This window comes from Ascaphus truei, chromosome 9 (assembly GCF_040206685.1).
Source record: "Ascaphus truei isolate aAscTru1 chromosome 9, aAscTru1.hap1, whole genome shotgun sequence".
NCBI lineage: Eukaryota > Metazoa > Chordata > Amphibia > Anura > Ascaphidae > Ascaphus > Ascaphus truei.
In genome coordinates this window covers 33,491,977-33,564,065 of record NC_134491.1, presented here as the reverse complement: position 1 = coordinate 33,564,065, position 72,089 = coordinate 33,491,977, and the positions used below count along the sequence as shown (strand labels likewise).

The window sequence follows — 72,089 nt, the reverse complement described above, 5'->3', positions numbered from 1 at the left end:
CCTTTTAGCAATTCGCTTGGGTAACACCGATCAACTGACGCCATGGGGGACATGGAGGTGTGTCTGCGTGTGATTAATCACTCAGACTCACTGCAGCAGGAGGAGAAAGATGGTGCTTCCTAGAGAGTAACGTTACTCCACATTGTACTCATTGGAGACACAGGGTGAGGATCAGGAACACTCACAGAGGTACATGATACAGTGGGGCACCTCTCACTTCATGTGAGTACACTCTCAGTGCTCATTTACTCCAACATATATACCCCCCACAGCGTCTCCTCATATCTCCCATTTCCTGCTTCTATATCTCCTTACCGTCGGAAGCTCCGCTACTCATACAGCAAATATACACCTTATTTGTTCCTACTGCCTTCCTTCAGCTGATATTCGTTTTTTTCTTTCCTTATTAAGCACACTGCAAGATGAACAGTCATATTTGACCCTATTTTTAGCATCAGGTATGGAGGGAAGGTGTATAAGGATAAGTATGGTTTTATAAATGTTAGATATGTTTTATTATATAAATACTAGCTGAGAGACCCGGCGTTGCCCGGGATGTAAATGCGTAATAGGTAGTATTATTTATAAATCGTGGAACAATAGGTGACTGTTTGTTGTAAAGGTTGGATAATAATATTGAAAAGAAAGATGGAAGAAAATGTAATACGATGTTGTATAAAAATGGTTTATTCTAACGACACCACAGTACAATGTATATTTTGGTGGCATAAGTGATGTAAAAATCTGAGTCGTGTGTCCTGCTAGGGTGTGAGGCGGCGGGTGGCGCGTGGGTTGTGAGTGCTGTGTGCGAGTGGGGGTCCTGCTAGGGTGTGAGGTGGCGGGTGGTGCGTGGGTTGTGAGTGCTGTCTGTGAGTGGGGGTCCTGCAAGGGTGTGAGGCGGCGGCTGGCGCGTGGGTTGTGAGTGCTGTCTGTGAGTGGGGGTCCTGCTAGGGTGTGAGGCGGTGGGTCAGTGATGTCGGTGCGTAGGGGCGGGAGGCAGCAGGTGTGTGTGGCGGCAGGTATGTGTCGAGTGTGGCGGGTGTCTGTTCAGTGCGTGCAGCGGCTGTGAGGCGGTGGGTGAAAGGCAGAGGCGGCCGGAGTAAGGGCGGGTGAAAGGCAGAGGCGGGGGTGGGGAGGCGGTAAGGCGGGCATGAAGGCGAAGGGCGGCGGGAAGGGGAGGAGGGGGTGGAGGAGGGGGGCAAGGGGTGGAGGAGGGGGGCAAGGGGTGGAGGAGGGGGGCAAGGGGTGGAGGAGGGGGGCAAGGGGTGGAGGAGGGGGGAAGGGTTAGAGGAGGGGGGGGAAGGGTTAGAGGAGGGGGGGGAAGGGTTAGAGGAGGGGGGGGAAGGGTTAGAGGAGGGGGGGGAAGGGTTAGAGGAGGGGGGGAAGGGTTAGAGGAGGGGGGAAGGGTTAGAGGAGGGGGGGAAGGGTTAGAGGAGGGGGGGGAAGGGTTAGAGGAGGGGGTGGAAGTGTGGGAGGGGGTGGGAGGGGAAAGGGGAAAAAGAGGTGGAGGGGGGGGGAAGAGGAGCGGAGGGGGGGGGGAAGAGGAGCGGAGGGGGGGGGTGGAAAGGGGAGCGGAGGGGGATTGAAGGGGAGCGGAGGGGGGGGAAGGGGAGCAGAGGGGGGGAAGGGGAGCGGGGGGGGGAAGGGGAGCGGGGGGGGGGAAGGGGAGCGGGGGGGGGAAGGGGAGCGGGGGGGGGAAGGGGAGAAGTGGTGGGAAGGGGGAGGAGGGGAGAAGTGGTGGGAAGGGGGAGGAGGGGAGAAGTGGTGGGAAGGGGGAGGAGGGGGGAGGTGGTGGGAAGGGGGAGGAGGGGGGAGGTGGTGGAAAGGGGGAGAAGGGGGAGGTGGTGGCAAGGGGGAGAAGGGGGGAGGTGGTGGGAAGGGGGAGAAGGGGAGGTGGTGGGAAGGGGGGAGGTGGTGGGAAGGAGGAGGAAGGTGGGGGGGAGGCAGTGGGAAGGGGGGGGGGAGGTGGTGGGAAGGAGGAGGAAGGTGGGGGGGAGGGGGGGTGGAGGGGAGGTGAAGGGGGGGGTGGAGGGGAGGTGAAGGTGGGGGGGTGGAGGGGAGGTGAAGTGGAGGGGAGGTGAAGGGGGGGAGTGGAAGGGAGGTGAAGGGGGGGGTGGAAGGGAGGTGAAGGGGGGGGGTGGAAGGGAGGTGAAGGGGGGGGTGGAAGGGAGGTGAAGGGGGGGGTGGAAGGGAGGTGAAGGGGGGGGTGGAAGGGGGGGGTGGAGGGGAGGTGAAGGGGGGTGGAAGGGAGAAGTGGAGTGAGGGGAGGTGAAAGGGGGTGAGGGGAGGTGATGGGTGGGTGAGGGGAGGTGATGGGTGGGTGAGGGGAGGTGAAGGCCGCTCACTCACCCGTCCGGCAGGTCCCACGTGGATCTGAGGCGGGAGGCAGCGTGTTGTGGCCGCTCTCCCGCTGTGTCCCGGGCGCTCGCTCCCCCGCTGACTGTAGCGGCGCCGGGGGGGGGGGGTATCGGGGAGACACTGACACTGGAGGGGAGGGGGTGGAGGGGAGGTGAAGGGGGGGGTGGAGGGGAGGGGAAGGCCGCTCACTCACCCATCCGACAGGTCCCACGTGGATCTGAGGCGGGAGGCAGCGTGTTGTGGCCGCTCCCCCGCTGTGTCCCGGGCGCCGCCATCTTGGGCACTCGGCGCCGCGAGGCAGCCTGCCTGGCCATTGGCTGTTCCCCCGCCGGGGAGGGGTGAGTTGTAGCGCCGGGGAGGGGGGGCATGTATATGTGTGGGGGGGGAGAGGTGGGAGATATAGAGGGGGGGTCTCGCACGGCCGCTGACACTGGGTGGGGAGGGGGGCGCTGAAGGGGTAATAATAGCCTGTGTGTCCCGCTGACTGTAGCGGCGCCGGGGGAGGGGGGGGTCGGGGTGAAAGCGCGGGAGACACGGGGAGAGGAGGAGGTGCGCGCGGGTGCTGCTAACACTGTGAGCCCCGCTAATGTATGTAACAGTGTGTGTGTGTGTGTCACTGTGTGTGTGTCTGTCACTGTGTGTGTGTGTCCCTGTGTCCCTGTGTGTGTGTGTGTGTGTGTGTGTGTGTGTGTGTGTGTGTGTGTGTGTGTGTGTGTGTGTGTGTGTGTGTGTGTGTGTGTGTGTGTGTGTGTGTGTGTGTGTGTGTGTGTGTCTGTGTGTGTGTGTGTCTGTCACTGTGTGTGTGTGTGTCCCTGTGTGTGTGTGTGTGTGTGTGTCCCTGTGTGTGTGTGTGTGTGTGTGTGTGTCCCCGTGTGTGTGTGTGTGTCCCTGTGTGTGTGTGTCCCTGTGTTCCCTGTGTGTGTGTGTCCCTGTTTTCCCTGTGTGTGTGTGTCCCTGTGTTCCCTGTGTGTGTGTGTGTGTGTCCCTGTGTGTCCTTTGGCCCGTCACTCCGCCTCAGGCCAATGAGAGGTGTGCGGGGGCGGGCGGGCCAAGGGACCAATGAGATTTCCCCTAGGGACACCGGACATCCAGGCAGGCAGGCAAACATACAGTGCTTTCACTAATATAGTATAAGATGGCAATGTGAATAAACATTATATATACAATTCACATCTATAACATTACTGCTTAAGCTATACAGTATAGTATGTGTGTGTGTGTGTGTGTGTGTGTCTGTGTCTGTGTCTGTGTGTGTGTGTCTGTGTACAGTATGTCTATATATATATATATCTGCCTGGTAAGGAGCCTTTGATTATATTCATTCATATGGGACTAAGCACCTGTCTTCATCTGTATTTGTGTGCCATCTGCTCTGTTACATATATTTATATATATATATATATATATATATATATATATATATATATATATATATATATATATATATCTTGTGACATAGTCCAAAGATGTTATGCAGCTTTCTGCCCCGTTTTAGGTCAGAAAGTGCAGGAATTGTGCAAAATTATCCATTCCACAGCTTCACATTAACTCAGGCTGGTGGATGGAAAATCCAGACCACAGATTACAATGTGTCTAGTTCTCCCTCACCTGCTCTCCTAATCACAAGCACAGGTATTTAGAGCAGAGATGTTTGCATTTCAGTCTCTCTTCTTGGAGCCTGGAGACTGGGGCTTTTGCTGCTCCCCTGCATCCAGTTCGGGGTGGATGGCCCCTTCAAGTAACACAGTACCAGAGGATTTGCCTGGACACTTGGGACCGAGTTCCCACCACCAACAGATAAGACAAACAAATCTTTATTGCTGTATCTAAAAGACTATGCTTTATCTAGTGACCCTAAAGGAGAGGGTATTCTTTTAAACTGGGGAACCAGGTTAGTTGGCCCAGCAGCAGTTACAGAGGCTGATTCTGCGGTGTAGTTAGATCCCTGAATGGGATAGGAGTTTGTTTATTTGATTTGGTTTGGTTCTGAAAAGTGACACTGTGTGAAATGCTATAACACTGATATGAGTAAACCGCTGAAGGTTAATGTCTAAGTGCCTCCTGCCTACACATGTTAAAGCTGCAGTCCCTTATTTGGATGAAAATAAAGCAGGCAGAAGCCTGATTTAAGCAACGTTATACTTTGCATGATCCTGTTTTGTTTTGTAATTAACCCTAGAAGACTGTGTCGGGAAGAACCCAGACAGACGTCAGCGCTACAAAAGAGGGGCGTTTGTCACCATATGGTGGAGAATGCGGGTCGACACTAAAAGGTCTGTGGGTGTGCAAATAAATGCGGGGGATTAAAATGGCCGCCCAGCCGAAGTAAAAGTACAGATGCTATGAGTGAAGTCTGTCCTACTGTGTATAACCAGTTGTGCTTCCAGCATACACAGAGAATATGCGAAGTGTGGATGCAATAGCACCCTGAACCCAAACAGAAAACCAAAATGTTTTGCTGAAGAAAGTGAAAATTGTGCTGCAGACCGGAGTACCCGGCAGAATTGTCACTGGAACAGTAGCAAAGGAAAAGGAGGAGCAAAGGGAAGCTGTATCCTTGATCCAGGGTAAAGAGGCTTGGGTTTCTGCACTCCAAGCTGCCCACCATGATTATGAAGTCCTGTGGCAGGGATTCATGAAGGAGCGAGAATCTAACAAGAAGGAGCGAGAAGCGAACGCAGAGTTACAGAGGTGTATACTCTCAGCTTTACAAGAGCACAAGGCTTTGAAAAAAACAGAGTCTCTCTTACGGAGTGAGCTGGAAGAGGTGACGACTAGTCTGGAAAAGGCCAACACCATAATTGCCACCATGGATGAAAAACAGATTAAGTCTGACAAGTTGATTGCTATCCTAAAACAGAAATACGGGAAGGCTCTGCAAGAGGTTCACGCGCTCAGCACAGAGGTGCAACACTTACGCCTGGAGGGCCACGGGCTGTACACAGAGCTGGGAATATTGAAAGAAACCTATGAGAATGCCCTGAGTAATTAGGAGACTGTAAAGAGAGAGAATGTAATTCTGACACAGAAAAATTCAGAATTGACTGACCAGATCAGTGAAGGTGATAAGAAGCTTCACCAAGCAGGAAAAGTGGAGAAGCAATTGATCCAGGAAAAATTAGAAATGCAGGAAGAGCTGCAGAAGCAGATGGCTGAGCGCGAGATACAGTGCACCGAAAGGGAGGAGGTGTCCGTCCGTCAGGTGGTCTGCCTGACATTGTGCTATGAAAGCGAGATGGCCGATATCCACAAGCAGCTGGACCACACGGCAAATGAGGGGGCACGGCTGCTGCTGGAGCTGGACAAGACCGGGGAGGAGCACCTGCAGCTGTAGGTCAAGAATAGAGAAAATGAAACAGAGTTAAACCTTGCGCTGAAACAGATGACAGACATGGAATCGCGACTCAACTCCAAAGAAGTTGAATTAGAAGCCGCTAGAGTGGTTCAGTAGGGATAACAATCCTACCTCCTAACCAAGCAAGCTGTACGTTCCTGTACATGTACTGCACCGACACACTTTATTCGAGCAAATACCCAGTATGTACCTGGCAGATACCTGGAATGCGCCGCTCCTCACCTCTGACAAGCCCCGTTGCGTTTGCCTTCCCAGCCTGGGTTCATGCCTGGCTGACGGGCGGCTGATCTGTTAAATGATAATGATTAGGATTTAATAGGCTGCAATGCTTCGCGTGTCTACCAGATGGCATAAATTCATGAATTGTAATGCAGTATATATATATATACTGTGCAGTATTGCAGCCAGGGGGAATAAAATGCTTCAATCCCTGCTTGGAAAATACCTCAATGCACTCGGGCAGAAAACAGTCACAAACCTCAATACACCCGGGTATACCCGAATTCGTGGGACTAGCCGAGCTCGAATAAAGTGTGTCGCCAGTGTATCTTCAATGCTGTTGCAATATTACGATTTGCTATAAAGATGAATTTGGAGAAAGAGATTCCAAAGCTAAAAGAGACACGGTCATAAAAGGAGACCAGGGAAAGTAAACTCAATGCCCCCACTGATGACAAAGAGGAAGGAGAAAGAATTGACTTTGATTGTGCTGCTGTTATTCCAGAAACAGATAGGCACCCTCTTGAGAATACTGAGAATATACTCCCTGATCTGGGATTCAAAAATCCAGATCCTCAATTTCATTTACATTGTCCAGATGGTTATCAAACTAGTGAACACACTCAGGCCACCACAGAAGATGTTTTAGCCAAGTGGGTGGCAGTTCCTGAAAACACAAACTTGATGAAAAATCCTGATGACATTGTTAATATGGACTACGTTTATACAGAGGCAATTAGGTCTCCAAAACCCAAAGGCCTGGTAATGGCCCCAAAAGGGAAATCAAAGATTTCTGATGAGAGGAGACATCTCAGTAAGAAGAGCCTAGAAGGTTCAAAGGTTGAAAAGAAAAAGCGACTAAGGTCAACGCTGCGCCTGAATAGTTCCAGATCTCGCCACTCTGGACCACAGTGTGGAGCCAAGGAGAATCCAGTCCGAGTGTCTCATCAGTGGCTGAAGAAACAGTCCAGTCATTTGCAGGTTGTAGCGGGTGTTGAAATAAAGTTAGAGGATGTAATGGACTGGAAGTCAAAAAAAAAAAAAAACAATGTTTGGGGAACTGACCGATTATTTTTATGTTACACGTGTGGACTATGTCACGACACTTAACTTTGCAAATAAGCTAGTGTAGTTATGCTACTGTATATTAGGCCTCTAGAATAAGCATTTTGTAAATATTGCAATGTTATATTGGTTCTCTGTGTTGAAAATTTAGCTAAACTACAAATTACTATATAGGGTTGATGGCCCTTTTGGTTGGTAAATATATAATGAGGTTCATATTCTAGAGTAGAAAAGAAAAACCCAGGGAGGTAATAGAAACTGTCTGGTTGTGTGAGTATATTTATCATATCCTGGGTTATAAGAATTCGTGCTAGACATTTAATTTTCAAAATAGTTCCCTAATAGAGAGCAATAAAATAGGTTTGCCAAGTATAGCCTCTTATGACGAAACCTATTGTCCATAATTGCCGTGGAAAAAAGTTCATATTCATGTCATGTGAATGCTTAATATTGTATTGGGGAGTTAGCTCAAGTATTTCAGGTAGGACGCTCACCCCAGTGAAGTCCATGGCCGCTCACCCCAGTAGGTGTGAGCTGGGGAGGGGGATATGTATTAAAACCAGAGACATAACATAAAACACAGACAAAGCTCAGTTTTTAGCACATCTAGTGAGACTCATACACGGTACAGTGCCTAAATATATATGGATAAATATCTAATAAGTAAATGGTCTTTTAGTTTGACATTTTTGGCCAAAATTGTTGTAAGCCCCTGAGCCAACGCCAAGGCAGACCACATATCAGGGGTCCCTAACGCTAATATAAATTCTTAATAACCTGTTTAATAACAGGAAGAATGATTAATAGTAAATCTGTCAATATTAGCTGCAAAGTTCTGTCTGACTGAAGCTTTTATTAACCTGTACATTACCAGGAAAAGCACTCTGTATTAGAGATGTCACAGCCAAACTGCAAGCAGGCAAGTTCCCCTGAGTGGAAAATGCTATGGAGTGAGCCCATAACCATTTAAATGTGGGAGGGGGTGAGCTTAAATTAAGTAGGAGGTTGCCAACCTCCAATCAGCCATGACTAGCTGGACAAGAATTGTAAACCATACTGGACACCTAACAAGCTCCTATTAAACCCCCAAAATACCCACAACATATATATAAGCATATGAGTGTCAGAGGAGTGCTACTGAGCATGGCAATATGCATTAAAACCAGAGACATAACATAAAACACAGACAAAGCTCAGTTTTTAGCACATCTAGTGAGACTCATACACGGTACAGTGCCTAAATATATATGGATAAATATCTAATAAGTAAATGGTCTTTTAGTTTTAGGGGGATATGTGACATAGTCCAAAGATGTTATGCAGCTTTCTGCCCCATTTTAGGTCAGAAAGTGCAGGAATTGTGCAAAATGATCCATTCCACAGCTTCACATTAACTCAGGCTGGTGGATGGAAAATCCAGACCACAGATTACAATGTGTCTAGTTCTCCCTCACCTGATCTCCTAATCACTAGCACAGGTATTTAGAGCAGAGAGGTTTGCATTTCAGTCTCTCTTCTTGGAGCCTGGAGACTGGGGCTTTCGCTGATCCCCTGCATCCAGTTCGGGGTGGATGGCCCCTTCAAGTAACACAGTACCAGAGGATTTGCCTGGACACTTGGGACCGAGTTCCCACCACAAACAGATAAGACAAACACATATTTATTGCTGTATCTAAAAGACTATGCTTTATCTAGTGACCCTAAAGGAGAGGGCATTCTTTTAAACTGGGGAACCAGGTTAGTTGGCCCAGCAGCAGTTACAGAGGCTGATTCTGCGGTGTAGTTAGATCCCTGAATGGGATAGGAGTTTGTTTATTTGATTTGGTTTGGTTCTGAAAAGTGACACTGTGTGAAATGCTATAACACTGATATGAGTAAACCGCTGAAGGTTAATGTCTAGGTGCCTCCTGCCTACACATGTTAAAGCTGCAGTCCCTTATTTGGATGAAAATAAAGCAGGCAGAAGCCTGAGTTAAGCAACGTAATACTTTGCATGATCCTGTTTTGTTGTGTAATTAACCCTAGAAGACTGTGTCGGGAAGAACCCAGACAGACGTCAGCGCTACAAAAGAGGGGCTTTTGTCACAATATATATATTTATACACACACATATACTGTACAGTACATATGTATACTTATCAGCATCAGCCCTTGTTGATCCACTGCAGGATGAAGACCTCCCCAAGGATCTTCCAAGTACTGCGGTTGTAAGCCTACTATGAGGTTGAATTCTATGGGATCCATGGGATTTAGTCAATTTGTGCATGGCAGAACACATGAGCATGGTCATACACTCGACCTGATTATCGTGCAGGGGGTATCAGTTGGGGAGGTGAAGTTTTCCTTCTCCCTATGAAAAGATTATAGGGTGATCCAGGCTCAGATTGGAGGCATGGCACCACTTCTAAAATGGAGTGGTGTGCCCAAAGCTGCTTGTGTATGTCCTAGGGGGCTGCTTGGGCCCATTACGTTTAGGGCTGACCCTGGGGCCCATCTGTCCTCATTTGCACCGGACAACATCTCTATTTTGATTGAGAAGTTCAACTTGGCTCTCTGTGCAGTCACAGATGAAGGGGCCCTCTTCGGAAAATGCCTGTTCACAGATCCAGAAGTGCACCATGGTATTCTCGTGACCTCTGGGACCTGTGGCAGGCTCTCAAAAGGAAAGAGAGCTGGTGGTTGAGAACCCATTAGGATGCTGACCAGACAGCATTGAAGGTATTTCAATGGGGGTATAAGCGTATGGTGTTAGGGCTGAAGAAAATCTACGTCCCCCAGAGGATCGACTCCGCGAGGAATCATCCAGTGGAACTCTTAGAATGGTTTATCTAGACTGCTCCTCCATCGTGGTTTGTCCAACTGAGGAGCGATGTGGAAAATGTCATTGATTTTTTGATGATAAGATCACACGTATCCATGCTGCTATTCATACGCCGATGGACCACTTATGACCTAGATCCCTCTCTATCATGACTCCTGAAAAAGACCATTGATGCAATGGCTCTGTGGTTGGTGGAGATCATCAATAGATCCCTCACTGTGGGGGAGATGCTGGTAGCCTCGAAAAAGGCACTGGTCCTTACCCTGTTGAAGAAAGTGGGTCTAGATATTGATGTTTGAAAACTATCGGCCAATCTCCAACCATCCCATGGTAGGGATGGTGTTGGAAAGGGTAGTATTCTTCCAGATGGAAGATTGTCTGGAAAGTGCTGGCTTCTTGGAACCAACAGCTTCATTGTCGGTCATGGAACTGAGTCGGCCCTGGTCTGTGTGGTGGATGACATATTGATGGCCATTGACAAGGGCTGTATTTCTAGCCTTGTCATGTTGAACTTCTCAGCGGCCTTTGACACAATTGATCATGGGGTGCTGCTGCACCGCCTGAAGGACCTAGCTGGTGCCAGTGGGGCTACAATACACTGGTTGCCTCGTTCCTGCAAGGCCAGATGCAGCAGGTTGCTTTGGAGTCCCATGTGTCCCAGGTAGTACCTGTCCCCATTGGTGTCCCTCAAAGATTGGTGCTGTCACCGCTTAAGTTCAACGTGTATGTAAGACCGCAGGGTAATATCATGCGGAAGCATGGTCTTTAGTGCCACCAATATGCTCATGACACCCAGATCTATGTTTCTTTCCAGGGCTTCCCAGTGATGGCTGTTGGCCCAATGACAGCATGTCTAGACGAGGTGGCAGCATGGATGGAGATGCCTGCACTGGCTTCCAGTGATCTTCAGTGTTCTATTCAAGTTGGCTGTAATGGCCTTTAAACCCTTGCAAGGTCAAGGGTGCCTATCTGCAGTCTCATTTGGAGTCACAGAGACATACTGGCTATGATCTCAGGTCCTCAGGCGGGGTCCGCCTCTCCATGCCAAAGATTGTACTGCATCCTACCCTGGGTGGGGGTGGGGGGCCTGCTCATGTTCAGCTTTAGAGGTCTGGAACTCGCTACCACAAGAGCTCAGGTGTATATCTACTTTACCAGTGTTTCAGGCTCAGTGTTACACTTACCTCTTCGTTCTAGCTTTTCATGTCTAATTAAACAATTGCTTATCATTTAAATTTGTTTAACTGTAAAGTATTGCGATTCCCCCTTATATGGAGGTGTGCGATGATGTATAACTCATAAAATACATACATAAACTTTAATACATGCATAAACTATCATATTCCTCCTAATAAAATTATAAGACATTTATCTGCGTTACTGAGCTGTGGATCTGATTACTTTGGTAATAATTATAGATTCTATGCAAGTATGTCATTAATTCCCTGGTTTACCTAATTAGCTAGAGGTTCCAAACTTCAAACAATAAGAATGTTAGAAGGATAATGGGACTCTAAGCTTAGACAATGCTGCTTTCTGTGAAAACTCACTGAATCAAAGAAAAGTAATGCGGTGTAAATGGAATATACAATTATCATTGTATGAACAATTTATCTTCAGTCATCCTTACTGACCTATGGTAAACCACTCCTGACTCTGCTATTCTCCACCAGCCTTGCATTCTAGAAGGTCATCTGGAACTCATGAAGAAAAATTGTTTATCCAAAGGCTCACCAGCCTATATCCAATATACAGTACATATAATATTCAGAAGAACTATGAAGTGGCATGAAATCTTACACTTCTGGGCACTATTTATATACTGCAACAAATCAACAAGCAATATTCTGGTGATAAAAGAAAATGCTAGTAAAATAGAAAATAATACAAATTATTAATTAACATAACACGGTCATAAAAAAAGAATAATTTGGGGACCAAAAGGAAGACACAATTTGTATATATGCATGTAATTTGTTATGCATATTGTGCCAACAAATGATGCAGTGCTTACAAAAGAGACAATACAGTACATGGAATTACAACACAATAAATGCAGCAAACATAAAATTAGACCATAGGAAAGAAAATCCCTGCCCCGGAGACCTTATAATCGAAATGGTAGGTTAGGAGATTTACAGAGACTTATCACAATGGTTGGTAAATGTGACTGTGGGTGTAGAGCAGTCACGAGTCAAAATGGGGCCTCTATCTCAGAAAGCAAGGGGTCCCCGGACCTCAAATCAATGTGCTTCAGCTCCGGAGACCCCCTGCTACAATACACGTAATAAAAACCTAATTAAAAATGTAACACATTTGTTACCATAGTGGCTATCTGCTATGGTAATGAAGCACCTTTAATTATTTTTTTATTAATAGTGTGCAGGAGCAGGGGTTCTCCTGAGCTGAAGCGCTTTGATTTCAGCCTCAGCAATCCCCTGCTTCCCGGGTTACATGCCCCGGTATGGGGGTATGGGGCATCAGGTGCGTGACCGGGAGAATTAAATAATGAAGGAGATACCGGTAGCCCAGATCTGGGCCTGTAATGCAGGAAGCAGGGAGTCCCAAAGGCTGAAATCAAGGCGGTTCAGCTCAGGAGACCCTCTGCTCTTGCACACCAATAATACAAATTACATTAAACAGCTTCATTACCTTACCGGATAGTCGCTAAGGCAATGAAAGAGTTAAGGCACAATTGCAGCTTTATTGAGGGCAGAAGGGGTGAGTGAAGCAGGTACTTGGCCCTTCACTCACCCCCTCTGCCCCCAATAAACATTACAATATGTATTAAACACCAATCCACAGCCCACCCACTCCCTGTGCGCCTACATAAAACCAAATTTTATATTTGTATACACAGGATTGATACCAGAGGCCGGCAGGGGTCCCCGTGGGTTTCTGTGGACCTCCAGGTGGTCCCGCTGGTGTCCGGGGGCCCAATGGAGTCCCTGGGTAGTCCCTGTGACTGTCTGGGGGTCCTTGGGTGGTTCCCACGGGTATCTGGGGGCCCTCCGGTGATTCCCAGAAGTGTCGGGGGGTCCTCGGGTCCCCGCTGTCCTGCGGTACCAATCCTGTATCCAAAAATAAAAATTGGCATACATTACAATAAATACACCTCCCCCAAACACATACAGTACAGTAATGTGTAAAATAACTATTATCCAGATATGGATAATAGCTTGTTTGCCCATTATTAAATCAAACATTAGCCAGGCCGCAGAAATAAATTAAATAAACCTTTCTACTTACCCCTGCCATCATGAAGGGCGTCCTCGTCAGCATACTGCAGGGCCATGTTCTCTGATGCAAGCAAGAATACATACAACAATTCAATCTAATGGCCCCTAAGCCCTTAATCACCTTAGCGGTTATTAACCGCTTTAGTAATTAAGGGGTTAACCCACCCTCCCCCACTACCAACCCAGGAGGCCTAACCACCCACCCCGGACCCACTGTACCCAACATGTACCCATTGATTGGCATAGTAGTACATGATACCCATATAATATGGGCATGATAAGCCACTCCAGCAGTCAATGGTCACCCTAATAAAAATACATGAAGTCCCAAAATACACAATAATAAAGCATACACAAGCACCTAAACACCACAATTCAATAAATGAAAGCACTAACCAACAAAACAATTACATAATTTTAACTACAGTAGTAACTAACAAAGTAATTAATTAATAAAACAACTAGCCAACACATCAATTCAAACAAGGAGCCAACAAAATAATTAATTAATAAAAAACGCTAATCAATCGAAAAAATACATAAAACAAGCCATCCAATGTGGAGGTAGAGGATGTGGAGGTAGGTGGTTGGCAGATGACAGGAACACGCAAGGAGAGAGAGGGTAGAAATGTTGGACAGCATGGTCCTCAAAGGAAGAGAATAAAATAGATGGGGGCAGATATCGTTGACGGGAAAATAGGAGATCTACCTGATCACCCTGGCCATTGAGGTGTGGAGTGTGAGTGCAAGACAGACCACCATAGGATACAGCAGAGAAGAGATGAAAAGAGCAGGAGGTAATGTACATCAAGAGCATTGTTAGTCAACAAGCGTACATTCCAGAGAGCACGGGAGATGGAAAGTGAGAAGAAAGGAAGACAAGGAATATGTTTTAAATCATAGTAGCAGATCTAGCACCTTTAGGAGGGAGAAGGAGGCAAGAAAGTGTGAACAAGAACAATCGTGCTTATAGCAAGGTCCAAGATAAGCTATATCCAGCAGCAAGGAGGAGGAGTTTCAAGAGAGAATAGAGTTGGGTAGAGGATTTGTGAGTGTTTTAACTGAAAGGTGCAGAAGTAGCTGAGGTAGAGGTGCCATGCATAGGCACAGGAAAATGTGGAGGGGAGAAGAGGAAATATACTGTAGATATGGGGGGAGAGTTGTGGGGAAGGTGAAGAGACAAGAACAGTTTACAAAGGAGCGTGAAACTGCAAACAGAAATAGCAGTAGGGAGGGAAGATTGTTATAAAGGTACTGTACTGTACTATTGAGTCAAGGGGAGAGACATGTGAGGAGGGGAGAGCACACTCCCTTATGAGATGGACAGACTTAAGTCCTGACAGTTGCCTGCCCTTCCCTGAGAGGGAGATAGCCTGTGTGGTATCTGAAATGACATTCAAAGGTCCATGTCCTTCACATCCAAGCACCACTGCTTGTGGACTTCCACCACGCAGAACCACCATAATTCTTATATGTGCCCCAAATAGTATCCACATACTTAAAACGTGGTGAATACATCTCCAGTGACTTCTCTCCAATCAAAATAACTACGCTGGAAAATGTCTGCAACCAATCCCAAAATTACCTAGGATCATGCCTTCTCTTCCTCTCCTCTGCCTTTTTATTCCTTCTTTTAAGTCTTGGGGGGTTCCTTATAATCAGGGAGCAAAGTTAAAATATCCACATTCTTCCTTTTCCAAAACCGGTCTTGCACCGCCTGCGACAAGTGCAGCCACAATGGACTTGAGACACAAAAATACACATCCTGATAACAACTATCATAACCTTAATCTCTCCTTCCTTCCTCTTCTCGCCTCCCAGACTTCCCTATTTATCCCTCGCTGACCCACTTCCTCCACTGAAAAAAAACCCTGCATGCGCTCTGCCTGTCCCCCCAATGCCAATTGTCTGTTCTGGCCACATGACCCCCATTCCAGAGCTCTCCATCTCCCCCAACCCACAACTGCAACATGTCATGCCCAGTGCCCACATCTGGGAGCTCCCATGCTCTTCCTCCTGGAGTCCCACCATTCCCCACACCACTACTTCCATTCAAAGAAGCAGGCCTTGCTCACTACGTGTCCCTGCAAACATCAGCCATCTCCTTAATAGCCGCCAACAGTTCTAGGGGACAGATTTAGCCCATTTAACACCCTACAGGCCGCCCGCTTGATTAAGGCTGACCTGGGGTGCTTGCCTGCACTAACCCCTCACCCCCAGCTGGATCCGTCCAATCTAATCCCACCATCTGCTCACCCGCCAGGCTAAGTCTCTCCGGAGAAGGGGACCGCCTACCTCCCTGCAGGTCTCTATTCACCTTTGCAGCAGCTGCCTCTCTCGGACCGTGCTGCTCTTTCCATTTTTTTCCCATAAGATGGTCCATCAGGCCTCCTCCATGATAGCTTCTTCTACCAGAGCCCTCAACCAACCTCTGCTACGCCTCCTCTGAGCCATGCTGCTGAAGTTCCTGCTGCAACGGTGCTGCTGCTTCTGAACCAGTGCAGAAATGAAGAGAAAGGAATAAACTGCACCCCCAACTAATATTGCCTCCTATCACCTCTTCAACCCCCCCCCCTTTTCCTTAACTAATAACAATTAGGCCCTCCCTCAGTAGGCAGTCATGTTGCTCCTCACCCAGGGGCTGGGGACCAGATTTTTCCCACTTCAGTGAAGGTGCATTTCAGTCTTGTTACGCTTTATCAATGTGAGAATATTTGCAGCTACGTATTGTATGTTTTTCTGTCTTTTCTCATCTTTTGTTTGAATTAGTACTGTACTTGATTTTTACATTTTCAAAAACCCAATATCCTCATTCATCTTCCTTAAGCCACAGAAATTATTTATTTTGTCATTTTACTTTGAGGTTTTACAAATCCCACAAAGATTATGCAAATGTAAAGAGATTTAACATGAATCCACAATCTAATAACTCTATAACCAATCTGGCATGTCTGTCTCTTACATTACAGTATCCTCTCTATTATTTTTCAAATACATCAGTCAAGAAAAGGGCTTTAAGCTAAAGTAATTAAAATTCAGGCATTTGTTGACGTCTTATGTTAAAACAAGGCTTTGGCTTGGTGTATTAAATAGAAAACAAGAGTATTTTACTAGTCTATTTAGTATATAAGTAAAAAAAGGTGTACAAAGAGTTTTAACAGCTAGCAATCTGTGTGGTACAGTAGGATGCTGACAGGACATTGGCCCATACTTACTAAGCAGTCTTTAGCCATAAAGCACCTTCCGGTGCTGGAAGACACCTTGTAGAAAATTGACTTGAATTTGCTCTAAGGGATCTTCCAGCAGAAAAGTCCCCATTATGTCATTAGAAGTTCTGATTCATGTTGAATGCACAATATACTTTAAGTTTTGTAGGTAAAAGTACTATAGGATGTAAGACTACCAACATTAAATCCCAAATTGGGTTCTTGAATCCCTAATAGAGGATGTTTTACTTGTGATCTAAAAAAAAAGAAATGGTGGATATAGCGCTAAAAATAAAATAATACCAAAATAATACAGTACAAAATTATAAAATACAAATCACAATGTGAAATATTAGGTATAATACGGCTGCCAGGAAAAAAACTAACCCAAACACAGTTAGTAAAAACACACAGAGAAAACAATACAGACCGGCGCCTTAATGTCCAAATGGAAAATGTATGAGTCCAAAGATGTGCTGCAGTATCCAGTAAAGGTGATCCAGTGGTTATACAGCAGGCTCCACAGCAGCAACCGTGGTATATAATGTAAAAAAGATAAAGGGAGAAATCATAGCGTGACACTGTATGATTAGAACATATAACACACACACACAGGACATACAACCACTTACAACACTGACAGATAGGCTGACTATGGATCAGAGATTTATTTAAACATTAATATTAAATTGTCAGTGAACTGACGGAGCAGGTCTAGGATCCGGTGTGTAAAACCGGAATCCTACTTACAGAAGTCCAGGGATATCAGGCAGTGATAGACAAGAAGCTCGGCTTGGTAGCAGATGATCCTGAACGCGTGGTGCTCCCGTAATGGCCGCAGGCTCCTCTACCGATCAATATCAGGCCAGGCGTCTCTGCAGGCCACTTCTCGCGATGTTTCCCGTCCGGAATGACGTCACCCGCTAGGCGGAACTGCTTCCCGCTTGCCGCTCTCGTCTCTCTTGCCGTCTATAAACGGAACCTTTTGCAGGGGTCTGCACCTGGTAGAAGTTCACTGGCAAATAATTCTCACGAAAAACCCAACGCGTTTCGTGCGCATGCGCACTTCTTCAGTGGATTAACACAGTCCTTGTATAACTTATATAATGGCAGGTGATACACCATTGGATAAAGTGAAATATCTCTCAACCTATACTTATGGCGATCGTGATTGGTTACAACTCCTGTCACTCATGACTTGTGTTAAAAAGGGCAGGCTAACATACACTTAATACAACAAATAACATGAAAACACACACATAAAAATATTTAAAAATATTCACATAAAAATATTTCATATCTACAGTGTCCTGACTATCTTAGAATTAATTTTGCATCAATGTTTAAACCTATTATACATTTCTTAATACTAGTTGATCCTCCATTGATGTTGCATAGTTTGACACTATTATGGCACCCTATATGTGCAAAATAGCAAATGATGCAGTTAATACCTATATATATATATATATGTCTTTATTCAATGAATATAAAAATTATTTAAAAATTATTAAATTGTATAAATTTCCTATTAGATACAATTCTTATAAAACCTAATTATACTTTTTCATTACTATATGTTTAAAATATCATTTTAATTTAAAAACTTTATATATAAATACTTTATATTATGAAACAATTAATACAACTATGTATAATATGTGTAAAAATAAATATTTATTTAAGAAAGACGCCCAGATCGAAATCTATATTAAGTCCATTGGGTGAGAGGGTTTTCAATTCATAGATCCAGTAGGCTTCACGCCTACTGATCTGATGTAATTGATTACCCCCCCCCCCTCCAATTTGCTTGTACAGTTTCTATGGCTTGACATTTCAATCCAATTGGACTTTTATTATGGTGCACGCTAAAAAGGTGCGAGACACTATGTGTAAGAGCACCTCGTCTGATATTGTAAATATGTTCGTATACCCTTCTCTGATAACATCTGCCAGTCCTACCTACGTATTGTAAGCCACATGGGCACTGTAATAAGTAAATCACAAAGGTGGAGTAGCAGTTTATCAATGTTTTTATGGTGTATATTTTATCAGTAACGTTTGATTTGAAGGTTCTAGTGTTAGTACTGAAAGTACAAGCTGTACATTTTATACATTTAAAAAAGCCCTTGCTTTTACTGGCTATTTTTAGTTTTGAATTGTCTAGAGGGCAACTAGGAGCTAAACGTGTTTTTAAATTTGGTGCGTTTGTAAAAATAATTTTTGGTTTCTCTGGAAGGCATTTAGATAATACGTTATCACAAAGAAGCATAGGCCAATGTTTGTTAAGAATGTGCCGAATCTTTGGCGCCATCTCGTTATACTGGGTGACAAATGCCACCCCGTTATGTTGTTCTAACTCATTTGTTTGCTTTTTACTTTTATATTCTAACAGAGTGGTCCTATCAATTTTGTCTACCTGTAGGGACGCTTCCTCAAGTAGATGCTCTGGATAACCTCTATCCCGGAATTTATCTTTAAGCTCATCTGCCTGAAGCGCAAACTCCCCAGGATTTGAACAGTTGCGCTTCAGACGGGTGAGTTGACCCTTAGGGATATTCCGGAACCAACTAGGATTGTGCTGGCTATCTGCCCTAAGGTAGTTGTTGGCCTGCACTGACTTAAAATATGTTTTCGTTTCTATTTTGTTATCTGAAATATAAATACCGAGGTCTAAAAATTCTATATGGTCCTTATTGTAATTAAAAGTAAACTTCAAATCCCTATCGTTAAAGTTTAAATACTCAAAAAACGATTCAAGCTGCTCCTGGCTACCTGACCACACAAATATGACGTCATCTATGAAACGGCGCCAGAGCACGAGGTGAGCCCCGAGTGGACAGTTGTTCCAAATGTAATCTTCTTCCCAACTGTCCATAAAAAGATTTGCATAGCTCGGAGCAAACCTCGTGCCCATCGCCGTTCCACAGATCTGTAAAAAAAATTGTGAATTAAATTGAAAGTGATTATGGGTTAAAATAAAATTAATGCTATCTACTAGAAAAGTTTTGAGTGCTGGTGATGTAGTGACGTCTAATTCTAACCTGCGTGATATTGCCTGACAGCCCTTCACATGATTTATAGTGGTGTACAATGATGTAACATCCGCTGTTACCCAAGTGTACTCAGGCTCCCACTCTAGATCTCTAAGTATTTGAAGGATATGTGTTGTATCACGCAGGTAAGACTTGACCTGATGTACCAAAGGTTGAAGGTGGTGATCTATAAATAAAGATAAATTAGAAGTGAGTGATCCTATACCTGAAATGATTGGTCTGCCAGGAGGTTGTGTAATGCTTTTATGTATTTTTGGGATAAAATAAAAAATAGGAGTACGTGAAAACTGTATATCTAAAAATTCTAATTCTTGTTGTGTTATAGCTCCTTCCTCGAGGCCTTTGTTTAGCAATGTAGTGAGTTCTATTTGAAACTGGTTTAGAGGATTGCTTGGAAGGGGGAGGTATGTGACTGTATCTCCAAGAAGTCTCATTGACTCCTGGAGATAATATTCTATATCCATCACCACTATACCTCCCCCTTTGTCAGCAGGTTTAATAACTATCCTCTTATTATCCTCCAGTTGTTGTAGGGCCAGTTTTTCATTAGTATTGAAATTATCTCTATGAATTTTATATGTCCTACTAGACTCTTCCAGTTCTCTGGTTACTATCTCCACAAAGGAGTTGACCAGATGGCCTTGGGCAAATTTAGGGTAAAAAGTGGACTTTACTTTAAAATTATTATGTGATGTGATTGAATCAACATTCAGAGATTTCTGATCTAGTTGACTGGTAACTGCATCTTTTAAAAAGTATTTTTTAAGTGCCAGTTTTCGTGCAAACTTATGCACATCAATGTGGATGTTAAAGCTATTGGGGCCGCATATTGGTGCAAATGTAAGGCCCTTACCTAACACCCTTCTTTCTACTGGAGTCAGGACATGTCGACTAAGGTTAAAAATGTTTTGATACATCTTGTTGTTACTTAACCTATTTCTATTAAGACCCCCTCTTCTTCCTCTGGTGCATTTTTTCTTTTTTTGTAATTCATGGGTGGCTGGATTTCTAGACTGGGTTTTTTTATTATTTCTACCTGGGGAAAGATGTGTTCCCTTTCCTTTCTCCACTCTAAAAAAGAAAAGTTAGTTTTTACCCCTGGTGTAGGTAAAGGAGTATACGACGCACTGTCAGGTTCGCTTTCTGACTCAATTTCTGACAGCACATGATATTTATTATTCGTCAAATTTACTTCAAGTTTAGATGTAGATGCTATCTGTGCGTCATATAGTTCTTTAGCTCTTTTTTGTTTAAGATACTGACTCGTATCGTGTTGGGGCAGTACTCTTTGTGGTTGGGGGATGGGAACTGGAATAGCTATAAGAGGTAATTGGTGTGGTTTCCTTGACCTATTATTATTATTGCTTGTAGTTGGATTACTTTTCTCCGTCCTACTTCGCTTGGTCCCCACATACGGATTACTATTCCTTTGTTCCTGATGTTTAATTTGTTCATCTTTACTTTTTTTATTCCAGGTTCTCTGGCGACCCGTATCATAATCGTTTTTATCTCTAAAGAATTTACTTGTGATCTAAGCAAATACATTCATCATACAGTAGCTGCGTAAAGCTACATAAAAAGGTTTTGACATTGTTTGTAAATAAATGATAAACCATGGCCATGGATCAGAGAATTAATAATCACATACAAAAAACACTTGTATGACATCCTCCTATAATACCTAAAATCTAATTGGGAGTGCTATTAGTCATACTGTATCTGCTAAAACACTGCAGGGGTCATACATTAAAGGGCAATAAGTGAGAATCAGATTCTGCCACACGGAATCTCCCATCCAAGTCAATGTAAAGGCAAATCAGCACAATTTTGTTTTGTTTTTTAATTACTCTCTGATGGGCGCCGGTAGTGCCACAGAAGCTTAACAAGTGCCACTTTGTAGTTTATACTTTATATCTTTATCCATAATATTTCTAGTACTAGTTTACTTAAAATATTCCTTTCTATTGACAGTAGTCCTTGCAGTTTACCTTCAGATCGTACATTGCTTAACAGCTAACATTGCCATAAATGCTATCCTTTTCCACTAACTCCAATCTAAGAGAAAATGAATTTCAATCAAGTACTGTAAGAACAACCAATACAGGAGATCCACAAAGCTCCATTAAGTCAGCCCTCATAACGTGATGATACCTAAAACTAGAACGGACGTTAGGTTCCCAGAATGAACATGATATCCTCAAAATGTATTTTATGCCAAAACAACAGCATTTCTAAATCTCATTAGTGTAGGATTAACGTGACAATATTATAGCATAATGTTGCATTCCAGTGCATATCTTCTGTGACGGTAAGTATGCCTTAGCCTTACTCCATTCTAGACAATGGAGAAGAGAAAACGCAAAGGAGAGGGAAATAGCTGGACACTTAGTGAACTCATGCCTATCTGCGGCGTTATTCCAATACGGAGCCTGTAAATGCCTTATTTCAGGGTCTTAAGACTTGATATGAAAGTTTAGCTCAGACCTAACTAACATAGCAATAAGTACCAGCGTTAACCTTAGCAGACTCTGTGGATGTGCGAAGTTATGGTAATGCCCATTTGCACACAATTTGCAAGCCATTATCACTAACAGCCATTGTAGTTAATGCCATGCTCTTTACGTCGGAAAAAACATGACAAGGTTATGTTATTGTCCTTTGAAGATTCACTGTTAGTTCTAACATAAAGTCAAGGCCTGTCCATTGGTTGTCATAAACCTCAGTGTCAGCAGAAGATGTCTCTTGAAAAAAGAGCATGCTAAATTAACAGAATGTACATATAACTAGATGTAAAATCCATATTTAGCATGGTGAGAAGCTGAATAGTGCACAGTTAGCCCTTTGAGTGCCGGAAGACCAACTATCATGTACAGTAGTCATAACTAGCCCCAATGAGCAATAATGACATGATGTACCCTGCACATCAGAGGGTTCCGAATGCTGATCCACATGGCATACAGGGAACATCATAGGTCACTCAAGAGATTACTAATGTATGAATGTCTATTACAGTAAATTGGAGTGAATGTACTGTCATACGTATTAACCTGACTCTCATAATATTAAATAGAGGGGAAATAGGTTAAAAAGATCATTTTTTAATGATGAAGATTACAATCATGAAAAATACTTATAATATTTAAAGCACTACCCAATGTGCATTCCTACTGTCAGTTTACTTGGTAATGGATAAATTGCCATAACACACTTACAACAAGGATAATCCTGATTTATGTTTATAGCAGGTAAATTGTTAAACTTAGCTGAGCAAAGCGACACACTCATTTCTATTGCATAAATACATATATTTGCACAACTTAATTCAGCATTTCGAAATATCAATACCAGTGAATGTAACGTTCAAAATATATTAATGACAATTATTTGGCTCATGTACCATTAGCAGTGGAATTGCACTGCATTTTCCCCAGTAAATGTCACCTACCACAGGCATCAGGCTTCTCAGACAGGGTCTAGATGATGACAATAATGAAAGTAGACTTGTATGTCAACCGTGCTAGTAATTATGCTAATAATATATGGTTACTAAACTTGATATATACAGTTAGATTATGAATATTAATGTGGCTTAATGAGGCATTTGGTAGTTTTTCAATTTCAACAGTAGTATTTTTCTGGCTTTCTTTGTGTTTAGAAGCAGAAAAACAGTTGCCATGATACGAAGTCATCTCCCATACAGGTGTAACAAATGTTTTGCATTGAAATTACTCATGTGTGAAAGAAATTAATGTTACCACACAATCAAATTTGACAAAATAATTACATTTTAAGTGGCTTTATGGTACAAAAAAAGAACTCTACAATAAGGTGCTGTCTCATCTAAGAAAGCAGCAGATTTTTCTTTATATATCACACAGAAGGTATATTTCATGTTTCCTGACTTTTGAACACCTGTTTACTGCCTAGTGGTTTCATACATGGCATACAGGTCATTGGTACCGTAGATGTTGGAAAATGTGTCCTGCAAATTTGTATCCGACGCAGATTGGCCTGTTCCATTGAGCCACGGATCAGTCTTAAAAATTCAAGTCCGAGCGTTTTGTTTCTATTACTAAAAATCTGAGCGATGAATTATAAAATATGTGGTCGGATTGTTAAAAATCTGCACTCGAGGAGGGGAAGAGAGAGAATGTACAGTAGTAGTATCTTGAGTTGTGTGTATATATATATATATATATTTTTTTTTTCCTCAAACCTCCTTCCAAATAATTAGGGAGACATTGACACACCTTAGATACATTGGGAGATATGCTAATGACTAAGTAAAGTATATTTAAATGAGTCCCATCCCACACTTCCTAAAAGTATTTCCATAGCATCTACATAGAGTTGATACGTCTAAGGCTTGGTCCCCGCCGGCGCTGAGCGCGCTCATGCTTGGAGAGCTCTCCAAGCATGAGCGCCGGCTGTCCTTAAAATGTTCGCAAGAGCTCTGGATGGGGGAAGGGGACGGGGGGGACGCTGCAGGGGAAGCTGAGCAAGCTACAAAGTTTAAAAAATGTGTTTACCTAAGCGCCGGTGAGCGTGTGTGCCCGTGCATATGCATGCACACATCACGTGAGCGGGGACTTGCATATATATATATATATGTAGCCATGTGTAAGATTGGTGTACATATCTCTTTCTCATGCTGGCAGTAAACCTGGTAAGTATGCTGGATTGCCAGCAACAATCAATGGAGGTTTGCCCTCAAACCCTGGTGAGGTGTCATATATCCCAAAAGAAGTGACAACATGCATTGTGTCCACACTTAGTGATACAGATCATGTTTGTTCTCTGGGGGGTGATATAAGACACAGCACTGCCTAAAGTTAGGAGTTCAGTTTCCTGTTGTTGTGCTGCCTCTGTTCAGTGAGAGGCACGTGAAGGTCTGCAACAGTGTTGCAGTGGTCTCATGCTAGCTGTGAGTCAGTGAGCATACGCAGCAGAGTTAGAGGAGCTGACAGAGACAGAGCAGCTCAAGAGAGAGATGCAGAGGTAGAGAGTGGAGCTTACAGCAGACAGAGAAGCTGGGGAATCTCTTTGCGAGTAGAGGTGGAAAGTAGATCTATTAGAGGAGAAGGGACCTTCCTAATGGAGTGCTGCAAAGAGATGAGCGGCTGAGCTGCTAGCTGTGAGGGGCAGCTTGCCCATACCATGCAAATAAAGATGCCCTGTTCAAAGATACCCCCACTGTGTGAGTGTGAGATTACTCAACAGTGGCAGTCACCACTGAGAAGGAGTTCCTCACCGGGACCATCTCCCTGTGGAAGCACAGATCCTGATGAGGTGGAGGCGCTGCACATGATATAGGTAGGACTCGCACCCACTACCTCAGCTACCTGTCCTGATGACATCCCCTAATACCATCAAGCGGGAGACTCAGGAGTCCTGTTACTTGCAGGTGCACCACCATATACGATCACGTAATGGGGACCGGTTAGACCACACGGGCCAATGTGAGATTGGGTGGGTCAGACAAGGGGGGTCCACCCGTTACATATATGTATATGCGTCACCTCGCCAAGCGCCGCCCGCTCAGCGCTAGCAGGGATGCAGCCTAAGGCACCTGGTGACTGGAATGGGGTTGTAGTGTCAGACTCCAACATGACAAGAACCCACAGCCACTGCTTTTCTAGGCAGCAGTTCTAGCAGTATGCGCAAAACCAGCTGATGGCTAGCAGTGCACCACAGTAATGGTCTACTAGCATATCCCTGAGGGATATCTATTTTGTTGATTGTAAACTTGAAAGGACTTCAAGCACAAAGTGAGGGTTATGAGTTACTGAGGCAAGGTGAGATTAAATAATATAACAGTTTTATGACACACAAGTAAAAACAAGGCGAAGCACAGCAAATAAAGCAGATGCAGAGAGAAGGTAATATAACAAAGTGCTGGTGACTTGAGTAAATACTTCTAATCTTATAAAGGATAAAGACAGTGGGTCAAATTTACTTAGCAGTGTTCTGCCATAGGGCACCTTCAGTGCTGTAATACATTAGAGTCTATTTAAATCAATGGACTGTAAGGTGTCTTCTCAGTGCCAGAAGGTGTCTCATGACAGAAGACTGCTTATTAGATACTGTATGCTTCTCTATCTCATAAAACATAACGTTCTTGGTACAGGTATTAACACTCAATTAGAAGAAGTGCTCAAAATTATGCTGTGACAGCAGTGCTAGCTATCAGCTGCTTTAGCTCCCACTGCTAGAACTGTTGTCCTGAATAACAGAGGTTGTGTGGGTTCAGACTCCTGATCCTTTTGGGTCTGACACCATACCCCATTCCTAATAAAAATGGTTCTTTATACTTGTCAAACCAATAACACTTTGGGGCCTATTCTATAAGCCTCGATAAGCCACTTATCGAGGCCTTTTCGGTCAAAATGCACAAAAAAGCACCAATAGCCGCCTTCCCCCCCACCCCAACTTTTATATCGTAAATGAATTATGAGAGAGGGGAACTACAGTACAATTCAAGGATAAAACAATTATATAGATATTCATAAAATAGCTCAATAGATATTTTCTGGGAAAACTTAAATATTCCATTCTGAACAACCTCTAATGAGGGAGTTGCACAAGCAATAAGCTCCTCAAAAAATTAATTGCCCTGGGTCCTAATGGTGAAGGTTGCACATAAGAATTGTATTAAAAATTAAATTAAATTAGAACTAACTTAACAGCTCTTTACAACTATATATTAAGAGACAAAAAGGCCTGAATAACGGAAGCATAACAATGATGTCTTCTTTAGACGACACAGATCCTGCCTCTCATACACCAATTTTATTACTAAATGTTAACTACAAACATTTCACCAACATTTTGGCTAACAGACTAAGCGCCAGATCCACAAAGTACCATTAAATGACTTAATGTGATGTCATTTTACAGGACGGATGCCTCGGCCCCGCGTTTTAGGGGGGCACCGCACTCCTTCCTCTGCCTCCGCTCCGCTCCCTCCTCTCTCTCCTGTCGGCGCCAGGATCCAACTTTCACCCGATTGGAGGGGGGAGCTGATGAAGGAGGAATACAAAGGTAGAGACACATTGCTTGAGGGTTTCTATCTACAGTATAGCAATGTTTCAACAAAGCCCCTGGGCTCTTTGTGAAGCTGGTTTCATACAATGCCTCTGGAGGTCTAGGAAAATTGTGGGAAACTGTTTTATATTGCATATCATATCACATCTTTTTTTTGTGAAGATTTCTGTCTTCAGAGAATATAAAGTCCTTCTTATTGGACTTGGAAGAAAAAAGACAAATGTACTATTCCTAAACCAGTATATATTATTATTGCCCTTGCAAGAAAATGAATTATGAGGAAGTAGATCAACCTTGCCCCCCCCCCTCTGATCTCTGAATTGAAACAGTTTATACATTTAACAATCGCTTTTCACAGGTTTTGATTCTGGCTCCAAAAAGTTTTTGTTCCAGTAGGTAGGATTCCTGCCTCTCATACAGATGTAGCAGACATTATTACAACCGCTAATGCGAGTGCAAGGTGCAGACCCAATAAGAATGTATAATAACTGCAGTCCTACCCCAGAGAAATGCTGTATTTGTATACTACTAGTACTCTGCCTGAGATGTTTGATGAAATGGTGACCTAATTAAAACCTATTTATCAAAATGTAAGGGGAAATTATTTATTATTTTATATTTCAGGTAAGCATTGCCTTGCTACATTTTTTGTGAAATCTGAATGACTGCAACTTGAATAGAAACACAGTGCAAATGTAACAGACCAAGTGCATTCTGGAACCATTTATACGGTGACTGGCTCCGGCAGTGATAAGTCTGACACGGGCTGTTGAGAAATGTTCAACTTCAATGTAATTTCCATGAATACAGGCTTGCCTTAGTTTAAATTTCAATGGGGGAGTTTGAATTATTTGGTACTATGGTTTAATCGAAACAGCAGCTACCTTTTTATTTTAGTGTGGAATATTTCCCAGCAGCAAACAAATGTTTTTAATCATCTCCCTCGAAGGCTGGTCTTGAGTGTAGTAGTTTTAGCTTTCAAAAAATCATTAGATTTTTAAACAGCTTATGCCTTTAACACTTACTTCTATGATGTATTGAGATATTATCACTCATATAAGTTGAACTTCGAATTGATAAATCAGTACAATAACTAAGCATTCAGCCACTGGCAGCCTGTGTCCTTGTCATCAGAGCATTTTCTTTATTTGTGCAGAATGTTGGATTGCTTTGCTCTTTTGAAAAAAGTATTGTATTGCTCTATGGAGGAGATAATATAAATTGAATTGCCAGATACATAGTGCATTTTGCTTTCTACTGTATGTGATATGTGTTTCTCAGTTTTTCGCATCTTATGGTTTTGTTTTATGTTACTTAGTATTTGAATTGCTGTAACGAACAGGAACAGTTCCCAACATATATATATATATATATATATATATATTACCTTTTTTGCTATTAGTTTCTAACTTTATGGTTTCTTGGGTAACTTCTTATTTTGTGGCATGACAAATGGTAGGCCTGTGTGAATTTACATTGAGAAACAATTACGCCGATATCATATATATATATTTTTTGGGTTATACGTGGAGTTTTTAATATTCTGCAGCTAAAACAACCCACAGAACTGACAACTAAACTTCCCTCTAAAATTGATTCAAAGTATTGTATACATTATTACCCTAAGAACCTTAGTGAAGTGGGTGTACATCAAATAAATAATTATTACCTGTATAAACACTTGTAGAGATTGATGAACTAGTCCAAATCCAATTCCAGGTTTTTTTTAGACCAAATCCGATCCCAACACTATAAGCCATCTGCAAAAAAAATCAGAGTGTATAATCCGAAATTGGATACATGGTTTGGTGGGAAGCGTCTCAAGTGTTCGGAGATACAGTAAAAAAAAAAACTGTCACCACATTCACTTCTATCGCCACTACATAGATGATCTTTTACTAATATGGAGTGGTTCTGTTGAAGATCTGATATCATTCATACAGTATATCAATGATAATTCACTTAACTTAATTTTCACTTCAAAGCACCATTCACATCACATTCAATTTCTCGATTTGAATCTTTTTGTGGGTCTTGATCAAATGATACTTATGGATATATTCCGGAAGGAACACTCCAGAAACACACTACTCCATGCAGACAGTGGACATAGCCATGGTCCATTCAAAGGTATACATTATGGTCAGTATATCCATTTAAGCCGCAATTGTTCTAATTTAGAAGATTTCCATTCAAGAGCGATTATTTCTAGAGGATACAACCGAAAAATCTTACTAGAAGTATTTCAGAATGCTCTCAATCAGAAAAGAGAGGAATTGATATACAGACCTCAGAGTCCGAAGGGACATAGGAGAGCCGGACAGAGTGTACATATCTCTGATCTAGACCCTCCATACTTTATCACACAATTTACAGTTGCAACCAAGCCTACGCCATGAAATCATAAATAAACATTGGAAAATCCTTTCAATTGATCCTTTGCTAAGAGACATTACGGCAGTCATTCCCAAATTTGTATTTAGAAAATCACAGACTCTAGGAAACATTATCTTTCCTAGCATGATTAAAAGTGACAAAAGTCGCATTAAGAGAGAATTTTTTCCTAAATTAATTGGAGGCTATTCCTGCGATCGTTGTAAGATCTGTAAATATGTGCTGAAGGCAAACACTTTTTCTAATATGGAGGTTAACAGATCATATAATATTGCTACATTTATAAATTGCAATACCGCATTTGTTATCCATATGCTGATGTGTGGGTGTAACAAGAGATACATTGGTTTGACCATTAGAATGTTTAAACTCTGTATCATGGAGCATATGAGACTAATTCTGAAAAAAGACCTTCCGCATCCAATCTCTAAGCATTTCAGTGAATGCCAAGATGGATCTCTTGTTAACTTTAAATGTATAGCTATTGACATATCCAGGAGGTGATAGAACGAACGCTCTGTACAAGAGAGAAGCTCATTGGATCTTCTCTCTTGATACCTTGATCCCCAAAGGGTTAAATACTGAGTGGGATCTTTAACACTTTTTCTGATTACATTGCTCATAACTCATGATTATTTCCATTTGTGTTAGGATATCCATAGATCTGTGACATCTTCATTATGGGTGCTTAAATTTAATATCTTTAGTACATGCTGGTTAATTCTGGTACTGTATATCTGATGCAATACATTAGACGTTTCACTGTAGGGACTTGGTTGTGTGTGTGTGTGTGTATGTGTAAATGTACTCAATATGATCATGATGCCCTTTTTACATTCTAGCGGCTTATGTTGATTAGAGAGTTGCATGATTTGTTCATGTATATATACACACACACTTTTTTCCCCAACATGTTTTCTATATAGCTCATAGAATATATGACATGTATTTATTAGATATATCTATTGCAATGATGATATATCACGTTTTCATGTAATCTACAGTAGTTCTATATCGTGATTAGAAATCGGTCTGTTTTGCAATGCTAACTATTAAGTTGACTAATGTCTCTGTTTAGATCATTCTAGGTCCATCTATGTTATGTAAACATCCAATGATACGGGACATCAGTATAGCCTAGGTTCTATTTGTTAGAAACCATTTTGATACATATATACATCATCTTCACTTGAACACTGATGTTCTACTAAAAATATGTCTAACATGGGAATTAATAGGATAATGAACCCATGATCTAGACTTACGATAATATTTTTAGGTTCATTCAATATCAATAATCAAGCATTTGGGTTAATTTATTAATTTGTAAGTAGCCTGTTTATTCTTGCTTTCCAAATGCATAACCTTACATGTATTTGTATTAAAGCTAATTTGCCATTTACCTTCCCAAGTTTCAAGTTTACCTGAGTCCTTCTGTAGAGACATTACATTCTGCTCTGATTTTACTACCTTACACAATTTAGTGTCATCAAGAAAGATGGAGACTTTGCTCGCTATGCCAACCTCAAGGTCATTAATAAACAAGTTAAAAAGTAGGGGTCCCTGTACCGACCTTTGAGGTACTCGACTTACATCTGTAACACATGTTCCCTCCCCCCACCCCCATCTGGGAGATTTCACTGTTACACGGTGTGATGTGGTGCATACCTGCTGCCTCACAGTAGATCTGAGTCTCCTGCGGTGTTGTGGAGGAGGTCAGAACAGGCTTCTGGGGTAGTACTGATTCGTACTCATGTGACAGCGCCTCCATCTCTTGCAGGCCCCAGGGATGTGGGGGACAATCCTTACAGGAGAACTTCTTTACCCTTCCCCTGATAGATTGCAGTCTCAGACAGGAAGGTATAGTAAAACACTAGAACACTTTATTAGCAAACTGCAGATCTTACAGCTTCACGACAGCAGGCAATTCTTAGGGCCTTCACCCTCAGGGTGTACCCTGGACCTTCACTCCAAGCCTAGGGGCCCTGAAGCAGTCTTTGCTCTTCCCTTACTCCCTGGTGAAGTAAGAGGTATCTCCCACTCCACTCCCCTTGGGGAGGAGTACAAACTGAAGCTGCTGGGGGTGGGGAAAACCCAAGATTAGTCCTGGCAGGCCTGCTCTTACCAGGGCTTACTGCCAGGAGAAGGGCAGACTGGTAGCCAGAAACCAGCCCTGGCTACACATCTTTAGCCCAACATGAAGAGGTTACATTTATGAAAACTCTCTATTTATCCTTCACTCAGTTTTCAATCCAGGTGCAAATAGTTTGGACCTTAGTGAATTTAGAAGAAAATATGAAGGCGTCATTGAGCTCAAAAGCAAACATCTATTCTATTACAGAGAGATGCAGAGAGACGCAAAATTAAAATGACACCTGCTTCAATTTTGCTCCAAATTTCCCTTTATCCATCACCTTCAATATACAGTACAGTATAGTATTTTGTCATCTCTCTTTCACACATTTAATAGGGCCCTACAATATTAGGCACCGTGTATTGAGACATCTTACTCCCTTTGTTACTGTAAACTTTGGAACTACGAGTTTTAAACAAATGGCAATGTTGTTTTAAGTTAGAATCTTGCGCTGAAGAGAGAACTTGACAATCTTCAAAAGATTCATTAAAGTATAAAATTAGTTCAAATCTAAAGGGTGGTTAAGGTTCATATATTTATGCTATTGCAAAATCATAGAAAAATAAATACCTTATTCAGATTAATCAAAGCCACAACCAACAAATTGTTTTTGCTTTCAGCTGGATTAAGTTTCTTTGATGAAACGGTAGCAGTGTTTGTCCTTGTTTTGCAGCCAGGAGATTGCTGGATAGCTCCCTAAATTATTTGTCTAGAGGCATCTTCCAGCGGCACAAATACTGATGCAAAGAAAAGCTGCACTACAACAATTAAAAAGGGAAATATAGTAAAACGTAATAGAGATTTGTACACATTTAACAAATTTGCAGCCCAGAAACCATGCAAACATTTTATGGACTTTTGATTGTGCAAAAAATGTCAGACTGATAGAGCCCTGCAGGTTAAGGTCAATCCACAGTCTGAAACACCATGCATAAAACAACGAGGCATTAATCAGGTTCATTTCCCACGCACACTTATATGGTTATTTAAAACCTACTCAAGTTTTGCATTTTTAGCTCTCTGGGAATTGAAAAGTACACTCAATGTCATTTTAAAAGTACAGCTGTTGTCACATTTCTCTTTTTCTGTTCTAACAAAGTCTCAAGGGAATTAGATATTTCACTTACATGTTTTTTTTCTCCCAACGTATAATTCAAGAATAGAGAGTAGTGCTGTTTCTATTTAACTTATTTAATAAGACTTATGGGGTCACAACTGCACCAAATGTATCAAAGAAAATATTCTGGTGCTTTCAATTGTATGTTTTTGCTTTGATAAATGTAATGCAGTCTTTCTTTTTGCTATAGTTTTTGCAGTTTGAAGACATTAATAATAAACCCACTTTACCTTAAAGATCCACAATGAAAAAAACAACTAAATACTTTATATATTTTTCTATTGGGATAAATTTCAAACAGCGGCTACAGATTTCTCTTAGGCTAAGTCCTCGCTGGCGCTGAGCGCGCTCATGCTTGGAGAGCGCTCCAAGCATGAGCGCCAGGTGTCCTCTGATTTAAGCAAGCGCGCGTGGGGAGGAAGGGGGGCGGCATTGCGGGCCAGCTGAGCACGCGGAGAAGTCAAATTTTTTTGTTTTGGTAAGCGCAGAGCGCGGGTAAGCGTGTGTGCCCGCGTGAGCAGGAACTTACATATTTATATATATGTAAGTTAACGCGGCAAGCGCCGCCCGCTCAGCGCTAGCGGGGACACAACCTTAGGCTATGCTTATAGTGCCGGCGACGCAACGGTCAGGCGACGGTCACTGGAAAATCAAATAGAAATTACTTTTAGTGATCGCGACCAATCCGTCGCTCCGTCGCGTCGTGCTTACTATAAGCGCACGCGACGGCGGAAATGCATTTGTTTTGCCGCGATGTTGCGTCGCTGTCACCGTCACTATAAGCACAGCCAAAGGGTCTCGAATTAAGGATGGCCCTTTTTTTAATCTTTTGTAGACATTTGTTTGTTTCAATCTACAGTAGATTATCATCATCTAACAATAGAAAACTGAAAGACACAAGTCTATTAAACTGAAATAAATGCGGTGTCTAAAATCTAAATTAATTCTGTATTGGAAATCATTTAAGTTATATACATATATTGTGTGTCTCTTTACATGATGAGCAATACAATTTGGTAAATGAGAATGTTTTGGCCTTGTTTGCTTCTTGAGCATATGATGCTATTACTGTATATTACTTTATCAATAAATGTAGTCAGTGTCTTAGTACTAAAATGACATACCTCTTGATTCTGCGTCCAACAGGAAATGTGTTTCTTTTGCTGTCAATCAAAACAACACATTACTGAAAGATAATGGTCCCGATTCACGAAGTCAGTTGACGTGACATTAACCCACACTGTAACTTATGTTAATTCTCACTTCATACCTACCATGCCATAACAAGTCATGTTTTCTCCTGTAAAAATCTTTGCATTACCTATAATGCCTGGTACTGATAATAATAGGCAAAAGAGGGATTATCCTAACATCGCATAGGTCTGTTAAGGTTAAAACGGGCATTTAATGCTACGCTATCGTTAGGTCAAACCTACAACAGGTGTTACTCCTTTTATTTGAAAAAAAAAAATAACACAAAAGAATAGTATCTCTCAGTTTGCACATCTCTCACAATTTGTATCCATTAATCACTATTTTTATGATTGAATTCACATGAGCTTGTATTAATACATCATATGGTTCATAATATTTAGGGCATATTCAGTGCTGGCAACGTCTTTATTTCTGCCTTGTGTTACCATAGGTTCCCATACATACGTTATGTCCTAAGCAATAGGTGACAAACAAAGGCTCACATCCCCCCATGATTTCGTGCCGCTAAGAGATGTGCAACACTTTTTGCACGCGTTATCCAACTTGACGAATATCACCATTTGTGGTTTGGCGAAAACATTTGTGTCGACCCAAAAGTTTGCAACAAATTCACTTAACGCTAAAGGTAGTCACCATTGCACGTTCGGTTAATTTTGATTTATTTTCAATGTTTGCTTAAACGTAAAAAAAAAAAAACATTTTAAAGATGCTATTTGGTAACTTTCAAAAAGTGAAATAGCGAATTTTTAATCATTTTTCCAACACCAAAATCTCCAATCCCCTCAGTAAGGTAGAGGGTCATTGCCTACTCTTTCTCCTCCAGGGATTCTGAAGCCTCAGGCACAGGCTGTGCAGCCACTGACTGCGTGATGGTCCTGATAAAGAAATACATCATATCATCAAATATATACATACATAGTGTGGGGACATGTAAGCACATACACACACACATACATACATACGTACAGAGCGTGGTGACATGTAAGCACATACACATACATATGTACAGAGAGTGGGGACATATAAGCACATACAGTACACACACATACGTAAAGAGCGTGGTGACATGTAAGCACATACACATACATACGTACAGAGCGTGGGGTCATGTAAGCACATACATACATACGTACAGAATGTTGTGACATGTAAGCACATACACACATATATACGTACAGAGCGTGGGGACATGTAAGCACATCCACACATACATACTGTGACAGGGTCATTGACTCCGTGTATGTGAATAGGAGATGGCAGTATGCGTGCTATCCAGTAAACGAGGGGTTAACTCAGCTTGTCAAGCAGACCACAGGTGATTTGAATTAAGCTCCTTCACCTGCTTTAAAACAGGAAGAGGAAATACCTCTGGGGCGGCAGTCTCTCTCTCTGAGGCATAGAGGGAAGACAGAGGAAGTGTTAAGACAGACACAAGCTGCCCAAAGCGATCCTGTCCCAAGAGGGAAGAATAAAGCTCCCAGGTAAGGAGCCAACTGCGTTTGCTGTACTTTATTGGGCTGGAATAGGTTAGCTAGCCAGCCAGATAGTTAGCCTGCACTTTTGTTTAGCTAGTACCCCGACTGGGGTTAGGATTTTTGTTTCGTTTCAATTTTAAAGGGACAGTGTACCCATTGTTTAGTTACCGTTTTTGGACAAATAAACCCATCAGCATTATTTCACCGGAAAAGACGTGTTGTCTCCTCACTTACCACGACCATCCTGTCACAATACGTACGGAGCGTGGGGACATGTAAGCACATACCTACATACATACATAGCGTGGGGACATAAGCACATACTTACATACAGTACATACAAACATACATACATAGCATTTGGACATGTAAGCACATACATACATGTATAGCGTGGGTAAATGTAAGTACATACAAACATACATACATACGTATAGAGCGTGGGGACATGTGAGCACATTTAGATAGATTCACTTTGCCAAAACAGGCATTTTTGAACATGTCTCTTTATTTCTAGAACATTTAAGCAGTAGAATATATTGAGGCTCTAGTCCACAAACTGCTACTAAACTTTAGAAGGCCTTTACTCGAACACACATGAATGAGCTGTATCATACTGCAGTTTATCACCCTTTGTAGAGCAATTACATTCAGAGTTACCTTTCATTTTCAAGTATTTCCTGGGCACAAAGTTACTTTCATTTATTGAAAAGTAACTATTTCTAACATGTTTACAATGGCTAACATTAGAAGTCTGGAATGCATTTAGACAAGAAGATGATTTCAATGACACAGGTCAATAGCATCTTCCCTAATCTATTTACCTAATATATTTATTCTTTTAGGATAGTACCATTCATAAAAATATTTTAGGTATGTAAGATGTACATTCTACCTTCAATGCACTTCAGCGAGTACAACTTACAATGAACATGTCTCATTTTTGTTATATTCTATCTATTCTGTCTATTCTAGCGGTGCGCAAACTGGGGCCACGATAATTTGTAGGGGGGCGGGCGGTTACAGAGCCCCCAAGCTCTTCCCCGTGGCATTTAAATGAAATGCCACGGGAGGCGTGAGGTCTCTGTAACTCACTTACCTGCTCTCTGCGGGTTTTCGGTGACACGTGGCCATGGCAACGCGGCGTCATTTCATGTGACATCACGCATTGCCATAGCAACGCGCATCAAATGACCCGCAACATAATTTTACGCCAAATCCTTGTAATGGGGCGCAGCTCAAGAAGTTTGCGCACCCCTGGTCTAATCTAAATGGAATTGCTTGTCAATTGTTGCCTTGTCAAGTAATGTTGAGAATCTTCCTCTGTCATGTAGGCCTATGTTTCAGTTTTCACCTTAGGACCTCTCTTCCAAGGCATGTTTTTCAGACAACTCTAGAACATTCTATTGCTACAGTAGGCCAAATGGATATTGTAACTTGTGTGGTGCTTCCACGCTAGTCTCTAAAACATGCTTTTTTAGAGGGCCTCTGAGGAGTGATGTGGAAATCAATGTTTTATTACTGTTCTGTAGATATTTTACTTTTTAATTTGTAATTAAGAATTGTGCCTTTCTCAAACACAAGTTGTTTGTAAAATGTTTGGCATGCTGTACAGCATACCTTATTTTTTGTTATAGAAATTGTTAAATCAGACAAATATGTCTTTTTGTGAAAGTGCATGATCCAAATTTGTTTAAAGCATCTTGATTTAGATTTAGAAAATGTGTAAAAAAAAAAACCTCAACTTTTTACATATAAAGATTTGGTGAATGACAGTCTTATTCTTATACAATATACATCAAAGCACCATTTGGGACATTTTCTGAAGAAAATCCCAATAGATTTCAATGGCTGGAATGTGGGGAATGGGTGAAATGAGACATGCTCCTTCAGACCTGTCAAGGCACCTGCAGTGACCGTTTCCAAGGTCAAAGGTGCACTCTATGACAGATCTGGTGGAAGGTTAGGCCTGGTTGTAGTGCATCTCTGTGGGTGGCATTAGATTGAGTAAATGTGTTAAGAGCCAAGGTCTTATATTATGTACTAGCTGATATACCCGGCGTTGCCCGGGCGTGGAAGGGCAGGGGGCATGGAGTGGAAGGGGGGGGCAAAGGGCAGGGAGGGGGGGGGCAAAGGGCAGGGAGGGGCAAAGGGCAGGGAGGGGGGGCAAAGGGCAGGGGGGGCAAAGGGCAGGGGGGGCAAAGGGCAGGGAGGGGGGGGGGGCAAAGGGCAGGGAGGGGGGGCAAAGGGCAGGGGGCAATCCCCCCCCCCCCACACACACACACACACACAATCCCCCCCTCCCACACATACACACAATCCCCCCCACACAATCTCCCCCCCACACACAATCACACAATCCCCACACTCAATCCCCCCCCCACACACACACACACACAATCCCCCCCACACACAATCCCCCCACACACACACTCTTCCCACACACACACACACTCAATCCCCCCCCCCACACACACTCAATCACTCCCCCACCACCACCACCAACACACACACACACACACTTAATCAGTCCACAATTTCACCTGGGGGGGTGACATGCTCCGATCCCCCAACCCCCCATGCTGCTGAAAACGGGAAGCAGACAGGAAGAGAAGGAGGGCTTGTCTGTGTGCAGAGAGAAGCCCCGCCCCCTCTGCCAGACACAGACATAGAAGCAGCAGCAGCACGGATCTTCTGGCCCCGCCCCCTCTGCAAGACACAGACATAGAAGCAGCAGCACAGAGCGCCCCCAGGTTTCCCTGCAAGTTGCTCGCGCCCCCCCCCGGTGTGCGGGGGCGGGCAGCCCAAGGGACCAATGAGATTTCCCCTAGGGACACCAGACATCCAGACAGGCATACAGTGCTTTCACTAATATAGTATAAGATCCATAGGCAGTGGCACTATCAACTGTAAATAATATGGGGAAACTGAAGCTTAATTGTGGGGCAAATAGTAAAATTCAAATGAGTAGTGAAGCATAATATTTGAAAAGTGTACTTGCTAGCAGCCACTACAGGTGTGGCTAACTATCATTATGTATGGAACCCTCTGAGGTAACATGGAAACCCATGAAAGACAGGAGACCGAAATACATAAAAACTGACAGGTTTTATTTTTACACTGAAGTAAACATGCAATGTAGGCAGAGCTACATACAAAAGGCTATGGTAGCTAAGGGAACTACCGTTACAGGAAGCAAATAGTACTCAGGGAAATAACAGAATATTGCAGTGCTACATGCAAAAGGCTATAGTAGCAGGGGACAAATAATAAAGAGGGGGCAAATAGTACAAAGGGAATAGACAACAAACAAGAAGGTACCTGTAGATCTACAGAACTAGGAGCAGGAATATAAAGAAACACAGAAAGACACAGCACTAGGAAACAAAGAATAACCTGACTGACACTAATACTTCAGAGGGTAAATCCATCTGTTTTGTATTCTATAAAGCCAGTCAATATATAAGTACACAACTTGTGAATGTTTAAATAGTATATAAGTATAGAATGGTGTAGAATACTGCAGATTCAAAGTTAACATTTCCCACTTAACAAACCCTTATTTAAAGTTAGTTAGTTAATTTTTATCTCGTGCTTTTGATTGAAAATTAGGTTTACAGTTTTCACTCACATGTAACTGAATAAAACTGTTTTTCTAGCCCCTTCTAAAACTTGCCATCACAAACAAAATACAATTATAATGTCCAATTTCATCAATCTTAATTATTTGCAATGAACAAATTCAAGTAATAAAAATATTTCTGTGGGGGCTTTTGAATAATAGATGCATGTGTATTGTAGGTATATTTTTTGACAAACATTACAATACAGAGAATATAATAATTCAGGTAGGATAACTGCATCGAGACATAAATTGAACATTAAAAGGCACCCATGCCACAAATAGTTTAGCATCTAATTGGTAATGTGAGGAAACTAAAATAAACAGTAGAAGAGCTTTGCTTAGTGTGTGTAAAAGAGCCTGCAATATAAATCTATGTGTGAAAGAAAACAAACTTCTGTACTTTATGGAACACGGAATGGAGCTGGTACAGACACTCAGATCCATAATTGCATATTGTTTTTTTGACTTAAGTGTTTGTATTTTAATAGAGCAGCCCACACATACTCCCCAAGGAATTGATGCAAATGTTAATGCATCTTTATCTAAAGGTCTGTGGCTTGAAAGTTTGCTAAAATGCAAATAGTAGAAGAACAACAAGCTAACTTCAGCAAAAGTAAATATGTAGATGAAAGTACTTACTCTGTTTAATCATCTAAAGTAAAACTAAGGCCGTTATTCAAATAAAGTGTGGCGGCGTAGATTCGCTCAATAGCACTCAATGCCCCATTAAAGTCAATGGCGCTGTCTGTTCACCGTATTCCAGTCCTGCCCCATCTCAATTGGTAACTCAATCAATGGCATTGTACTCATTGAATACAATTACATAATTTACTAGTGCAGTTCTAAAGATAAATGTTATGAAAAACTATCAATAAACTGTTTACTCATCTGATAAAACTACGAATCCGTCTAATCTATTGTTGGTTATAAAAGAACAATTAAACAGTGTTACCCAGATTCTATAGTATTTTAAGGTTCAGATCGACAAAGCTCCAATAAATCAAGGCTCATAACTCGATTGGCAAATTTTCCGCTTAAATACGAATCCGACGCGGATTGGCCAGTTCCGTTGAGCCACGATTTCGGAGAATCAATCTCCAAAATTCTGTTAAGTTTTTTTTCTTCCTATTACCTGCAAACTGAATCCGGATCCATCAAACGGAATTAAAATAGGGGGAGGAGGATTATATAGTGTTAAAATCCCAGCCCTGTGGTCAAATTTGAAGGAATCCGAACGGGCTAAAGTGGATAAAATCCAACATCAGATTCTTTGGTATTCGAGAATCCGACGGATTTTAAAGAACCTGAGCGGGTTAAAGTGGAGGAAATCTTACTTTACATTTCCGCGTGCGGATTGGATTCAGACAAAGCCTGGAAAAATCCACGGGTCGGAGTCTGGCCTGTTCGCCCATCTTTACTCATAACGTTACATTTGACTAAGGTTGACTAGTGTCCTCCAAGCTAATTATTTGCAAAAGCAACAGCCGTTCTACTGTACATCTAACTAGCATAGGCTTGACATTACATTATTGTAGCATAATGTTGCATTATCTTCCACTAATGCCAGTTTAAGCGTTACTCCGAATCCCTGAAATAGGTATTCTTTAACTAAAAATGAGAAAGGAGTAGAAGAAAATAGCGTCTGGAAATATCGCAATGTTAATTACTGTAAATCATGCCTAATTGTGGTTTTACTCCCATCCAGACTCTGTCATCGACCTTTTTCAGGGTTTAAATGGGAGTAACACCAAGTTTAGATATAACTTGAGGTGGGAGACATTTTCTTGTGGATTTGGTTCCGCCATGGATTGGCGGTTCCTTTGGTCTGCGGATTTCCGCGAATCAGTCACAAAAAGGGCGATTCATCTTTCCGTATGTTTTTATCATTGAGAATCCAACCCACGGATTTCTGCAATCCATTGGAGGATTTTTTTAAATCGTCTAACTGATTGCGGAATCCGCGCGTTGTACTCTTAGAATCCTCCAACTGATTGCGGAATCCGCATATTGGATTGGCAGAATCTGTTCGGATTGTATCCAATAGCGGTTTTGGATTCTTCTACATGGATTGAAACTGGAACATTCCACCAACGGATATTACACCGCGGAACGGATTTTGAATGGAAAGCTCGGGAAATTCCGTGAAACAGATTTTTACAATTGTGCCCATCTCTAGATAGGACGCAACTAATATAACATTAGGTCCCGGCATTAACCCATATGGACTTTAGTGTATATGCAATGTTATGACAGTGCCTCATTTACATGTCATTATTACTAACGTCTGCTATAGTTAATGCTATGCTCTTTACGCGAGAAAAATATGATAATGTTATGCTGTGGTCCTTTGAAGATACAACGTTTATCATAACGTGACATTAAGTTAGGTTAAGTAATTTTAAGTTACTTAACAGAGTTATATGAATCTGGCCCTAAATATGTAAAACTATATTTTTATTCTGCTAACTTTCTTTTCTGCAACAATACACAAACTCAAGCCAAATGAAGAAATGTTCAAATACATGTGAACATGAGACTACAAAAGCTCTGTACTGTACACTATAATTTCATTTAAGAGCTCCCAATCTAGTCCTTTAAAAAGTATTGCAACATATTGTATAATTAATCTGCTCTTCTCCAAGTTCAATACAGCTTCAAGAACTTTAAACAACATTTTTTATATGTCTGGGATAGGAAGGTAAATTAGTGGTTTAAATTTTGAGAGTAGCATATAGTCCGCAAATAGACATAATTTATTTTGTTTTCCCAAGGTAATCCCTGAGATGCTAGGATCTGTGCGAATAGATTCTACTAAGGCAAAGAGAAAAAGAGACAGTGGGCAGCCCTGCCTGGTGCCATTCCTAATTTGGATGTAGTCAAAAACAAAGCCCGAACATTTGAAAGTAGCTATAGGAACACTATATAGGGATCGGATCACTTTTAGATTGCCTGAGACCAAAAGATAAAGCATATTGTAGATATTGCCAATCAATGTCTATCAAATGTCTTTACGGCATATAGTTATTAAAACATAGTACGGATTTGTAAGGATCTAGCTCTATCAATTAGATTGATGTTGCATCTAGTGTTGTCTGGGGCTTGGCGGTATGGGATAAAGCCTGTCTGATTACGGTGTATTTGTACATGCAGAAGTTTTTTCAATCTGGTTGCCAATATTTTGGTGTAACAGTTTGATGGCTGTGCTTGTTAGTGATATGGGACGATAGCTGATATATAACATTTTTAAATGAAAGGCAACAATTGCTCTCAATAGCTTGTCCCAAAAATATATTTTGTTACATTTTTATACAATTGCAAGTGGGCTAGCACAACCGAATCCATTATTTACCAACAGCATAACTCTACTTATTTTTCTTGAGGAGTCTCCAAAGAGAAACCATACAAGAATAAAATTAAAAAAAACCTCTAAGTATATTACGTATGTTTACTGGCTCTTCTTTATTAACCTGTTTGAATAATTAAATTCAATCTAGTAACATTGTAAAACATGGCCTGTTGATTTCTCCTTAAATGTTGTAGTTTTTGGGAGGAGTTGCTTGGTGAGTAAAGACACTGACTCTGTAAACAATTACGCCTTGGGCAAGTCACTTTATCTCCCTGTGCCTCAGACACCAAAATAATAGATTGTAAGCTCATCTGGACAGGGTCTGTGCCTGTAAAAATTTCTACAGTATGTGTTCCATACTGTGCACTATTCTGCAATTGTGAAGCACTTTGAGTCCCATTTGGATAATAGCATTATATGAAATAAAGTTATTATTATTAAAATGTTCATTATTTGTTGTTTTAATTATAATTTTCAAAAGCTTATCTGGTGCTACAGTCAGCCTGACCTGCCTATAGTTACCTGAGTCACCTGTTTGGTGACCTTGTTACCTGAGTCACCTCAAACTTTGTATAGCACAAATACGATAAGGCATGAACAAAATAGGCGTCTACTAAAGTAATATAAGCTAGAGTATATAACAGCATTGTTTAAGTAATAATCCCCTCAGAGCAGGGCATTACTGGCCAATAATGCCCTGTTCTGAGGGGATTATTACTATTAGGCTGAGGCCCCAGTACCTCCGCTGCACGCTCGCCCGTGAGACTGGCGGCGCGTGCAGCCGATTCCCGGTCTTCAGGGAGCTGCAGACCAAAAGACCGGGGGGGGGGGGGAGTGACGGGGGCACGGCCATGACATCACCCGGCAGGTTCGCCCTCATTGCTGAACCGCCGGGGGGCATGGCTTAGCGCTCTGTAGCGAGTCCTGCTTTCAATTCTATTGAGAGCAGGAGCAACTTGCGCCACAGCTCTGCGGACCCCCCTCGCATCGGGCCCCGCGCCATTGAGGGGAGGGCTCTTGTCCCTGCAGTGTCCGCCACAGTGGGCGTTACAGTAGCCAGTGGGGACCAGCCCTTATAGGCTAAATGAAGACTTTTTTCATAAATAATAGATACTTTTGTATAGTTAAATAGATTTTTTTAATTAAAATAAAATGGTAAATACATGAAACCACCTCTATAATACGCTTACACTGCAGCTATATATATCCACACACTGCCGCCCCCTCTGTGTACACACACACACACACACACACACACACACACAGCAGCTCAACACACACAAACTGCTGCTACACACACACACACACAACAGCACACCACACACAACACAGCACCTCTACACACACATGCACACCACACACACACACTGGAGCTCTAGACACACAACACAGCACCTCTACACACACAACACAGCACCTCTACACACACATGCTACACCCATAAACACTGCTGCTGACACTGACACACACACACACACACACAAACACACACACACACTGGAGCTCTATACACAAACAAACTGCTGCTACACATACAACAACAGCACAACACACACACACACTGCAGCCACAATAAAAAATGCAGCCACTTACTAAACTTTGCACTCTCCCCCCCCCACCTCTACGCACAACACAGCACCTCTACACACACCCCCCACACACACACCACTGCACCTCTATACACATACACACACATGCTACACCATAAAGACTGCTGCTGACACTGACACTGACACACACACACACACACACACACACTGGAGCTCTATACACGCACACACACACACAGCACTTCTACACAGATATACAACACAACAGCACACACTCACACACAAACTGCAGCCACAAAGAAACTGCAGACAGCCACTTACTTCTTTGCAGACACCTTCTCTTCCCCCCCAAATCAACTGAATCTGCTCAGATAATATGTCAGCTCGGGAGGGGGAGGAGTCAACCCGTGGCTGATATGTCCTGATCAATCCCCTGCCCTGTCTCAGAGCTTAAACTTCATGCAAACCAACCCCCCCCCCCTGTTCTGAAAGCTGATTGGCTGGAAATAAACCCATTAAAAACTGCACTTTGCAAGCTGCTAAATTCCGGGCATTACTGATTGGATAATGCCCGGAATTTTAACCAATCAGAGAACAGGGTTTTCAATTCTGCCCTGAATTTTACTGCTTTAGCCTATAATTAGCATTAATACAGCCTACAGTACTTTATAGTTAAGTATTATAACGAAAGAAACTTGTGCATCCTCAAAAAGAAAAGAGAAAAAAAGAGAAAGATTATTCTGCTTGTTTATTCGTAATCCATGATTGCAGCGGCGCTTGCCGGCAATTAACTGAGCATTAATGAAAAGGTTGCTGATGAGCTAAGGAGCATAAATGAATTAACATTGTATTCTATTTGCAAAAACAATATACAGAAAGAAACCAGCGCAACCTCAAAAAGAAAAGAGAAAAAAGGTAATATATTATTGTATATTTGCCAAAAAAGGAAATTCTCTGTGAATAGTGATAAGAAATGTGTTCAGATGAAGTGGTCAGGACAAAGGTACTAAGTATTAGATATATATCCTTGTATGTGGTTCCCCTCACAAAATGTAAGAGAGCGTTTAAAATTGATAGAAGGTAACTCTAAAGCACTCACAATATAAGAGATCTTTAAATCATAGGTTATAATAGACAAGGATTCTTCCTGCGGTTTGACAAGCAAGCACTATTATTATTTGTTGACGAATATTCTTGATACTATCTAGATGTTATACCTTTTCATCTTATTAGACCAGATCTGTGCAATCCCATTTATATAGATTGTACAGGAGGCATTAAATCCCTTTGCAAAGGCTTTTGATACGGTACCACACAAGAGGTTAGTGTACAAAATACAGGTAATTGAACTCAGTAAAAATATGTCACAGGCTTGAAAATATCTGTATCAAACCGCATCTGCCATTTACCTGCCCACGTTTCCAGTCTCTCCAAGTCCTTCTGGAGACAAATTACATCCTGCTCTGATTCTACTAACTTACACAATTTAGAGTATTCAGCAAAGATGGAAACCTTTCCCTCTATGTCACCCTCAAGGTCATTAATAAATGCTAAAAAGCAGGGGTCCCAGTACCGATCCCTGAGGTACTCCACTCACAACTTTAGCCCAACCTGAAACATTTCCATTTACGACAACTCTCTGTTGTCTATCCTTGGAACCGTGTGGAGCTGTATCAAAAGCCATTGCAAAGCGATTTAATGGGATTAAAGGGATTTCATGTCTCCTATAAAATCGATATAAACGAGATTGCATAGATCTCGTCCAGACTGTACATATTATCGCACTCCTCCATTTAGAAGTACGCTGCTAGTAAAAGGATTGACCTTACACACAGTATATGGAAAACAAAGAACAGATCCTGCGCTCCCATGAAAGCATGAAATCCGTGTGCAGAACACAATTCGGCAGGATTTTGGGAACGGATTTTTGACAGTTTCACCCATCTCTAGTTATAATTGATGAGTCAGGGAAGCCTGCTAGTGCAGGGAGAAATTTCCCATCTCACGTCTCCCTGGCTCCGAATCTCTGTCACCCGATGCGTTTTACCGATTGATCCTGCTTCATTGTCTGATATAACCTATGTTTTAAAAAATTGGTTATATTGTCAGTGCTTTGGCGTTACCTTCTTTCAATTTTAAACTTTCTATTATATTTTGCGCTAACTAACTCTATAGTATGTGAGTGCATTTCTTATCATTATTCACAGAAAATTCCCTTTTTTGCCATATATACCATACTTTTTTCCCCCTCTTTTTTCTTTTTGATGTTACGCTGGTTTCTTTCTGCATATTATTTCTTCTGGAAAAATCTATTACCAGCAGCACCAGAATGATAGAAAAAGCGTCACCTACTATTGTGTTTTTGTACTTATATTTGTTCACTTATTTTTCGCTTTGTAAGATCTTGTTCATTGTATTTTACTTTATAGTTAAGGTCCATTAAAATCAAAATAAATCTCGTGTGCATGCCATATTAAGAGCAAGAATTAATTACAAAATACTTCTGAGTTAATAGCATTAGTCTAAAATACTCATATGCATCAGTGAAATGCAATTTAATAAGCTCAACATTGTTTTTGCAAATAGAATACAATGTTAATTCATTTATGACTCCTCAGCTCATCAGCATCGTCTTCATTAATGCCCATTTAATAGCCGGCCAGCCCCGCTGCAAACTTGGATTACGAATAAACAAGCAGATGAGATTTCATGCTCAATGCAATGGTAATAAAATTAATTCACATTTAGAGAGCTCTTTTCACAGTGTGACACATATGATATAAACATAGCATCTTATTCTATAACATTACTTTGATGGAAGGGCGCCACAAGATTAAAACTACTTCTTTGCCTTCCACTCCCTGCACTGCATGATATCGCTAACACTGGAGCCGCAGTACTGTGTCATTAAACTGAGATTGGGTATTTCATCACTATTTAGGGCTATGTCAGAATACTTGTTGATTCTGTTAGTATCATAAATAAAAAAAGCTTCTTTCTAGTTTCAGTTTAATAGCTCAATGAAAGCCAAAACATTCAAGATAATGTTAAACATAGAGCATGTGAGACAAAAGCTAGATGAACATGCTATAGAATAAGCATTACTAGACTTTTTTTTTTGCATGCTGTGGATCGTGCCTCTATTTTCTTTAATCACCATTTTCTGTAATGCTATACAGATGATAGAATTTAGATGATAAAAGGTACCATGCACACAGTCACAGTGTCCTCCTTCTGATGCGGCTGGGTTGCTTCTGGTGAGGTGCTAGTTTTTAATAGTTGTACTTATCAGGTCAGATTAAATATTAGATATTTCTGACCCGGTGGCGTCTCCCTCTGACTGTTGTCTTCAAAAATAAGTAATCACACCAACTGCAGCATCCTGTGATTAAATTCAAAGGTTTTTTTTATTTATAGGACAGGGCAATACATCAAAATACAACGTTTCAGGCCAAAAACTGCCTTTCATCAGTTAAGTGTATGAAAGGCCAAATGTGGGCCTAAAACTTTGTGCATTTCACCACAAGATGCTGTAGTTGGTGTGAATACTTTTTCTTAAGATGACAGTGATGCTGTAACCGCGTGAGTGCTATTGGGTGTGCTGTCTTTCTCTTTTTGTTTTGCTGTCTATATCTAAAGTGTGGCCACACTTTTTTGAGACAAGCGCCTCCAAACTAAGAATGCTTTGAAATGGACTGATTCATTACTTTGCTCGGATATTATGTGATTTCCCCTTCCTTTTCTCTACTAGTCTCCCTCTGACTACCACATTCAGTGAAACATTGCAGCCCTACAATATACTGCTGGAAACTGAGCTTTGATTCTGAAATTCAATTTCACCCACTCAAAAACTGTTACAAAAGAGGACAGTGGAAAAGGAGGAAATTGATAGTGGCACTTCTGCTAAAGGTGACAATGATGACAGAAAGTGGCAGCTGTGTCTATGACTATCTGCTGGTATTTATAAAAAGACTAATTATCTTTAGAAGAAGTTGGTCCATGATGCAACATGGAAACCTGGAAGAGATTGTCCTGATGCTTTAGGAGGGAGCTGTTAGCCTTGCACCAGGGCAGAAATATATACAATTCTTACAGTTAGCCATCTGGAAGAGAGTAGAACTCCATACTGTAAGGGACTGACTGGGGTGTTCTGCTGCTGCTCGTTAAGAACAGCAGACAAGTTGTAAAAGAACAGCGGCCAAAAGTCCAGCAAACATCACAACATTTATCAACATTTCCGCAAATGCAGACAATAGCAAGATAGGTGGAGACATTGAAATGTAGAGCCGTGTCATTAAAAATATAGTTATTGTGCATATATTCTTTGGATTTGTGATCTACAGATTATGCCAATAGATACGGAAAGGGTGAAATTAAAGCTTTGGTCCTGAAAAAGTTATATAACCTACTATGCTTCAGTGAAACCAAGAAATCCACAATGTGTTGCATGTACCTCCAGAACTTAATGGGTTAAATCATCAGCATGATAAACATATGTTCTCTTTATAGGAGTCAGAGCATACTGTGAAATCCAATTTTAGGATTAGACAGAACTGAAAGGTCACTTTGGGCACAAGCTGTTGATGTCTACTACCACTAAAATAAACACATCTATTTTCTAGGCAGAAGACCACTGTTATGCTTGAGGGTTTCATCAGATGTTAGGCACATTTAAATGTCCCAATTTAAGGATGAATAGCAACAGGATGATTTAGCAGTGCTTTCTCTCATATAAGTATTTTTAAATGAGATAATGGCAATGATGCATGATATGTGAGCATGCTTAAGGGTATTATTCCTTTCTAGTAAACTGCTATGCAGATTAGCAACAGTATATATATTAGCTATATAGCTATATATCTGTACACATATATATATATATATATATATCTCCCCTGTACCTGGGAACCAACTACCATGGCTGCTATTACCTGTTGGCAACCAGGAGGCCAGAGCCTCCGCCACTGGGAGCCTGGGGTGATACTGGTTCATCTCGGTGCAGCGCCTCCACCTGCAAGGGATCCCAATGTGGTGGGATAAGTCCCTTACAGGAACAATACCAATAATAAACACACTCAGGTATTTAATAACAAGCTTTACTGAACACACTATAACAGTACCCTGCACCACACAGTATCATAGGCCCAGCCCCATACCACCAATGAGTGTCCCCAAAGTACATAGGGTGTTTGGCACCAATACACTGATGTCCTTCCCCCCCTCCCCCCAATGTCAGTACCCACCCAAAAGTGTAGGAGATAGCGCTAGCCCGTGAACTGTTGGTGCACTTAGTTGGGTACCTGCCCTGGGCTCCAGCACCCGGGTAATGCAGATTAACAAGGGGATCCGTCTGATCCAACATTGTCGTCGTCCGTGATGGCGTCCACCTCAATGTAGGGTGAATTCCGGCGTGGATTATATCACCATACAGAGCCTCTTACAACGGAGGTGATCTGGTCCCAGACCACAGGCCGCAATCACCGTGCGGCATCCTCACTGTGTCCCTGACACTAGACAGTACAATGGGGAAGCGTCCCTATCAAAGGGGCCTTCCCTGCAGCAACTACAAGCTACTGTGAGTCAGGGCCCAGCTGGGGCCTAAAGGGGATATACTAGGCCTAGTCTCATAGCCACTGGCTCTGAGACACTACCTGCTTGATGCAGCTCCCTCTTCCGACTGGCATGGTGCCGCTGTGCGCGCCAAATGTATCAGTGTTGCAGGGAATTCCGAGAGCCCTATTAGCTGCTGTGGGTCATGTGTCTCTACTCCCATAGCCTCATGTGCATGTATTGATGTGCAGGACCTAGTGATCCATATCGGTCGGTGCCAAAACAATCCCCCATCTTGCAACTATGGAAGCAGCAGATATACTGTATATATCTCAATGTAAACACATAACCAATGCATAGATTGGGAAGAAGAATACATGTGTGAAAGAGACTGTGTTGTTTACTTAGACGTGCTAACCCATCTTTTACCTTTTCCATAAATAAAATGTATAATTATGCAAGTATGAAACTATAAGGGACACTGGGAATTAACTTTTACAAATCCTGAAGAAGTGTTTTAGAAATTTTCATTTTATTCAACAGATGGTGGTGAATCACATTTCTGGGAATACCCTTGCTGATCCCTTGTAACCATATAAAATAAAGACCAGTTGCCTTAGAGACACGACAAAGCTATTAGCTTGCAGTCCAAAAGTTAATGTACCACATGGAAAAAGAACAAGCAGTTTTAGATAATTAAATGTCCAGAGCCTAACAAATCAAATCCAATCAAATTAAGTGACTACATTCTAGTTGCATATGGTGATGTTACATTGCTGGAAGAATTTGCCAGATAACTTCTTTTCATAAAGCCAGTGATGTTTCCAATTGTATTTTTTAATACCCCAATTTGAAAATCAAACTAATTCTGGATTGTTTGCAATTAAAATATAACAAATGTCAACAATTTCAGGGAACCAAAAAACAAACAATGTTATGTAACAGTAGTTTAAAACAAAAAATAATAAAATAAACATGACTGTTCAATGATTAATATTTATTCCAATCTTATAAGCACCTGCTGAATTAAGAATTCAATAGCCTAGACTCATGTCTGCTGCCCCTACATGTCACAACCATCTTACTCAGGCTCTGCTACAGTAACACATTTTCCTACTGTCTCTGCATGAGGTCAATCCTATAGTGTCGGCCGCTTTGGACAATATAGGATTTCCCCCAATGTTTCCCACATACCATTTAGATCAGGCCATACCATTTAGATCAGGCCTGTCAAAACATACTGCCCAATCAATATTGCAACGCTGCCCAGAGCCTTTATGGACTGGTAGGGAGCTTGTTTGCCTTGAAAGCAGGTTTTTTTGCCTGGGAGGGAGAGCCTTTTTGGCTGGGAAGCAGTTTTTTTTTTGCTGGCAGTAAATGTTGTTTGGCCTGGAGGGAGAGAGGGAGGAAGCTTGTTTGGCTGGGAGGGAGAATGTGCAAGGCATTGTTTACCTGTTCATTCAGGAGGGAGGTATGTTGAATGGAGGGGAGAAAAAGGGGTCGAGGGGAGAGAGGATGGGAGGGTGAGGATAAGTGGGGGAGACAGAGAGGGGATGGAGAGAGAGGGGATGGGGTGGGTGAGAGGGGATAGGCAGAGAGAACGAGAGAGTTGATGGGGGAGACAGAGAGAGGGGATGAGGGGAGAAAGACAGAGGATGTGGAGGTGAGAGAGGGGATGAGAGATAGAAAGTGGGGATGGGTGAGAGGGGATAGGGAGAGAGACAGAGAGAGTTGATGGGAGGAGAAAGACTGAGGATGGGGTGGGTGAGAGATGGGGGACAAGTGATGGGGAAGAGATGCGATTTGTAATACAGAATACGGATTCTTGGCTAGTTGTAATCCACGATATATGACCATGTGGAACCATGCGGTTTTACAAGGACAAACTCACAGCTACTAGAATAACCCCCATTATCTCTATTCCACTGTCATTTGAGTTATTTATAAAATTCTCAACATATTACTTTGTACTCAGCACATACTTGAAAAAATGAGGAAACAATGTATTTATTCCTAGTAAAATATTTTTATAAATAAAAAAACATTTGTCAAAGCTTCAAATTTAAGCGAATTTACGCTTTCGCTTAGTTTAATGTTCCTGTAATCAAACCAAAAAATACATAGAGGCGACAGAGGTTTTCCACCTTTTTTTTTTTATTTTTGCAGAAAAGTTTGCTAGTTTTGGGAACTTACGTGACCAGTGCACACATTTCCACCTCACATTCAATGCTTTGTACTTTTATGTACTGATCAATATAGATATTTTCTTACTAAAATTAGTAAAAACATAGTTACATAACACTCAAAAAAACTACAAAGGCTATACAGCACATATAGGTGATGTAGTATAATTATGATGGTGCCTTGTTTAACTGAAGCTTGGCGTTTCTTCACTACTGTATATTGTACATGTGGAGAAAGCTTCCTTTCATTTTCTATTGATCTTTGTATTCCTAAAATAGTGTTATAGAGAGAAAAAATACAAACAATCTGATGAAAAAAAAGCACAGGCTCAAGATTGGATACATGATGTCGTTGGAACAAATGACTAAAAACAAATGTATTCAAGATTACCCTTGTTAGAATTTGGTGACAAACTATACAACAGGCATTGAGACTATATGGTAATAGCTACTGAAATTACTATAATTATAATACAGTAATAAAGGGAAGAATTGTCATATATGCAAACTCATATTTGTGATAAAATAGGTATATTTGTTCTCAACAACATGCTATAAGATTTTCCTGCAATTGAATAAGATATCAACACCAATCAACACATACTGCAGTAAAATGCCTAGCAAAATGCATGATTAGCTTCAGGTGCGAGCAGTGAAGCTTCCAAGTATGCTAGGACCACAGACACTGAGGGGACTATGCAGTAAGCCACTTATCGCCACCTTATCGCAAAAAAAGCCTACTGCTATCCAGTAAGCACGGATAAGTCGGCGATAAGAGAGCTTTTCGGCAATTTTTTTTCCAGGGAACAAATATCGGCAAATGCGTAGCGATAAGCCACTTTTCAAACTCCTGCTTTTCTAGTAGCCCCTTATCGAGGCTAATCGCCGCTCTAGTATTGAGATTTCCTCTCAAAATCGTGTCGCCAGAAAAAGTCGGCTGGAAGGTGGTGAGAAGCTGCCGATAAGCAGCGAAACGGGAAATAGAAAAAAGAATGCATTTTTCCTGCACTGGATTGATGCCGGGAGTCTCCGGAGCTGATATCCATTAATATCAGCACTGGAGGCCCCTGGCATCAATCCGATGCAATAAAAATGCATTTACAGGCAACTTCATTACCTTAGCAGCTAACCGCTAAGGCAATGAATGGGTTAAGGACAGCAGCTTTATAAGGAGGCAGAGGGGGTGACTGAAGTGGGTGCTTGGTCCTTCATTCACACCTCTCTTCCCCCAATAAACATTACACCCCTTGTGCCCCCATATAAAACCATATTTTATTTTTTAATACAGAGGATTGATACCAGAGGCCAGTGGGGGTCCCCGGGTGGTCCCTGTGTTGTCTGTGGGCCTCCAGGTGGTCCCCGCAGGGGGCTGGGGGTCCTCGGTTGGTCCCCACAGGTGTGGAGGGGCCCAAATGGGGTCCCTGGGTGGTCCCCACGGGTGTCTGGGGGTCCTTGGGTGCTCACCGCGGGTGTCCGTGGGCCTCAAGGTGGTCCCCGCTGGTGTCCAGGGGGCCCAACGGGATCCCCAGGTGTTCCCTGTGGGTGTCCATGGGTATCGAGGTGGTCCCCGTGGGTGTAAAGGGGGCCCAACGGGGTCCCCAGGTGGTCCCTGCGGGTGTCTGGGTCTTCTCGGGTGGTCCCTGTGGGTGTCTGGAAGTCCTCAGGTGGTTTTTTTGGGTGAAGGATGTGACAGCATCTCCAAGGGAGGTATGTCACATCCTTCAAACCACATGGCCATATCACATGGTATTACAGCCAATGGAATTTTCTTCAATCTCATTAGTTGCTGTACCATATGATAGGTTACTTTAGTTCAAAGGGATGTGACATCATCCCTTAAAGTGAAGTCACATCCTTTTGAACTAATGTAACCTATCACATGGTACTGTAACCAATGGGATTGAAGACAAACCCATTGGCTCTAATACCATGTGATATGGCCATGTGGTTTGAAGGGTGTGACAGTTACACAAATAGGTAAACATGGAAAGGAGTTTCCACTTTACGCTCCTCCCTCTCCTCTCTCAGCTCTGCTCCAGACACTGACAACGTAGCCAGGAATGACAAATTTGCCCTGTCCTCCTCTCTTGATCTACATGCCCCGCTTTCTCTCTGACGTTCTCGCCCTTCTAACCCCAGATCCTTGCTAAATTCCCAGACGTATGGAAAGTAGGCTAAAGCGCTCAAATGCAGGTGCAATGAAAAAAATAAATTCCCAGACGTGCATGCTGCAATCCTGCACTCGTTCCTCTGAACGCCTCTGGAGGAAATCTCACACTCTTGCAGACTTCCTTCACTACAAATTTATGCTATCCTGTTTCAACTCTGCCCTCTCTCAAGCTAAACAAACATACTTTTCTTCACTAATAAACACGCACAAGTCTAATCCACGCCGACTATTCTCTGTCTTTGACTCCCTACTCAGACCAACCTCTGCTGTCTGTTCTTCTTCCTCCATCTCACCTCAGGACTTTGTCAACTATTTCAAGGAAAAGGTGGAATCAATACAGTACATCATGACATACCCTCTGTATCCCCCTTCCATCCTAAACCTCTTCCTAACGCTCCTCCTGCCTTCCTTGACTCCTTTCCACTGACACAGAGGATGATGTGTCTTTGCTGATCTCCTCTTCTCCCTCTATCACCTGTCCTCTTGACCCCATTCCCTACCATCGCCTAAAACCTCTTGCTCCTACTATAATCCCTACACGCACACACATTTTTAACTCCCCACCTCTACTCTGGTACCTTCCCTCTTCCTTCAAACATGCAACAGTTATACCATTACTCAAAACCAGCAAGCTTGACCCTACCTGTTTCTAACTATCGTCCTGTCTCCCTCCCGCCCTTTGCCTTTAAACTCCTTGAACGTCTTGTATTCTCTCGCTTGCTCCATTTTGTCAACACCTACTCTCTCCTAGACCTTCTACAATCTGGTTTCCACACTGCTCACTCCACTGAACAGCCCTCACAAAAATAACTAATGACCTCCATGCTGCCAAAGACAGAGGTCATTACACTCTGCTCATATTCCTTGACCTCTCTGCAGCATTTGATACTGTGGACCACCCTCTCCTCCTTCACATTCTCCATACTCTTGGTATTCGTAACAAAGCTCTATCCTGGATCTTCTCCTACCTCTCCCATCGTTCTTTCAGTGTCTCTTTTGCTAACACTTCATCCTCCTCTATCGATCTCTCTGTGGGGGTCCTGGGACCTCTTCTCTTGCCTCTTTACACACTCTCTCTAGGTGACCTAATCACAGCTCATGGGTTAAAATATCACCTCTATGCAGATGACACACAAACTTACTTTTCAACCCCAGACCTTCCACCTGCTGTATAGACTAAAGTTTCTGAATGTCTCTCTGCTATATCATCCTGGATGGCCCTCGCCAACTTAAACTTAACATGGCAAAAACAGAGCTCCTCATACTTCCTTCCAAACCTGGCCCTACTACCTCCTTCCACATTGCTGTTGGAAGTTCAGTCATTCACCCAATAGCCCAAGCACGCTGCCTAGGGGTCACACTCGACTCCTCTCTCACATTCAAAAGGTAGCTAAAACCTGTCGGTTTTTCCTCCGCAGTATTACAAAGATACTGTAAAGAATCGGGGAACACGTCCTATATAGCGTGTTCCCTCCTTACCTGCGTCATCACTGATCCCTGCGCTGGTTGCTGATCGTGCTCGCATCCCCGCTCTGTCTCTATTGCATACATCTGCACACATCTCTTACAGAAATTATGTAACTGTGTCACTCTGTAATTATCCAGCCGCTGGTTTAGCTTATTGCTAGCGCTGCTGCCATATGTTAAACAGGTTGTAGGTAGTTCGGCCTGACAGTACTCTCTTGCTTACAAAGGGGTAGACCTCAGAAGTCTGTTTAATCTGAGCTACTAACATGATGTTAATTAAAAAGTTAAATTCCTTTAGTTTCCCTGGGTTTAACAAGTATCCGCAAAGCTAAATACATGCAAAACAACGGTCGTTAGTTATCTCATTAGCATAAGCATAACGCCATGTGACGTTAGCGCTGCCTTGCATTAGCATCAAATAACAGGGCGTCACACACGTCTTACCAAAGGCGGCGTTACTCCCACGCAGACCCTGAATAGGTGTTTAATTAAAGTAACTAAAGAGAAGACAGGAGAGGAAAAGAACCAGGTAAATAACAATATCATAGTTAAATAATTCCTAGCTGTGGTCTTACACTTATCCAGAACTATGTGGTAACACTGGTAACACTCTACCAGCTGGAACAGACTCCACATAGATATCCAACCACTCAGGACGATCGGTGGAGTCTGGAGACAACTCCTCTCTATGCCATTTTTTAATGGCCGCTTGTGAGTTTGCAATCTCTTTTAAGTACTTTTGTTAATAAACAGTGTTAGACTATGTTTCCCTTCTCTCCCCCCTTTTTTGAGGTATCATCAAGAGGTGCTCCCCATTCCCAAATTGAAGACTTGTTGTTTTAATGTACATTTTACTATTGTGTCTTAACCACTCCTGATTGTTGTCCCTCTCTTTGTTTTACATTGCATGTGTCCCGGAATCACGAGTGAAACCACGCGCCGGAGGATCCCCCCCCCTCTTTCATTTAAATATGCTTTGCATATCCTATTAGCATATCTCCCAGGTGAGATTTTTGTGCACATTGGAGTGGTAATCTAATAAAACAGGTCTCCCTCTGGTCTGGAGTTGAATGATGTAATATTCGTGGATGGATTTTATGACAACTGCAAACGAATGTGCATTTTATAGACTGATCCGTGGATTTCCGCGGCTGCAAGGCACTTGCAAATTCGAGGATGATTTGAATTTCAGCAACAACAAGAAACGTGTGCCTGTTCCTACATGCTAATATTATTCACTTTTAATGCACCATGCTTTAAATAAACTGCATGAACAATAGCTGCAAGAATCACATGAAATGTACAGCAGTTAATCATACAGTTTCTTTATAGGTGTTTCTGCTGCAAACACGATAACAATTAAAAAAGGGTATTGCTTAAATGAAAAAAAAAATACAATGTATTTGGCTTGAAAAGCTTTAACCTTGAATCCCCTGTCACAAGGTCACAGCTCTCAGGTAATGTTGCCACAGAGAACTATTTATTATTATTTACCTTCAAGCAGCCTATTGATCCAGCTCTCTGTAGAAAGGACAACACAGATCTTGTCCATATTAACTTATTGTTTATTCTTCCAATAATACGTCAAAATAAATTATGACAAAAAATAAGAAGATGTTTTTTGCATTTGTAAGTACATTTTTATTAAAGTTTGTTTGCTCTTTACTAGAATAGAGTTTCTTACAGTAAATACTAACCATCAATTACAGCAGGTTTTATATTATTCATATCATCTCTATATGGTGCTGCAATATCAATGGAAAAACAATGAATAGAATACACATGGCTGTGACATTTACTCATGGATCACCTTGCACCCTGCAAATAAATTATTCTTATTAATGTATATTCAGGGATTTAAAATTCCAGTCTCATTTACATGGTTTTTGACTTGCCTTACAGTACAATTTTTTCCATTACAGTCCTATGCTCCAATCAAAATCAATTCATCCAATAACTTTACATTTCCAAGTAATAGCAGTCAAATAATATTTATGGGGCTTCTTATAAATGTACCTGATATTGTGAATACAACCAAATCGTTGCAACTTTGAGCTAAGAATGCTTTAGTTATTTTGGTTAGGTCGCTATACACAATCCCTACTCTTGCGTTCTGCTCCAAAATGTCTTCTCTTTACCCCTTTTGTGTCTAAAGCCCTCTCCCGTCTTAAATCTTTCTCACTGACTGCCCCACACCTCTGGAATTCCCTTGACCTCAATACCCGACTATCCACCATTAAGACCCATCTTAAAACACACCTGCTTAACGAAGCATATGAGTAGCTCTGTGGCTGATTCTTTACATCACACACATAAATCTTTGCCCCTTGCAGACTCACTAACCAGAACACCAGAACACCTGCCTACTGTCTCTGTACGTTCCTTCTACTTACTAATTAGATTGTAAGCTCTTCGTGGCAGGGACTCCTTTTCCGAAATGTTCCTTTTATGTTTGAAGCGCTCCTTCCCATTATGTGTTATTTATATTATGTCTTATTTATATGATTATATACTATAATCATATTATATGAACAGTTACACATTAAAATGTTTTTTGGCCAATTCACATAAATGCTAATGACCATCTATCTAATGCTATCACTGAAATACTATGCGAACAGTCAGAGACTTTCACATTTTAATGTTGTAAAATAAACGCACACTTGATTTACTAAACTGTAATAAAACATTTATTGATTGATATAAACCGATTATAGATTTTTGCAAAAGTTCACAAATGTGTTATTTTTTGAGAACATTGTTTTTTTCTGGAAAAAGAAAATCTGCAAATTCCCATGAGCAATGTGCTGGTCACGTTGTGATATGATCTTGGTAGTTTTAATTAATGAATATCATTGCACAATCATCAAGCCATATTTATAGTGCTTTTTTGTAATTTAATTTGCTTTGTAAAAGCTCATTAATATAAGGGAGTTGTAATATTGTGGCCATTCTTCCCTTCCATAGCTATTTTTTAGCTATCTGTATTAATCAAGATAATCTTTCACCTGCGACTTCAGAATCATTACTTTTTTTTCCCAGAGTATCTTCGTATTTTGATGTAGTGTTTATTATATCACATTATCTTGAGATTTCATTAAGCCCAACTGTTCTAACCTTGGACTGTAGGCTTACAGTATCAGAGGATTTGTAAACCTTTCTTTAAAAGATCTGCAATTTGCTTTGCATAGTGTGTCTGTACTGTAGTTCAGAGGAGCGCAAACTTTCCCCACTGCGCCCCCCTGCCTGCTCTCCCCAAACTCTGCTCTCGCCCCACCCCTTACCTTGTCTTCAGCGTCAAATGACACTGCGTTGTCGAAGACAAGGTAAGGGACGTTGCAGAGGCCTTGAGTGATCCCCCAGCATTTAATTTAAATGCCTTGGGGAAGAGCGCGGAGCCTCTGCAACTGCTGCCCCCTCCTCCCCCCCTGGAAAATCTTGTGGCTCACTTCCCAGTTTGTGACTTCCTGCTGTAGTTCACATTTCACCATCAATTAAATTCTGCTAAATCAATTAATAGTCTCCATAGAAAACTGTGAATTCGTTATTTATTTAAAATAAACTAAAATTGCTATAAAGTATACTTCGTAAATAATGTAGGATGTAAAAAAAAACCAAAGCCTTCAGTCATTCTGTAATATTCTATTATATGTGGGATACTAACATTTCAAAGGAGAGACACACATTGTTTCCAAAGTTCCATTGTCAAATTATTGATCAGTTACCAAGCAATTGAATGCGCCAAAGGGTATAAAGGATTGATGTATAGTTTCCCTTCATAATGAAGATTTTGCAACCTTTTCAATACACAGCCTAATAATGGGGAGCCCTTTTATTGCATTTTGCTCTTATTTTTATTCGGCTACCTATTTGTACATAGAAATCTAGCAAAAAGATTAATGTATTGTTCAAAAAGTTGAACGTGTATATATGACAAATCATTAGAAATGGGGGATTTCTTTTGCGGATTTGTATCCTGCTTAGCCCAACTCGGACGTAGCACAACCCCCCCCCCCCCCCCCCCCCCACCCCCCACAAAGTACAGCGCTCCGGTCTAGCTGTAATTAGTGCCTTTATCAGATGCAGCTTGACAATGTCAAGTGACTTTGTAATCTACAATTGGGATGCCACATGTACACTTGTGACCAGACCTGCCATTGATCATGTTCTCACCACATCTGAAGTAGAGACTGGACAATTTGAGGAGAGGTATTTTAGATGAACTTGGGAAGCTGTATAAATGCACTATGGCAAAATACAAGCTTGAAAGACACAATCAATGGATATTTATGGCTTTAGAAGACTGTGGATGGAATAATCAGTGAATGTAACTGACAATAACGATATTTTTAAATATATACAGTAATTTAGATTTTGTCATTGCTTAATCCTTGTTTTCATCCTTTTTTGCAGATTTGGCAGGCAGATCAATGTCAACACCTTGTTCATGTAGGAAACACATCCAGCGTTAATGATAATAAGTAATTGATTATGTTATTGGCAAGGCGTGTACCGCATATGCGCACAAATTTAATGAACCGCATATGCATTCCATACAGCTTACATAAAACACACATGCGCACAGACACAAGGGCACAGTGTAATTAATGCATCTGTTTATTCTCGAGTATTAATAAATAACAATCTCACAATTATTTTATAGGTGTAACTGTACAAGAGACAGCCATGAGAAGATGTAATTTATTACGAACTGAAAAAGCAGTTTAAAAGGAGCATTGCACAATTCAAAACTCTCAAAGATAGCATCAACGCAATTTTACAGCATAACTCTGGGCTGGAGGGTTTCAAGCGAAGAAGACGACTTTATGAACTAAATTAATACAGTTTTATAGCAAATGTTTTTTTTTTTTTAAATATCTTTTTTTTATTCAGGTGAATACACTTACAAGTCATGCAGATAGATACATGTATTGGTGTTCCCGCCACGTTACATGCATATATATAAACATATATATAGATCCATATACATATATATACCACATAAGATACATTGAGAGAAACAGCTAATATTTGATATCATTTTCCGCTATAGAACAATACATTGGGATCTTGGTATGTGTCACCTAATTTTTCCTTTTTCCTTTATAACTCGGACTCCTAGAAGCCCTGAACACTCCCTCAAAACTGGAAGCGCTTATTAAACTAATCGCCAATAGGCGTTAACCTTGTTCGGATCATCTCTACATATTATGTTTACTGTGTTTAATTTAGTCTTTGTCTTTAGATAGTGGATTTTAATGAAGTTGTTTTATTTATTTCTTTGAGGGGGGGGGTCTATTGTTAGGGGTGTTACCCTTCCTTTTGTTTCTCAAGGAATTTAGTCTGGTCCTTTTTTGGGAAGGATGCTAAGATTAGGTCCCATTTATTGCGGAATTTATTCCCTGGATTGTTTCCTCTCTGGTCTTTATTAATTTTATCTATGGTAATGAGCTTGATTAGTAGGGATTTAATTAATTCCATACTTGGGGCTTCTGGTTCCAGCCATTTCATTATGATAGCCTTCCTAGCAGTTAGGAGGATCATCTCTGTTGGAAGGAGTGCTTTGTTATTCCTATTTATCCTAATTTGCCATGGTTCCGTGTTGGCGAATAACATGGGTAGCGGGTGTTTTCCCAGTCCACCTTTGTCACTGTCTTAATGAATTTTAATATCTGATCCCAAAACATAGAGATTTTCTCACAATCCCAGAAGCAGTGTTTGAGGTTAGCCCTCTCTTGTCTACATTTGGGACATTTTGTGGTATCTACGTCTACATTTTTCACCTGTCTCATGAAAGGAATGTATGCTCTATGCATTATTTTGAATTGCATCTCTCTCCAGCTTTCAGAGACTATTATTTTATGAGTTCTAGTATATCCCACCACCAAATCTTCCATTGTCTGCACTTTCTTAAAATCTTGTTGCCAGGCTTTTAATTTTTTGCTGTTATTTTTCTCCATTTCCTTGTCTCTGGTTAATTAATACATTTCTGCTAAGGAGTGTTTGGGGGTCCTATCTTGCATAAAGTAATAACACATATCCTTCCAAAGAGGGACAGTGGGAAGGATCTTTTTAATAATCGGTTTAATGTTATTTTCGGATAGTTTTGTTAAATCTGCTTCTAATTTTATCCCTAGATATTTTATTGGGGCTCTAGTTATCTTGATCGGTATTTTAGCTGCATCGCTGGTTCCCATTAGCTTGTTTATGTATAAGAGTTCCGTTTTGGAGACATTGATTTTGAAGCCCGCAAATGACCCAAAATTTGATATGGCTTCGAGTATTTTCTCTACCGATCTCTCTGGGTTTGCCAGGAACAGTAAAATATCGTCAGCAAACATTGCTAATCTCAGATCTATTTTGCCCATCCTTATGCCCTCGAATTCGGTCATCTGTCTCAAATAGTGTCCCAACGGTTCTATTGCTAGGTTGAACAACAACGGTGACAGCGGGCACCCTTGTCTTGTCCCTCTATGGAGCGAGAAGCGTTCTGATATACAGCCGGCCGCTCTAATTTTGGCTTTTGGTTTGTTATATAGGGTATTCAAGACCGAGGTGATGTTCCCACTAAAACCAAACTTATCTAACATAAAGTGGACGTGGTCCCAAAGTATGTTATCGAACGCCTTCTTGGCGTCTATAGCAACCATGGCTGCGTTTTTTATCTTATATTTCTGTGCCCAAAGGATAGCCGAAATGACCTTTCTAATATTTTTAACTCCTGATCATCCCTTTATAAAGCCCGATTGGTCCAGGTGTATGATAGATTGGTAAAAATACTTCCATCTATCTGCTATTATTTTTGTGAAGATCTTAATATCTTGGTTTATCAGAGAGATTGGCCTATATGACTCCAGCAGAAGGGGGTCTTTCCCGGGTTTATGAATAATTTTTATATGGGCCATTTATAACAAATGTTTTTAATTTAATAAATACAGTTTTACAGTTTTTTTTTTTGTTTTTTTATGAAGTACTTTATTGTAGTTATTGCTTAATTCTTTTTTTCATTCTTGTTTTGCAGATTTGGCGGGCTAATGAAAACACTGTTTTCGTGCAGGAAACCCATCCACCGACTGTCAGATAATGTACAGTACTATACTGTAATTCATGCATTTACAGTATTTTCTTCTGTAATAAAACAATCTCACAACTATTTAACATGTGAACATGCAAGAGCCAGCAGACTGAATGGGACTGCAGGGACCCCGCTGTGTTAATCCGATGGGCCATTAAGAATCTCACAGAAATATTGCGGCAATGTTGAGGCATGTACTGTGAGACTGCCCCAGAATTTCCAAGGCAAGAGTTCTAATACTCGTGGCAGCATCTGTAAATAATGGAGATTTACACTTGGCTTTGCGCAGCACCAAAAAACAGTAATTCTGGTGACATCTGTACAAGTTTGTGCGAACTATTAGTTAGAATACTAATGGCACTGAGTCAACAAGGTTGTCTGTTCTTTTCCTGCAATACCTCACTGACCTTAATTATATTGTCTACAGCTGAGTTATTTCCTACATTTCTCATAAATTGTCCAAGTCAACAAGGAATGCAATAGACAGTAAAGCACCGTAGGTAATTCATTGTAGGATTATGTAGTACGTGGCATAATTGCTACCTCTGAGAAGTGATCATGAACATCATAACGTGTTTGTCAATATAAAATGAATCCACAATAAAGATGCAGTCAAATTTTGAAACTATTTCTAAGCTTATAATAAGTAGGTACGCAAAACCCTCCAACAATGCACCGCCAGTCCTTGATAGGAAGCATTATTACTAGGTTAAGTGTAGGTGATTAGCACTTTAAAAAAAATCAGACAAGTATAAATATTATTGAATATCTTTTTAACTTTTAACGTCTCTATACAGTAGTAAACAAATGCTTTAGTAACGGCCGTTATACTGTAGTTAAGGCAATGCTCTTTCCGGGAGAGAACAGGACAAGGTCTGGTTACTAGTATGTGAAGAACGGCACATTAATTCACTTAACAGACCTTTGTGGATCTGCCTATACAGACGAGACAACGAGTATTCTAAAGCTTGCCTTAAACTTGCCCGGTTACACGCTGGTATATGCTGGGTGTAACCTGGCTAGTTTAAGGCAAGTTTAAGGCATTTATGCATTGACTAATGACCCATCGGATTAGCACAGCAGGGGTCCCTGGCAGTCCCATTCAGTTGAATGGGACTGCCAAGGACCCCAGCTGTTAATCTGATGGGCCATTAGTCAATACAGAAATGCCTTAAACTTGCCTTAAACTAGACCCAGCATGTACCCAGCATGTACCTGGGTCTTTTTGGCGATTGCCACTGGTTTGTGTTAGAATAACCGTTGGCACTACAGTAGGTACTGAATGTAGCCACCGGTTTTTCTGGTGTTAGCCTAGTCTCAACAATTTTATCTGGTGCAAAAAACTGACATTTACAGTAAATACACAGAATATTTTGTAGAACTCTAGTCGTTGGTGTTATTTCCCAGCTAGATAAGGTAAACCTTTATTTTACATATCTAGAATTATTTATTATAGAATTAAAAGGCAGAACACTCAGTGCGATCAAGTAATACACAAATTAGCACCTTCAACTTCCACTCCCATCCCCGACAATAATTGTGCTGGAATCTCATTATGGTCTTGTATTTAGAATTCTTATAGGGTTATTCACTGCTATTTCTTGTACATCTCAAAGTCAACATTTAAAAGGAAATTAAATTGAAAGTGTTCTGAGGTGTAAAAGCAGTGTTGCAGAAGGGATGCTACTTACCATATATTATAAGAAGGTTCTAAATCCTATATGTTTAGTATGGATTTTTCAATTGCAGCAATATAATCTATTGTGTAAGGTTATGCAAAGCTGTGGTACACCTTTTATATTTGTGTGAACTACTGTACTCAATGTATCAGTTGTTTTATTACAGTAAAAAGATTTTAGTAAAGTCATATCAATGACAATCTATACTGTATGTCAATCTCTACAGTTCATCCCAGTTCAGTAGACAGATTAATAAACATTATAGACTACATCAAACCAGCTTGTTTTTGAAATCATATAAAGATATATAGATATGAGAAAGGCTTAAGCCTGTGTAATGGCAGGGTGTGGGAACAGGGAAGATTAAGCAAAGCAACAAAGCAGAAGGATGTTCCAAATTGTGTGGGTCCTGATTCCTGAAAAGTATTGTCTGGTATGATACATTATTGGAAAAGTTAATCAATAGTTTTATTATCCTTTATTGAATGGACAAATAAGACACACACTAGAATGACTATTATAGGATTCACATTGTAAACCGTCGGTTTTGTTTGGTGTTACAATACATAAGTAGGTAAATATTCTAAGTTTCTGTTCTTTTGGTGTTAAGTACTAAATTATTTAGAGATTTCCCCAATTGAGTTTCATAGAAATTATGTACAAATAATACAAAGTATTATTTAAAAAAAATTAACAGTCGAAATAAGCAGTATAAACACACACCGCACATTTTTACAAGATGTTGGAAGACATTTCCACCTCATTTGATTCCTTGTTAATATGCTATACAGTATATGTAGAGCAAGACCAGGCTGTTTTTGTGATGGTAAATTTACTTGGCTTTGTGATGTACAGTTCATGTGACGTAACATGTACTTGGTTTTCTCATCAAATAGTTGTTAATTTGTTGCCTCTAATTTAGAGCAGATAATTCAAAGATTCTTAGCAAGGAGAGTAGAATAAAAGGAAACCACCAACAGCTGACTGCTTAGTCAAAACTTAATTTAATGGCTTTTCTCTGGCTTTCCATTACCCATCCTTAGTGGTCCCTTAAGTCATTCAGCAAGAGCTAATGTATTAGTATCTCCCAGGTGCCAAACTAGGTAAAACCAGACTAAAATATCTGAAATGCATTTATGAAAGATCCATTGTATCATATACCTGCTGATACAAGACTATCTGTGCAACTAAAAACCACTCATACAAAGACTAAAGTGGGAAAAGAAAACAAGCCAGCACCAAAAACTCCAACGTGGAAACTCTAGGACCGCTGTGGAAAAAAATGGCCAAAACCCTTGTCATTCATGTACCCAGAAAGTTGATTCTGCACCAGGTATCTGTACCCCAATCACCATTACACCCAGCTCATCTCACCTAAAACTCTACACATCCCACCCCAGACCCTGCTCACCTCACTCTGATAGCAGCTCAGTCCAACTCGGATGCTAAAAGTGGCATTTTGACCATGTGCTTCTCAATATCAGTGCATTAAAGTATGTACCAAAGGTTATTGCACCTGCTGATAATGCAGAATGCTGCGTTATAACTCACATTTTCTATAGGATTCCCAGAATATCCCACCATAACATGCTATAGCTTTACTGTATGTGCTGACTGGAAACCAAATGGTGCATTGGGGGATTACATCATAAATTTCTATGGGTGACCCCATGGCCTTGTTTGTAGTCCGACAGCCATATTTGTCATTTTTGTGTCAAAAGTGGCACACACAAAAAATACCAATATCTGGGAAACCATGCTTGTGTTAGTGAGCAAATTGGGTAATGGTTAGCGAAGGAATTAGAGAAAAGTTACATTATGCACAAAGGCATTATGATGGAATTAAATGCATGTTGCATTAAAACGAATCAAGGATTGACATGATGTAAGCTTCTGACTAACTATCTGTGGCTAATTTAAATTACATCATTAACATGTTTCTTAAATTTTACACTTTCAATTAAAAATGTGTACATTTCAATTGCACTAACAAACTATTTTTCAATTTAAAATGTACATATTCCATTGCATATTACGTTACATCTGTTTCATAGTAGTTTTGTACAGTACAATGTTCTTGGACCATATATTTTAGCAAAAGTGGGTTCCATTGAAAAGGTTTTCTTCTCCAAAGAAAACAACGCTAGCCTGTACCACTGGAAAATGTGTGAGCGTTTTGTAGATTGAAGCCAAGTCAGCTTGTTACCTGAAGCATTACTTGGTTGTCTGGGTGAAAATTGTCTTTATAGAGTTTTGCTTCACTTTTTTAATAGCTTTTCTCCAATGATTTTGGTTTAATAGTGTGATCTGTTAAAATATAATTCACACATATTTCTCAAAAGGGCAATCGCATGTTTCCTTCTCTTCTTCCCCATGCAAAGTGCAATCTCAATTCTGTAGGTGAAAATTGGCACATGGTATATCTTTTGAAAACATCTTAACTGTATCACCAGTTTACATGCTGCAAATACAGTATGTAATCTCCAATCAACTGTGATTTAACATCTAAAGAGTAACAACATACCTTTGTCTTTCAGTTTATTATAGTTGTATAGCTCTACAGTTTTTTTAACAGTAAGATATAAACAGCAACAATATGTTAGTGATATTCAACCATTTTTTCAAGTAAGTATAGACCGACTGGATTTTAGGAGTAAACTAATGAATTACCATGTACACATGAATGCACTAAGTGGATGTGCAATTGGTTTGTTATCTACAAAGCAGGGCCAAGCTGGGGATTTTTGAGAAGATGGTTAAAAAACACTATATACTGTATGTGTGATTTATATGTATTGTATTTCATTCAGTACAATGCTGTTCACGAGCTCAGTGAGTTGAAACAGATATGAGACTGAATAGGAAATTACAGATCTCAAAACACTTACATACTGTACTAAAAGCTCTAAACTACTTGAACTAGTGGCCGCCAGGGGTCACTAAAAGCCCTATAACATTGCACTCAAAAGGCGTCATGAAATGGATATTAATAATTATATAGGACCAAAGAAGGGATCCAAAAAAAAAACAATGCTCAAGACTCAAAACCATAATAAAATCAAGAAAAATAATAAAATTTTATTTCAACCAATCAACAGACATACAAATAGGGAACATATAGACAAGGGTATTAAAATCCCCAACTGGAGAGACGGCTAGTGGGGGGGGTGAGCTGGTATCCAAATATAACCTATGCTCATAGGGAAAGATATCCCTTGGGTGTATAAAATGTATAAGGTATACAGGGTGGATAAGTAGTTATATATGAATATACTGAAAGGTAACACATAAAGGTGAAATTACCTAGTTAGTAATTATAACCACCCATAATAGCGCATGTAAAAGGTACATAGAAAAATTACTTCACCATATATGTGTATTCCTCGCTAATAGATATCCATACAAATATTCAAATATCTTGTGACCATGAGAGGTGGTATAACTCAAAGGAGTAATCTCCCAGAATGGGCATGTAACCTACAGGTCGCATTGGTACAAACACTGATGGCGTATTTACCTTCGTATCCAAGTAGGTAAAATAGAGGAGAAATACCAAAATGAATTTCTATGTCCAGCGCTACACTACCTTATCTTCGAGCCCCATACACACAGACCATCTCTTCCTGGTGTACGCCATGCGTCTGATGTCACCATAACCCGACGTACGTTTCACGTGCTTCAAGCACGCTTCTTCAGATTCGGCAGACGGATCAGCGTCAGCAACATGTTCGTGTAAGAAACACATCCAGCGATAATGGATAATCAAGATAATATATGCGTTCCATTCAGTTGTCAGTACTTGTAACGCGAAATTTGGTAGTTTGCGCATGCGCACAAATTCAGCGAACCACATATGAGTTCCATACAGTTTACATAGACCATGCATGCAGACCGACACAGCAGCACAGTGTCATTCAGCCATCTATTTCTTCTCAATTATTAATAAATAAAACTCTCACTATTATTTTATAGGTGTAACTGTTTTGATGTGTTCAAGCAGAAGGTATTTGAGGGGAGGTACATAGGACCCAACACTTTCCTGAGTGTTATCCTTCCCTCACACCAGAGCCCTAATTAATGGACTGCACTTTAAAAGGCAGAACATACATCTTCCTGTGCTGCTTCAGTGCTAACATTAGAGCACACACACTGACAGTCCAGTGAGAGACTGCAAGGGGGACTGCAGTGTGTCTTCAGGTACAGGGTTCAAAGTGGGGAAGGAGGTTAGTTCTCCCAATGTTAGTTAGGGACTGAGAGGTATTAGTCAGAACTTCAGAGTGGAGTTAGGTCTTTCTGTTTGTTTTGTATCCTGAGTTAACCTGTTAATAAACCCCTGTTGAATGAACTCTAAGTTTCCTGCCTTTTATCTGGTATGAAAGACCCTGCGCTGTGACTGAGACATCACACTGTATAAAAGACAGCCAGGAGAAGATGAAGAACTGAAGAAGCAAAATTCAAGGCTGTCATAAAAACAGTATGAATGCAATTTTCAGCCTTGGAGTTTGCAGGGTTCAAGGTGGCATGCTGGCAGCAGGGCCCCTCTGGTGGAGGTAGTCAAGGGCAGAATTTACTTATCTACCATCCCGGACGATTCAATGAAGAGCGGCCTTCCTCATACAGCATCCCGGCATAATGATGTCGGGTTGCCGTGATGTAATGTGATGTCACATTGTCATGGCAACGCATCACTATGTGATGTTGCAGCATCATTTGACATTAGGTTGCCATGACAATGCTATGCTGTAGGAAGAGGGCTTCTCTGGAGAATGTAAGACACCCCTCTCACCACTCCCCCCCCCCCTCTCACCACACACAATTACCTGGGGCTGAGGAGCGGCCCTGCTGGTCTGGGGATGCTTCAACTTCTTACTCCAGCTCCCTCTTCTGGTAGGGTGGGCAGAAGCACCAACAGGAGGATCAAGGATATTGTAGGTGGTCAGGTATCTTCTACATTTTTTGGGTCAATTGGAGAGTGGGGCCCCGAAGGTGCGGGTCCCAAGGCAACTGCCTTGCCTTAAGGCTTGGCCCATGGTGAGAGCATGGTGAGCGGGGAAGATGGTGAAAGGAAGAGCGTAGTGAGGGGAGAGCAAGGTGTGGGGAGACAATGGTGAGGGGAGGGCATGGTGAGGGGAGGGCATGGTGAGGGGGAAGCATTGTGTTTAGAAAGCATGGTGTGGGTGACAGCATGTGAGGAGGGAGCATATGCGGTCAGGATAATGTGGGGGAGAGCATGTGCAGAGAGGATGGTGTTGGGGAGAGCATGTGCAGAGAGGATGGTGTTGGGGAGAGCATGTGCAGTGTGGATGGAGTTGGGGAGAGTATGTGCAGAGAGGATGATGTTGGGAGAGCGTGTGCATAGTGGATGGTGTGGGGGAGAGCATGTGTGGAGAGGATGGTGTGGGGGAGAGCATGGTGAGGGGAGAGCATGTGTGAAGAGACTGTGATGGGAGAAGCATGGTGTGGGGAAAGCATGGTGTGGGGAACGCATGGTGTGGGGAGGGCGTGGTGAGGAGAGAGCATGGTGAGGAGTGAGTGTGGTGAGGGAAGAGCATGGTGAGGAGAGAGCGTGATGTGAGGAGGGCGTGGTGAGGAGAGCGTGGTGAGGAGAGAGGATGGTGTGGGGGAGAGCATGTGTGGGGGAGAGCATGGTGAGGGGAGAGCATGGTGTGGAGAGAGAGTGTGGTGAGGGGAAAGCATGGTGTGGGGAAAGCATGGTGTGGGGAAAGCATGGTGTGGGGAAAGCATGGTGGGGAGAGAGCGTGGTGAGGGGAGAGCGTGGTGAGGGGAGAGCGTGGTGAGGGGAGAGCATGGTGTGGGGAGAGCATGGTGTGGGGAGAGCATGGTGTGGTGAGAGCGTGGTATGGGGAGAGCGTGATGTGGGGAGAGCATGGTGTGGGGAGAGCATGGTGAGGGGAGAGCATGGTGTGGGGGAGAACATGTACAGAGAGGATGGTGTTGGGGAGAGCATGTGCAAAGAGGATGGTGTTGAGGAGAGCATGTGCAGAGAGGATGGTGTTGGGGATAGCATGTGCAGAGAAGATGGTGTTGGGGAGAGCATGGTGAGGGGAGAGCATGGTGTGGAGAGAGCATGATGTGGGGAGAGCATGGTGTGGGGAGAGCATGGTGTGGTGAGAGTGTGGTATGGGGAGAGCGTGGTATGGGGAGAGCGTGATGTGGGGAGAGCATGGTGTGGGGAGAGCATGGTGAGGGGAGAGCATGGTGTGGGGGAGAGCATGTGCAGAGAGGATGGTGTTGGGGAGAGCATGTGCAGCGAGGATGGTGTTGGGGAGAGCATGTGCAGAGAGGATGTGAGAACAGGGTTTATTTTATTCACATTTTGTGTGTTTCCATGGGGGACACAGCTCATATACTTGCACTGGAGCCTGTAATTAAATAGTTCTGCCCCTGCAGTTAGGGGGCCATTAATTTGGTGAACAAGGGGAGAGAGTTATGTAGTATTTTTTAATAGTCTCCACTTAAATGTAAAACTAAATCCTTCTAAAGTTTCTGGGATGCTCTCTTGTCAGCTGGTCATAAAGGTGTCTCTCAGGAGAGAGGTTGCCAAATGGGGCATAGGCCATAGCCATCCAGGCTTGTCAGACATCTGGTATCTTTCTCACAGATGGAAGAATTTTTTTACTATCGGATCTGCTTTGGGATTCACAGTATGTGCGTGGCTCTCAACATTTCTCTTCAAGAATCTATAACACAATGTTTACTGTAATGTACAGGTTTTCTGATTTACAACTTATTTTTTTTATAAACTGTCTGATCCTATACTTTATGTCATTCTGTAACCTTTTTCTGTACCAAGCACTGTATGCCGTGTGTAACATTAAATCTAAAATGTAATAGGTATTGTCTTTGGGCTTAAATTAAGCCTAGTCCCTCATTTTCTGCCACATTTTGCTAAATTAGGTTTTTATTTAATTTGCATACCGTTTGTTTCTGGAAGGCAGGGGGACCCCGGGATTCCTGAGGTGCAGGTACCTAAATTAATCCTGGTGGTGGCAGCATAATTGGGATGTAGTATGACTGTTTTGGGGGATGGAGCATGCTTATTGTTGCCAGTTTTTATACGTAACCCCTTTCACACACACAGACATTCGGACAGCGCGTACGTGACACCCAGGGTTTCTAAAGCAAGTCTGGGATGTTTGCAGTTTCATATTTCTTTTCTTTTTTTTATAACTTACATTTGTATTGAATTAATGGTACAACATACAGAAATTCCATCATACATTTCTTAATTGTTGACCTTTAACACATATAATTAAAAAGAAATGACCTAACTAGGGGGAAGGGAGAAGGGGGGTGTGTATGACATCCTTTGTACACACAGATCCTCTCACCCTCTCACACTTACACCTGGCCTTGTCCCATGTGTGGTCTCACCTCTATCTTCCACCTACCCGACTGACATCATCTTCTATTCATTTAACATTATGCACAGTATTTTTTTTTTTGTTCACACGGTTTCATATTTCATGCTTTTACTAAACCACTTCAAATAGCCCAGTCAAAATTAAAGCAGAAAAGGGAAATGTAACAGCAGGATTGAAGACCAAGCATAACAGAATAGATACAGTATGACATTCACATTTCACAAGCAACTTACCAAGCTCAGGCAAACCCAAATATGTGTGAAAGCAAATAATAGAAGACATGCTGATCCTGTCAGATTCTTAGCGATTATTTTAATAAACATGCTAATTGAACTAGCATGTTTTCCAAGACACAAACATTTACATTATGACTCTAATTATCACAGTTCAAAGATAGACGCGTTTTAATATACACAATGAATTAAGTAAGATTTTTGAGAGATAGGAATACAAACACAGTGGCAGAGAACAGACTATTCATAGGCCTCATGGGGACTTTGTTGTTTAACCCTATATTAATGTAGCTACTCTGTAGCTGTTACGTGTACTATACCTAATGCTTGATAATAACAAAAGAAGTTATTGATGTACAATCAGTCTGGTATTTCTTATTCCGCGTGTCTACAAGAATATGTTGTAGCCAGTAAGAGGCCCATCATAGGTGAGACAACTGATGGAGAAGTAGGAGAGAAAGGATCGGTTTTAATTGTAAGACCATACAGAATGACTTTATGTACAGAATGTAGGTGGAGCTGTCAAGTACCCTGCAGCTTGCCCCATACTTTACCTGTACCTGTCCCCTGCAGCTTGCCCAATAATGTACCAGTACCTGTCCCCTGCAGCTTGCCCCCATACTGTACCTGTCCCCTGCAGCTTGCCCCATATTGTACCTGTACCCTGCAGCTTGCCCCATACTGTACCTGTTCCTGCCCCCTGCAGATTGCCCCATACTTTTCCTGCCCCCTGCAGCTTGCCCCACACTGTACCTGTGCCCTGCAGCTTGCTCCATACTTTACCTGTACCTTTCCCCTGGAGCTTGCTCCATATTGTACCTGTCCTCGGCAGCTTGCCCGATATTGTACCTGTATCCTGCAGCTTGCCCCTTACTGTTCCTGTATGTGTCTGCTATAGCTTTCCCCATATTGTACCTGTACCTTCCCACTGCATCGTGCCCCATACTGTACCTGCCCCCTGCAGCTTGCTGCATACTGTACCTTTATATGTCCACTGCAGCTAGCCCCAAACTGTACCTGAGTCTGTCCACTGCAGTTTGTCCCATACTGTAGCTGTCCGCTTCAGCTTGTCCCATACATGAGCAAGAGGGAGAAATAGAAGTTTAGTTTCTTGGAAGGAATTGCAGA

The 72,089-nt window shown here is 41.6% G+C and overlaps 1 long non-coding RNA gene across 3 annotated transcripts; it reads right to left on the bottom strand.

Annotated features, from left to right (window-relative positions):
* Positions 1 to 13,067: 13,067 nt before the first annotated feature.
* On the bottom strand, positions 13,068 to 43,608 carry LOC142502811 (uncharacterized). 3 transcript variants are annotated; one of them, XR_012803856.1, is made up of 9 exons: positions 43,541 to 43,608; positions 33,989 to 34,098; positions 33,133 to 33,171; positions 31,462 to 31,649; positions 30,426 to 30,589; positions 28,033 to 28,123; positions 16,694 to 17,264; positions 15,375 to 15,547; positions 13,068 to 13,118 (listed from the first exon to the last, which is right to left on the bottom strand). It is a non-coding gene; the product is annotated as an uncharacterized LOC142502811 (long non-coding RNA). The 3 variants fall into 3 exon arrangements; XR_012803858.1 differs by lacking the exons at positions 13,068 to 13,118; positions 15,375 to 15,547; positions 16,694 to 17,264 and adding an exon at positions 23,934 to 26,338; XR_012803857.1 differs by lacking the exons at positions 13,068 to 13,118; positions 15,375 to 15,547; positions 16,694 to 17,264; positions 30,426 to 30,589 and adding an exon at positions 23,934 to 26,338.
* Between the last annotated feature and the right edge of the window lie 28,481 nt (positions 43,609 to 72,089).